This window comes from Stegodyphus dumicola, chromosome 10 (genome assembly GCF_044657685.1).
Source record: "Stegodyphus dumicola isolate Sdum_Otavi_A_Nest chromosome 10, ASM4465768v1".
Classification (NCBI taxonomy): Eukaryota; Metazoa; Arthropoda; class Arachnida; order Araneae; family Eresidae; genus Stegodyphus; species Stegodyphus dumicola.
In genome coordinates this window covers 184,730,056-184,785,414 of record NC_140777.1, presented here as the reverse complement: position 1 = coordinate 184,785,414, position 55,359 = coordinate 184,730,056, and the positions used below count along the sequence as shown (strand labels likewise).

The 55,359-nt window shown below is 33.0% G+C and overlaps 1 protein-coding gene across 2 annotated transcripts; it reads left to right on the top strand.

The window, feature by feature from the left end:
* The first annotated feature begins 15,925 nt into the window (after window positions 1–15,925).
* On the top strand, window positions 15,926–54,317 carry LOC118196776 (ion transport peptide-like). 2 transcript variants are annotated; one of them, XM_085825987.1, is made up of 4 exons: window positions 15,938–16,048; window positions 17,309–17,334; window positions 48,538–48,737; window positions 53,836–54,317. In XM_085825987.1, the coding sequence occupies exons 3-4, from the start codon at window positions 48,538–48,540 to the stop codon at window positions 53,948–53,950; spliced, it is 315 nt and encodes a 104-aa protein (XP_085682113.1). In that variant the 5' UTR covers window positions 15,938–16,048; window positions 17,309–17,334; the 3' UTR covers window positions 53,951–54,317. The 2 variants fall into 2 exon arrangements, with proteins under 2 accessions (XP_035224127.1, XP_085682113.1); XM_035368236.2 differs by lacking the exon at window positions 17,309–17,334 and having other exon boundaries at window positions 15,926–16,048.
* Window positions 54,318–55,359: the final 1,042 nt, after the last annotated feature.

Here is a 55,359-nt window from a genome sequence, read left to right as displayed (position 1 = left end):
TTGGCTAACAAATTAAGTTTAGTTACTATCGCTTTTGATCCTTTAATTCGCAATATCCGCGTGTTATTTAACTCATGCCAAAGATAAATGACAAGTTCTAAATGAAATTTAATACCCTTTGTCTTACCAGTGTTCGTCGTTAAACTAAGCTAATTTATTCTAATTGGATTAAGTCTGCAAGCAATTATCTATTGGATTCCTTATTCAGAGTTAAGGTCTTTCTGGTTGTCTTTGACCAAGTACATTTATTACTCTTTCTGGCTTAGTTGTTTCTGAGTTTTTTGCGAGCATTTTCTGAAAAATTTAGTTGAGAGATTAAATTTAAACTTTGTCAATCTTTTGCGTATTTCTTAACGTTTATCTGAAAATTATAATTAAGAATTAACATATGGGAAATTATTCAGAATAACTAGGACCGCAGCCTATCCGGAAATAAAAAAAATATATATAAATGAATTGTTTTTTTCTTGTGTATCAAATATATATTTACTATAATGTAAGCGAAAGAATTTTACAGTGAATCTTTGATCCGCGAACTTGATTCGTTTCTGAAGATAGTTCATTATTTGAAATATTCTAAAATTGAAACGATTTTCTCAATTAGGAATTAATGTAACATGAAATAATCTGTTCTCGGATACTAAATGATTGATTAGAAAAAGGTACTTTACATGTTATTTGGTAATGAAAAGCCAATGGATTTCTTTAAATCAATCACATACATAATATTAAAGTATACGTAATATTTAAAACAATATTAAACGTATAAAAATACGAAAACTTGAATAAAATTTATCACATTTCTACAAAGAAAAGCTCAAGTGTGTGCAGAAGATTATAGTAGTTTGAAAGGGAAGTTCTATTTCGAAAAAAATGTCAAATAGCTGCTCACTTTCTGGACTTCTTTTTATTAGCCCAAGGGCATTAGCCCATAAGGGCTATTAATTTCATTTCGGCATTTGGCATCGAAAACTTTAAATGTCCGTTTCACTTTTGAAATTGCTGCCACCAAATATTAGAGTCCTGCGTCATACTTAAAGAAATTAAATAATGAAGTATCTGCATAAATGTATGTGTCTCTCATTGTGATAAAACAACGGTACCTAGAGCCATTCAGTTTTGAATTATGTAATTCACCACCAAATATGGACATCCGGAAGCCACAATTTGAAATTTATAATTTGTTTAATACCGATTTCATATTTTGTAATACTTCAACGAATTTTTGATTAAGAAACTCAACGATTTCAAAGCGAGCAATAGCAACAAATGAGCATATCTTTAGAAATTCCGATACACAGTTTCGAATGCTGGAGATAAAAATGTTTATTTTTTTTTCCATACAGTGTTGCCATTGCTCGCTTTGAAATCGTTTAGTTTTTTTAATCAAAAATTCGTTGAAGTATTACAAAATATGAAATCAATAATAAAACAAGTTTGAAATTCAAAGTAGGGCTTCCACATGCCCATACTCTAAGGAAGATTACTATATTCAAATTTGGATGCCTCTAGGTATCGTCGTTTTATCACAATGGAGAAACATACATTCATGCAGATTCTACATTATTTAATTTCTTTAAATATAATACAGGGCATACATAAATATAATACAATAATATTTGTATTTGGTGGCACCAATATGAAAAGTGATTCGCCGTTTGTAGTTTTCAGTGCAAAATGCCAAAACGAAATTAATAGTCCTACAGGGCAAATTGTCCCTTTGGACTAAAAACACGTGCGTAATACTTTAGTCAAAGAAAATGTAAAAATATCGTGATCTGGGAAATTTATATATTTGAAATTGGTAAAAATTTAAATATGCCCTTCATCCTTTCCATTTTCCTAAACAACAACAACAAAAAAAAAAAAAAAAAAAAAAAAAAAAAAAGAAGAAGAAGAAGAAGAAAACCTGAAATTTTCAGATTTTAAAGGGGGTTTCAAAGGGTCGTCTTTTTTAACATTTTGTGCGTTACATTTATTTAATAAATATCACGTTCTTAGCACATAAACCATAAAATTCAGTTCAACAGCAATGTCGCAAAATAGTTTTAAAAGGAGTCAATCTTTAGAATTTCCAATACAGATTCTCGCGCGCTAGAGATGAAAAGGTTTTTTCTGTACAACGTTGCAATTGCTCGCTTTGTTAATCAAAAATTCGTTAAAGTTTTACAAAATATGAAATCGTTTATAAAACAAATTTCAAATTTAGGATTTGGTCTTCCACATGCCCATATTCGCAGTAGGTTTAGGTCATTCAAAATTCGATGGCTCCTAAGTACCGTTGTTTTATTCCAGTGCGAGAAATATACATACATTTATGCATATTTTTCATTATTTAACTTCTTCAAATATAATGCAGGACTCTAACATTTGGTGGCAACAGTTTGAAAAGTGAAACGGACATTTATAGTGAACCAACGCAAAATCGCAAAACGGAAACACTAGTACTTCAGTAACGAAGCTTCTTTGGACTAAAAAAATGAGAGATATCATGAGAAATCAGTTTTTCTTAATACAAAAACAAGAAATTATATCTTCCAAATAACTAATTTAGATAATACATTTTTTCACAATTCTAGATAAATCAAAAAAGATTCACAAATGATATATACCTATACGTATGCACATCATATATACCTTAAGAATATTTCTCCGAAATCTAACATATCTATTGAAAAGTTTCTTTCTGTGGACTTTGACAAGCAAAATATACGAATTGAGAATCGCGCCCGGACGTGCCGCGACATGATTCATGAGTCATATTTCTTCAAACCAAGCCTAAGTATTCTGGGTAGCGGTTCGAAGATCCCCCCCCCCTCATTCTGAGTATCGGGAAGGAGGCGTTCATGACCTGAAGTAGAAATAGGGGGAGGGGAACCCACAAGCACAAGAAAAACTTTTCTGTAGTTAATAATTTAGTATATTGCCTTAACTCATCGAACAAAATTTTCAACCAGAATGTCAATGGGTACGCATATATATTTCGACACTGAATAAATATTCTAAATGTGGAACTACTTTTATCAAGAGAAAGAAGAGTGCACTTAGTTTGAAATGATTTTAATTTAAAGATGAGTTTCTTAAGCCTTTTTTAAGTGAAGATCACTTTAAAAAAAGAATAAGCAGAATATTCTAATTATAAGATTTTATAAAATAGAATATTCTGCTGACCACTTTACCTTGCCCGCTTCGAAAGCAATTCTTTTAGCGAATGTTAATGATTATATTTTAAACATTACATTGAATTCCTTTTGCATTAAAATAATAGAAGAAAATTTCTATTCATTTTTAATAATTCAAGGCTAAGGTGTTTGGATAATCTTTATCTTATTAACTATAAAAATGAAATATGTTGTTTACTCGCATCCATGATATGGATGAGTCTGCCTATTCTTGCACAACATTGTTTGAATGTACGCTGGTATGCTTAAGTCTGAAAGTCGGCTCATTCCATCAAGCCGACTTTAGTACTTTGTTTTTATTACTTCCTTGTACGAAGTTGAAAGGAAGTATTATAATCGCGAAAAATTGCGGGTATCATATTTCAACAAAAGTATCCATTTTGACCGCTATCGAATGCAATTTAACGATTAACTTGACATCTGTATGTAAGGACAAAATAAGAGGACTCTTCTCCCCAAAAAAGTTATAAAACTGATTTAAAATAAATTCTAAAGAGAATTTTTTATGGCGTCTGTGCGTACGTACGTACCTATGTATGTATGTATCTCGCATAACTCAAAAGCAAGTGGCTTCAAAACGTTGAAAACTTGTATGTAGGGACTTCTATAACAGAAACTTCCCCGACACGAATTATACATTATAAAATTTACGAAGGCAAGAGTTTCTAAATGTTTTTTTATATAGTTTCTGTAGGCAAATGTTTCTAAATTACTTTGGTTTTCTAAAAATTCGGTTTTTTAATTTATTAATTTTTTAATTTTAATTCTAGTCTTTTAATTGCTAATTCTTAAAATTCCGCTTGTTTAAATTTCTTTTTCGTAATTCACCACATTTGGTATTACTTTTGGTTTTGACTCTTACCCTCTTACCCTTGAATATAGATATTTAAAGTTTTTATGTACTTTTCCCTTGTCGCTAAGTGAGATCTGAATTAATTGAATGAGAAATATTGAATCGTTTGTGAAAAACTGTTTCTTTTTTATTTGTCTAACTTCTTTTATACATCATTTTAGATTTATTATTGTATTTGAATAAAACATGTAGCAAAGGTTAGATAATTCTTCGGATGATATAATATTTTTGCATTTTGAGTTATAAAATGAATGAGATGTAACGCTGTTGAGTCTGCCTAGTGCCAGAGTATCGCTATGGTAAATACATATAGTGAGTTTTAAGGAGTGCATTTATTCTATTGTGGTTTATGCGTTATCGATGAAGTACACTTAATTCAATCCAAAATGTTTAGATGAAATGCAAGAAAAAAATGGGAATAATTTAATATTCTGTACAAGGAAGTCATGTGGTCTACAGATAAGACTTTTTGAGTTCGTGGTAAAAATATTTCTCACGCAAATATGTAGAAGCAAAGTGAATTATAATTTCCGAAACACCATTCATACAGTTCACTATATTCCGTAGTAGTACTTTGTAGAGACCTTAGGTACTTTTTGGAAGCAGAAGAGATGAAAAATCAGCAACGCCTTCGCCGGGAATCGAACCACGAACCTCTGGAATACTGGCCCAGCGTGCAGAACCACTACACCACGAAGGCACGCTAGGAAGGTGGGAGAAATACCTTATATGCTCCCCCTTTTAAAGGGCGACTGGGGTTTTCAGGGGACCCAATCGCCAAATCCTGGGTGAGGAAAATCCTCATCCACACGCTTTTAGTTCGAGCGCCACTGTAGAGACATTAGGTACTTTTTTGGAAGCAGACAAGATGAAAAATTAGCAACCGACTTCGCCGGGAATCGAACCACGGACCTCTGGAATACCGACCCAGCGTGCAGAACCACTACACCACGAAGGCACGCTAGGGAGGCGGTAGAAATATCTTATAACTTAAAGCTCAATGGCCATCACACACACGAGCTCTGGCATTTGCTGATGAATGCTACGTATATTGTTCACGGGCATAGCAGAGACATTCTCCAGAAAACCTGCAACGAAGTTTTAGCCCTCTTCCATCGTCTCTATTGCCAGAAACGTCTTAAAATCTCGGAAGCGAAATCCAGGTACATTATTTTTCACAAACTTGGTCAAACTATCCAAAGAGACCCATTAATAGAAATGAAAGGTAACCGAGTGAAACGAACCAAGGAACTCAAACTCTTGGGCCTTGTTATAGATGAAAACTTAAGTTGGATACCGCATCTGCGAGAACAGAGGACGAAAGCATTGTGCATACCGAATAACCTTAAAAACATGCAAGATTCTGATTGGGGCTTAAGACCACATAATCTCAAAATAATTTACAATACGGTAGTGGAAAAAATTATTACGTACAGAGCGGCAATCTGGGCCAACCCCATGAATACATGGAAAATCAAGATCTTAAATAGCACACAACGCCCGTTCGCCTTAGCTATTACCAAAGCATATGGCACTACAGCAACTGCAGCTGCCACGGTTCTAATAGGCCTAATACCTCTCCACATTAGGGCAGTCATGGAGTCAGCAGTAACAACCGTCAAAATGCTTAAAAGACAGGTAACTTACAGATATCTTCACCTTAATCCAGCCGATTATGAGCGCAAGAGGTCGTTGCTTAATGTACATCCAGCGCAACAGGGAGCATTCAACCACCCAATGATGCTCAATTGCCAAAATACTTCGGAAAATGCAATTTGCATATATACAAACGGTTCCAAACTCGATGGAGGAGTTAGATGCGTTGCTGTAATAAAATGTAACGATGAAGTTTTACAAACATGAAAAGGGCACTTAGAATCAGGAAATACGGTATTTCAAGCTGAAGTGGCTGCAATTAGGCAGGCCATCGAAGTGACGGAACAATTTGATGGGCACACATTCCGCATCTTCACAGACAGCCATTCTGCTAGTTATGCAATCCGTAATCCCTACTATTCCTCTACTCAGATAGCTGATATCCAGGCTTTGCTTAGAGAGAGCGAGAGTCGAATGACTATTCACATCTCCTGGATAAAGGCACATGCTGAATACCAGGGGAATGAAGAAGCCGATGAACTCGACAAAGAAGCAGAAAGAAACATTATTACTCAGCCTGTGCCCATTCTACTACCTAGATCTCATCTCAAGAGACAGATCTGGGAGAAGGCATTAAAACAATGGCAAGAGGAATGGGATGCAGCCAGCTCCTCAAGGTAGGTAGGTAGGTAGGTTACGGAGGACTAGAACGCCTGGTGTCTAACAGAGGTAAACAGGCATGTGTTCCACGTCCTTCTCTAATTACAGCAAAAGCTTTCTGGGGCCACACGAGGCTGCACCAGGAGATTATTGAGGTTGTCAAAGGGAAGTACATGGCCTTACAAGGGCATTAGTAAAATTGTATTACAGATTGAAGAGGCAAGCTATGGTGTTACAGATGGTAGGTAGTTAAACTAAAAATACAATAAGACGTACTCATAAAAAGACATAAAAGCACATAGGCAAACAATACACAAAACACAATAAACAGAGAGCACATAAAACAGGCACATACACATAGTCACTTAAGGCACAAAAATACAAATGGAGTATATGAAGTCACATGAAAGCTGGAGCACAAGGTTAGTGTTGGGCAGTTCTGTTGTATATAAAGACAGGTACATCTTGAATGATGTATCATGAGTTCGTGAATACTCATGTGTGCAGAAGAGTGCAGTTAGATTTCTAAGGCGTTGATTATTGTAGCGTCGCTAAGAACATAGATATAAAACACTGATTAAAATAGCACGAGGATGTTGTAGCACTAATTATTGGGCAGTGCCCCAGCAATGAGTGCACCGTGAGGCACACAAGCGTTCACTAACACTCCATAAGAAGATGCTTGTTCACATGCTGTCGAAGGGATTACACATATATCATTAAGGAGGCATAACACATCTCACTAAGTATATGTCGTGTACTTGCGAATTGTTAGTATTGCCACTTTGGGATTGGTGGGCATGGGAACTTAAACACACAGTTGTGGTGAAGCCCAGATATTGTAAAATCCATTGGACTAGTCTAAGAGCTTATCGTCAGTACACCAGAGCGTCATTTTAGCACGGTAGGCAAAGGTCTGTGCCCAATGCCGTGATGGTATTCATGATGCTGGAGATTGAATTAACCGCTCCTTTATGCGTTATAAGGAGTTGGTGAGTATTTTATCGTAAAGTTTCCACTGATCGACTTCGCCACTGATCTCGGCACTCTTTGTAACAAGATTTGTGACTGGCCACGGCCGCTTTCCAGTCTTTTGTCTCATCTAACTTCTGTGTGTGCGGTATATACTATTTGTATACGTTCTCGTTGTATACGTATACCCACTCTGTTACCCGGCTCAGTGATCTCAGTTTCTTTACTCATATTATGTTTGTAAATTATGCATTTTGGGCTTTTAAAAGGATTGAATTATGTTGTTCATATCTTCCGGTTAAGATTTTTACGCCTTTAAGAAATCTGCAAGCAATGTTTGTAGAATTACCAACAATTTAAAAGCTGTTTAAGTGCGGTTAAGCCTAATGTTTAAATAACACGGCTGACACGTTAGTTTACATTTGAAACAGCAGAATAGTAGATTTCTTGCCAATCTATAGAGACTAAGCTTCGCAACAACAAAGATAACGCCTTCATTTATTATTGCCAATTAAATCATGCTTAATCCTTTCTGGAATTTTTTCAAGGAAATAAGTATTTAAGATTTACTTCGTAATTTTCAAAATAGATATTTTGAGTTTTTATGTATTTTTGCGTTCTCGCGAAGTGAGAACTGAATTAATTGAATGAGAAATACTGAATCGTCTGTGAAAAACTGTTTCTTTTATGTTTTGTTTGCTTAATTTCTTTTATACATCGTTTTAGATTTATTATAGTATTTGAATAGAGCATGTGGCAACGATTAGATAATTCTTAAGATGATATAAATTTTGTGAATTCTGAGTTATAATATGAACGAAATATAATGCTGTGAACCTAGCACCAGTGTCGCTATGGTAAACAAATGCTATGGTAAACACATTTTCGTTATTATTGCTTATAATAAATATGCCAAATTTACAAACGAGCCAAAATGTAAATTCGCGTATATCTTAGGAAATTTTGAATAGAAATCTCTAAATTTTGCAGATATGCTTACAAATACACCTACTTTAAGATGACAGCAAAAATTTTGTAGGTTATAATACCAAATTTTTTTTCCGAAAAATTTATAAAAATTATTTTAAAATACAAATTTTAAAAATAAATCATAAAAAAATGGGCGAATTCTATTTAGAATGAACCTAAATTTCGAAATGTGAAAGGAAGAATCAAGTAATTTTAATAAAAAAAAAGAGTTAATTATAAATATATATCGAATTTAATTAAAATAGAGGAGCTAAAATTTTGAGAGCTCATTTTTTAAAATGTACTCCGGTGAATTTTACAAAACTTAGCAGTTTGGCATAATTTGAATTGTAGAATCGAAATATGGAAAAAAATGGAATGTCATTTCAGAAAGAGTCCGATTTTGTGTCAAAATACCTATAATAGAACAATGCTGTATATAAATGTAATACATATCCTAAGTTGCGATTTCGAAACACGAAAAATGCAATTTGAATTTCGTCGATCGGTGCAGTAGAACGGGAGATATAGATTTGTCTAATTTTTTTTTTCTCGCAATGTACATTTTTACCTATATGGGTTTGTTTCCAAGAAGCACAGCAACGTCGTAACGACGTTGTAAACTTGTCGCGGATGTAATTGCAAAAACCTTGCAATATGTTGTCTTTAAGACGCCCAGATGTCCGCGAACATCCACTGTTTTGCAACCGTTGCAAAGACGTCTTTATTACATCTTTGCAGTTGAGGTTTTTGTCGCATAGACGTCGTTATTGCGTCTTTCGCAGGTGATATTTTGGTTGTGAGAGCATCGTATCACGACGTCTTAAAGACGCCTAAATGTTCGCCAAATTTCACCTATTTGCAACAGTTGTGAAAATGCCGTTATTATTTCTTTGTGTTACAAATTGATTTATGCAGAAAAATAAGCTTAATAATTAATGTATTTTTCTTCTTTTTTAAAATTTTGTATTCCTTGTGTTTACCTAAAGTTAAAATATATATCATTTCCTGAAAACCAGAAGATAATAAAATTTTTTCTCTTTAGACTAAATATGCATAATTAATAATAGCCTTAATTATTTTCAGTACTTTAAACTATAGTTTTTAAATAACTTAAATTCTAAGTTACGATTATTTAAGATTTCATTATTTTTTTCCTTAAATGAGAGTAATTATGAAAGTGGTTATTATAAATATATAACATATATAGTAGGTTTTAAGTACTGTAAAAACCCTTATTTTCGCGAGGCTTTAATTTTCGCGATTTTCGCGAGCCCGTCGTAATCGCGAAAATTTAGGCCTAGCGAAATACTTTTTTTTCCGCCTCAAATAACTTTACTTAGGTACTTTTGAAATTTTCAACTTTCGGGTCTATTCATATACAATTCGTGAAATTTTCAGCTCGCGAAATCACCGATATACACTGGTGTGCAAAACTTAAGGACGAGACGGTTTTTTCAATATAACTTTGTACAAAAGCTTTCTAAATTAACACATTTAATACCGTAAGATCCCCCGTACGTAAGGACATGAGTAATGTAAGCAACACTCACTAAAAGAGAAACCAGAGGGATGAAAAGAAGCTTTATTGAAAAAGTAACATTGAGCGCAATGCGACTGAAGGCCGAAACATCCCTGTGCTGGGTGTCCAGCAAGAAACATCCGGTCTTTAATAGGGGATATGATCTCCCCTGACTGCTAGGCAGGTTTCACAGCGTCTGCCCATGCTGAGAATGAGGGTGTCAATGAGTTGCTGAGGCATTGCTGCCCATTCGTCTTGCAGCGCCAATCGAAGCTCCGGAATCGTTGCTGGTGATAAGGTACGAGCTGCCAAGCATCTGCCTAGAAAATCCCATACATGCTCGATGGGATTGAGATCCGGAGATCGTGCCGGCCAATCCATAAGTTCAATATTCTCACTCTCTAAGAGCTGTTCGGCAGCTAATGTGCGATGACATGGTCCATTGTCGTCTATGAAAAGGAACTGCGGACACATAGCGCCTCTAAAAAGACGCACATATGGAAGAAGAATCTTGTTACAATAACGGGTCCCGTTTACTGAACCTGCGTCGAAGATGTGAAGGTCTGTATGACTACCAAGCATGATGCCTCCCCAAACGAGAACACCGCCACCTCCATACCTGTCCCTTTCAATGATGTTCGAGGGATGATTGCGGCTTCTCCGCTCTCTCCAGATGAGTATGCGATGAGAATCGCTACTCAGACTGAATCTGCTCTCATCTGTAAAGAGTACTCGTCCCCATTCATTGTCTCTCCAATTCCGGTGTTCCCGGCACCCCAGAGAACGCCTTCTCCGATGGGCAGGCGTTAGAGGTACACACCGTACAGTGCGTCGTACAAATAGACCACCACCTTGCAGTCTTCTGGCCACGGTAAAACGCGATATCGGTTGTCCAGTCGCCTGTGTCGTGTGTCTAGCAATTTCTCCCGCTGTCTGCCGCCTGTTTCTTCTGGCCTGTAAGGCAATATACCGGTCATCTGCGGATGTGGTTCCTCGTGGACGACCACTACTAAACCCTCGGATAGCTGTTCCTGTAGTTTGAAATTGTCTCCAAAGTCGTGAAACGATGCTGTGAGCAATTCCGAACTCTGCAGCCACACTTGTCACACTGAGGCCTTCCTCCAACTTCCCAATGATTCGACCTCGGGTAAAAGCATCCAGATGTCGTATAACAGATTGATTATTCGCCATTTCTCGCTGAAGCAGCAACTCATTGTGATTTTAACTGCTATACGGCGTGCAATCTCTTTGCCAGAAATACTGATGTTACACCGACAACATGCTTTATACTACTCAGACACTTCCCCATTACGTCTACCTGCATATCTGAGCATGTGCTACCGTACATCACCTTACTTAATCTCCTGATTGGTCTTTCTGTCCGCTCTGCCTCTTCGTTCAGCTGATATGCTAATTTTTCGACTTCGTCCTTAATTTTTGCACACCAGTGTATTCATTTTCGAGAAAAATTACGGCCCGTGAAAATAAGAGCCTTTACAGTAAATAAAACTCAACTGGACATAAATAAAAGAAGCGATATAAATTTATAAGGTATTTCTCCCACCTTCTTGGCGTGCCTTCGTGGTGTAGTAGTTCTGCACACTGGGCCGATATTCCAGAGGTTCGTGGTTCGATTCTCAGCGAAGGCGTTCTAATTTTTCATCTCTCTTGCTTCCAAAAAATACCTAATGTCTCTACAGTGGCGCCCGAACTAAAAGGATTATGAATGATGTCTTTCCACAACAAGAATTTGGCGATTGGGTCCCCGTAAAAAAAAAACCCCAGTCGCCCTTTAAAAAGGGGGAGTATATAAGGTATTTCTCCCATCTTCGTGGTGTAGTGGTTCTGCACGCTGGGACTGTATTCCAGAGGTCCGTGGTTCAATTCCCGGTGAAGGCGTTGCTAATTTTTCACCTTGCCTTCTTCCAAAAAAAATACCTAATGTCTCTACATGTTAACACTCATGATTCTCGAATTTGGGCCTCCCTAGAACTTCATGTAGTTCAGGAAATCGCACTACATTCACCAGAAGTCGTTGTTTGGTGTGGCTTCACAGCAGATTTTATCATTGGACCATTCTTTTTGGAGAACATTACTCTAACAGAGATCTGTATCATTACCTTGAAAAGATGTCGTGATATGTTGACTAGATCTGTCGTTCCACATCTTCAATAGAGACGATTTTTCGAAACGTAACTTATGCAGCGACTTAAGCACCACCGCACATTTGTCTAGAGACACAGTCCCCATCACTTTACAGAAGAAAGGATCACAAACAGCTTTTTTTTTTTTTTTTTTTTTCAATTGCAAGGCTCCTCAATCCCCGGATTCGGTTTGGAGCTTTGTTAGCGGGGGGGGGGGAGTGTTTATGGTATGTGGTTCATCTTTTTTTTTTTTTTTTGTTGTTGTTGTTGTTACACGGTTCACAGTTTATTAGTCAGAGAGGACCAAAGATTCTGGTTAGCACGCGTCCGCCTTTTTAAGCTACTCTCTTTCTTAAGCTATTGTTACGCTCGGCCGTACTTTAGGCCCTGGATAGCTTCGCAGTCAATTAGCGTTAAGGGGCCAACTTCGTTAGAATCTTGATAGCTTCCGCTATATCTCTTTAGTTAAGATTAGTTTAGTTTAATTCTTAGTTTTTTAAGTTCAAGCACGAGTGTTGGCTTTATTATACAACTCCAAGACGGAGTTCTGTTGAATCTTATTTGAATAATAAAGGGTCTTTTAACCCTTTCCAAGTTTATTTTTTGTCTCACGAACTCAAGCGATTATTCGCTAAGTAGTTCTTAAGATTCTTCACATACAACTGTAACTTAGAATTACACAGTGAACCCTACACCTTCTTTGTTATTTATTTGTCTAACATTCAATTGTGTAGAGTAGAACAGTGCCATATTTTTCCCCTATCGGCAACTTTCAGAACTATTTGTTCCTGAGGAAGCCTTTTTCTCATGTCGTCATTAGTCCTCCTACTAAATATGGCATTCCAGATGATAGTCTGAGCTATAGATGGCTCTGAGTTGTGTTAGCTTAAAATGAAACACTCTATACGTAAAGGTATTATTTTTCTTTGTTGAATTGGGCGTTAAGAAGGTGTTGGCTGCGCCCACTACTGATGCCCTGTATATGTTGTGATATGCTTGCAGATCGTAAATCAACCACAAATTCCTCAGCTATAAATATTTTCGTTCAAAACAAAATCACAAGATACTTCATGCTTTTTTTAGAGCAAGTTAATCTTTTCTAAAAATTAATTTAAAATAAACAAATAAATAAGCAATAACTTTTTTCTTCATTTGATTAAGCATACGAGAGCTATCTGCCTAAGGGAAGGGATTCCTTCGTGGAGGATTTCCAAAGGTCTAGTTGCGCACGGGTAGAACCACGAAAACACTCATGCAGTCAGCCCGTACGCCTGGGATTGGACCCGCAGTGTTCAGCGACTTGACTACCTGGCCGCTAGTTAACCTAATACTTTTCTGAGAAATGAAGGTCCCAAGATCCCTATCTGATTTAGTCATAATCATATATTACTTTAAAACACTTTGTAGTTATTATTAAAAACTAAATATCTCATTATTTCTTCGCTGATTCCATACACCTTGAAAATTGGAAGTTGCTTCTCAGGTGGTTCTTAACTACAAAACCAAACTGTGCGTCAAAAATAATTTGTGCTTATATCAAAGGATTAGGACAGTTAATATTTTTTTCTGAGAACCTACAGCAATTTTCTCTTGATAATAAAATACTTTACTTGATAATAAAAAGTTTTCCTCTTATTTTGGTGTATTTAAAACGCAAGAGAATTTTATCCTAGTATGCAATTGAAAGCATAGTTCTTGGCACTTTTAAAGAATTCTGTGCACCTTCCTGCTATTATGTTACTGCAAATGTTGTCGATTACATATATCTGCTTGATGTTAAAGAAAATTGGGAAATGTAGCCCCAGTTTATAGGGAAGTATGGCTAAAATTTTATGGGGAGAAATAAAGCATTAAATAGAAATGAAAGAAAATCTGAAAGAGTTCAGGACGTCCTACCAGAAGATTTGCTAAGGTTTTCTTTTGCTCTCGTTGATGAGCTCGTAGTCTACTAGCCTGCTCTTGAACTCACACCAGCTGATGATTTTCCCCCCTATCCAAAGGGACTTCTTCCCTGAGAGACTATTTGTTTTTCCTGACAAAATGCGATTTTGCGTTGGTTCACTATAAATGTCCGTTTCACTTTTCAAACTGTTGCCACCCAATGTTAGAGTCCTGCATTATATTTGAAGAAAATAAATAATGAAAAATCTGCATAAATGTATGTGTATTTCTCGCGTTGGGATAAAACAACGGTACCTAGAGCCATCCAATTTTGAATGACGTAATCAGACTGCAAACAGGGGCATCTGGAAGCCCAAATTTGAAATTTGGAGCAGGTTTTATGATCGATTTCATATTTTGAAAAATTTTAACGAATGTTAACGAACGAACACTCAATGGTTGAAGTAATAAGTAATTACTCGTCACAAAATTCATCTAGATTTTTAGCCTGAAAGAGCTGTTCTTGAAACGCGATTTGTGAGCATGGCGAGAACGTAAATAAATTAAATAAAAGGTATTTTATTTATGATATACCTAATTGAAAACGTATTTTTATAGGATTACATTATATATATTTTGTTATTTTTCAGATACTTTTACTGATTCATGACTTTCCCATGTTAGTCTAAATGTACATTCGTCTAGTATTTTATAAAATACTTCGCTGTTCTTATAAGGTATTTCTCCTGCCTTCTTGGCATGCCTTCGTGGTGTATTCAAGAAATCCGTGGTTCGAGTCCAGGCGAGGGCATTTCTCATTTTTCATGTCTCCTGTTTCGAAATAACCTGATATCTCTAAAGTGGCGCCTGAACTAAAAAAGGTGGTGAATGATGATTCTCCACCGGATTTGGCGAATGGGTCCCTTAATCCACAATTGCGCTTTAAAAGGAGTAGTATATAAGGTATTTCTCCCGCCTTCTTAGCATGCCTTCGTGGTGTTGTGGTCAGCACACTCGGTGCGTATTCGAGAGGTCCACGGTTCGGGTCCCGGCGAGGGCATTGCTCATTTCTCACCTCTTGTGCTTCAAAAAGCCTAATGTTTCTACATTCCCTCTGCGCCATCTATATTGACAATTTATGCCAATGAAACCGTACTGAACTTTAAAAGACCACTATACCGAAAATATAGTGTTCGAAGAAGGCACGGGCGTTTATAAATGTACAGTGTCTGTGCAGCATGGGAACACTCGTAATAAACAGCGAGCTCAAAGTCATACCGAGAGGTTGTTGGTAGGGAAAGACAGCTGTAGTCTTGTACGCCATGATAAAATTCGTGGGCTTGTTCGGAGTAGGTAAAACCAGTGACATTAGTCACAAGAGAAACACAATAATGATGTACCTTATGTTACACAACTTATGTTACATTCTACATTATTTTCTCGATGTTTTACGCTTGGACTGTTATAATTATTCCCCCGCCTACTATTCTATAAAAAATTTTCTAAATTTTAGACACTGGTAAAAAATAACCAAACTTTTCATTTAAAAGATAGGCGACTGCCGATTCATATTTTTCGTACAAAACCATTAGCTCTTGTAGGCATTAATAATTTTAAATAGACATTTTGAAACAGTTGGAAATGAATTTTTAACAAAGGATATTTGAAAAAAATTTATTTAGGTTTCGATTCTATTTTTGCTAAATAATCGTAGCTAATTTACTATTACAAGTAAAACAAAATTTCACTTGTATTGTTAAAATTAGCTACCTAATTAACTATTGTTCCCGTTTAGATATTGTTTGTTTAGAAATTATTTATTAATATCTGTTGAGTATTTAACAAGAAAAAAATGGCAACATTTGACCTATCACTACTTGCGTCCAGAGCATATGACCTAAAAATAACTAAAAAAAAAAAAACACATTCGAGGCATTTCCCTTTAGTCAAGTAAATTGGCTATTCCCAGAATTCATGAGAAAGCCCTCCGAAACTAGAGGGGGAGAAAAAGAAGAAAAAACGAAAACTTAGGAGGGGTACGAGCGATGACGCAACCATCATGGAACACGCGATGCCACGTCACTAGAGGCTCGACTTTCTTTTGACCAATGATCATTCAGCTCTGTACTACGCGCGCGTGCGTTACTCGAAGCTGTTGGTGTATAAAGAGGCATGTATTGTCATTCGCAGACCACAGCACCCCGAAAGCGAGAAGCAAAAATTTCATTTGCCAAATCAAAAGCAGCAGGTCTTCGACTTTGGTGTATTGGTGAGTGTGCTTTACTATTTAATATTACCATCTTAAAAGTTTTCGCAGGGTGCGAACGAAATGAAAGAAAATATTCTTATAGAAATATCTATATCGGTTCGCAGCGTGATTATATGACTCTCGACCATTTTGTTTTCGAGAGTTTCTTTTCATAATTTTCTTCTTCTTCCCTTTTATTTATTGAATTATTTATATTTTTTTATTAAAGTTTAACATTTTACTCATAATGTAATATAATATATTGGTATGCGATTAATGTAAATCGCATTCGTGTAAATCAGGGTAAACTGGAGGTCGCGGGACCTGCAGCAGCAGGAGGGTGGCCAAAAATTTTAGCAGTTTTGATATTTCTTTAACTTATTATAATAATTTTACAATTACCAAATATTTTACACAATGTTTCTGAAAATTGATAAAAAACAGACAATAAATTTTAGCAGTTTTGATATTTCTTTAACTTATTATAATAATTTTACAATTACCAAATATTTTATACAATGTTTCTGAAAATAGATAAAGAACAGACGATAAATTTTAGCAGTTCTGATATTTCTTTAACTTATTATAATAATTTTGCAATTACCAAATATTTTTACACAATGTTTTCTGAAAACAGATAAAGATAAGATAATACAGACAAAGAAAAAAAAAAAGAAAAAAAAAAAAACGAAAACGTTTCGACGCATTCTTTTTATAATATAAACGTTCATTTACCTTGCTTTGCACGTAACGCTCTCATTTCGTCTACTTAAATTTTCACATTGTTCTCTGTCTTAAAATTAGAAATTAAAGTTAATGACCTAAAACTGCAATAGTATATTACAGTACAAGTGAAAAAATTGATAGTTTCACTCACGCGTGTGTCGGATTTGCGCAACACTTATGAGGTCCCACAAAATGTTTGTAAATATTATGGGGTCCTGGGGGTCGCGAAAAAATTTGAGTGATAAAAAGGGGTCGCGACTGAAAAAAGTTTATAAAAAATTGGTGTAAATGAACCAGCAAAACTCTTTGGGATCGTTAATAAGAATTCGAAGCTCTTTCTGTTTGCAATTGCTCAGATGTTAACTGCTAAATTATTAATGTATATAGTATATTATGTTTAAAACATAGTTGTATCTCAGCATGAATATTATTTGACTCGCTTAGAAGCCAATGAGGTCCAATTTTTGATATTTTCTGATTTTTGTAAATTTTGATGAAATAAATAATATTCTTCTTAGTTATTAAAGAATTTACTCGTTGCTTCCTTTTATCTAGGTCGGACATTTTTTTATAGCTTCTGAGTAAGTCCACTTTTTATCAGCAGTTTTTTATATAAACTTTGAAATAAAAATTAAACTATTCTTCTTTTGATATTTGTTGGCAACACTGAAAAACAACAAATCTATAGTAAATGTAACTGTTACTTCTACTACTTAGAATTGTTCGAGTTTTATGTACGTTATCTGATCAAATTAACAAACCAAGAATTTTAAAAATTAATGTATCAAAAAAGATTAATTTTCTCAATTTTTCTTTCCTGGACTTAACCGCATTGGCTTCTGAGCGACTCATTTTACTTGTATATCGTTTTAATTCTAATTTCAGGATTAGTATTATTTATTTACAAAAAATTTGAAAGTTTTATTCTAGCGCCAATATTATTTATTTATAAAAACGTTTTAAAAAATCGACTCAGATGTTAACAACAACAAATACACCGTTCCCCTCCCCAGAAAAAAAAAAAAAAAAAAAAACTCGGCCTATGTTCTTATGAATAAAATCATCCTGTAGAAAAGAAAACTAGAAACGATATATATAGATTTGATTCTGAAAGATTACCCTTGATTTCTTGAAGAGACTTTTTAGTTTTTATTAGTTATTCTGTTTATTGTATATTTGGTAAACTTTGTAGAGACATTTATTAGACCAAAGGGCGTTAGCCCAGAAGGGCTATTAATTTCGTTTTGGGATTTTGCGTCGATTCGCTTTTCAAATTGTTGCCACCATTTATTACAGCCCTGTATTATATTTAAAGAAATTAAATAATGAAGAATTTACATAAGTGTATGTTTTTCGCATTGTGATAAAACAACGGTACCTACAGCCATCCAATTTTGAATAACGTACGCTTCCAGCGAATAAGGGCATCTGGAAGCTCTAATTTGGAATTTGTTTTATTATCTATTTCATATTTTATCCGACATTAAAAAATTTTTGATTAAGAAACTCCACAATTTCAACGCGAAGAATGTCAACACTATACGGAGGAGATCTTCGGCGCGCGAGACTGTGTATCGGAAACTGCGTATTCGGCGCGCGAGAAATGTATCGAAAATCGGACTGTGTATCGGAAAATAAGTTATGATCATTTAAAAATTATTTTGCGGTATTGCTGTTGAAAAGAATTTTATGGTTTAAGTGCGAAGAATGTGATATTTAATAAATAAAGATAACGTACAAAATGTTAGAAAAACGCCTCTTTGTGCGTAATGTAAAATCTGAAAGCTTTCAGATTTTTGTTTTGTTTTAATAATATTTTGTTAGCATTCTTTTAATAGCTTTTGTTTTATATATATACCATTCCATTCAAAATGGTGACTGCTTAGTATCAATATATTACAAGTCAGCCTATTTTACTGCGCATTTTCAAATAAATAGCTGTAAAATAGAGCAAGGAAGGCTTATACAGTTTTTGCTTGAACCAGATATGCTTTCTTTATTATCTAAATTAACGACACAAAATATAATAGGTTGAAAATGTAACATTGTTGCCCAGAAGAATGTTTAAAGTAGCCAATAAAATGTTAGCTATACCTAATGTAAATTGATTGCATTTCTTTAAAGCTAAAGAAAATTTAATAATAAGTAAACACGTTATGAACATTTGGCTTGTTTTTACTATGCTATGCATTTAATTACTTACATAAATATCTAAATAATGTCCTAAAAATACTTTACCATTCTTATGATGAGTACAAACCGAAAAACATGCATATATATCTTTTACTGAGTGTTGTTTAATAATCAGTCTGTCCTCTGGTAATCCGCATTTTGATAAACTCTTTCATAAAATGAAATAATTTGCTTCAGAAATTTTTCATTTATATAAGTTCAAAATATCATTATTTTGAACTTTTTGAACTATTTGAATATAATATTATTTGAACTATTTGAATTATTATTTGAATTATTTTGAACTATTTGAATATAATATTATTTGTTCTAATTGCACATATTAGTTCTTTTAATTTATTTTAAATAGGCCGCATATCTGTAGCACAAAGACGTGGCGTTATGTTCAAACACCTGCTTAAATAAAAAGTTCGTTTTAAAACTTTATGACTTTGTTTACTATCTCAGACTCGTTACATATCTTTTAGTGTTGTAGGACCAAAACATCAGTACTAGACCAAGGTTAACCTAGTAACAGTATTCTTACTTTGGAGCAGTGTAATCTAAAAAAAAATAAATAAAAATAAAGTTACTGTCTACATGACACGACTTGCACGGAATAATAAATTATACTCATTCTTTGCAGCATCTCGTTTAAATTTATTTCCTCGAATTTCATTACAGATATGTTTCTCATTCAACTAATTCAATTCTCACCTTGCGGCAGGGCAAAAATATATAAAAACTCAAAATATTTTCATTAAAGATTCAAAAATATAGAAAAACATAAAACGCAAAAGACAGTTAAGACAATTAAGAAAGCAATTTTTACAATTAAAATCACAGTTTCCACGCAGAAACAAGCATTTCGCCCAGCAGGAAAGAAGGCAGATATATTGGTGCACAAAACTAAAAGTTTCATTTTAGTTCCACTCGGCAAAAAGACACTGAAGCTGCAGAAAGACTTAATTCACTATTATGGTAAGTTTCAAATGTAAACAAATATGGCTGCTATGGTAAAAAGACTTAGCCGCACTTAAACAACTCTTAAGTTGTCGATACGTCTACATCTATTGCATACGGATTAAAAGCATAAAATCCTTATTTTAGCTTTTCATTTTCTATTTTAATTTTATATATCTATATATCTATTAATTTACATACTTTTCGTGGGGTTGATTGCAACCGGAAAGGGAGGTGCACAACTACATGTTATAGCAGTCCTATACACAATATTTCAACATTTTGAGGATACTCGTTTTTGAGTTGTTCGAGATACATATATACGTACATGTCCGTACGTACACACGCCAGGGAAAAAAATCTCTTCTGAATCCATTTTAAATCAGTTTTATAAATTCGTTTGGGGAAAAGAGTGCTTTATTCTGTCCTCACGTACAGTTATCGCGTACATCGTTAAATTGCATTCGATAGCGGTCAAAATGGATATTTTCGATGAAATATGAAACCCGGAATTTTTCATGATTACAATACATCATTTCCTTCAAGAAAGTAAAAAAAATGTTAGCTAATAAATTAAAACTTTTTAAGCCTTAATGAATGTTAATGCAATTGTGTTTAAGTTTATTAAAATTATTTTGAAATAAATTACGTTTTCAAAAAAGTTGAACAGAGATAATTAAGTAAATTTTAGTAATTATTGTTATTTTTATCTGTTTAAATAAATACTGAACTAGCAAAAAACTCTTCCCAGAATTTTCAGAATTAATGTTTTTTACTTCCTTGTACGAAGTAAAAAGGAAGTATTGTAATCTCGAAAAGTTTCAGGCAGCATATTTCAACGAAAATATCCATTTTCACCGCTTTCGAATGCAATTTAACGATGTTTTTGCGTAATATCCGTACGTAAGGACAGAACAAAAGACTTTTCCTCCAAAAAAATTATAAAACTGCTTTAAAATGAATTCTGAAGAGAATTTTTTGTGGCGTCTGTACGAACGTATGTACGTACGTATCTCGCATAACTCAAAAACGAGTAGCATCAGAACGTTGAAATTTTGTATATAGGACTACTATAACATGTAGATGTGCATCTCGTATTTTGGTTGCAAATGGCCTCGCCAAACGTATATAAACATATTTATATATATATATCCCCTCTGTTACCCGGCTCAGTGATCTCAGTTTCTTTACTCTTATATGTTTGTAAATTGTACATTTTTTGCTTTAAAAATGATTGAATTATGTTGTTCTTATCTTCCGGTTATGGTTTTTATGCTTTTAGTAAATCTGTATGCAATATTTTTAGAATTATCAACAATTTTAAAGTTGTTTAAGTGCCGCTCAGCCTAATAATTTTTTCGATGGCGGCCATTTCTTGTTTACATTTGAAACAGCAGAGTAGTGGACTTGTTGCCCATCTAGAGAAACGTAGCTTCGCAACAACAAAGATAACGCATTCATTTTTTATTGCGAATTAAATCATGCTTAATCCTTTCTGGAATTTTTTCGAGGAAATAAGTGTTTAAGATTTACTTCGTAATTTTTATTACAGATATTTTCAGTTTTTATGTATTTTTGCCTTGTCGCGAAGTGAGAACTGAATTAATTGAATGAGAAATACTCAATCGTCTGTGAAAAACTGCTTCTTTTTTGTTTTGCTTGCTTAATTTCTTTTATACATCGTTCTAGATTTATTATAGTATTTGAATAGAACATGTGGCAGCGATCAGATAAGTCTTTAAATGATATAAATTTTGTGCATTTTGAGTTATAATATGAACGAAATATAATACTGTTAAGTGAACCTAGCGCCAGAGTGTCGCTATGGTAAACAAATAAAGTGAATTTTAAAGAATTCATTTATTCTATTGTGGTTTATGCGCTGCCGGCGAAGTAGATTTAATTCAATCCAATAAGTTTAAACGAAATGCAAGAAAAAATGCGTATAATTTAATATTGCGTACAAGGAAGTCATGTGGTGTACACATCAGATTTTTTAAAATAGCCATAGCAGTCGATATTGTTGAATTTGTATTTTCCTGAATATATTATTGGTAATTATTTCACATAAAAAAATCTATCGGTGTCTACAAGTTTTTAATAGTAGCCCTAGATAACCCGGCCAACTTGACTTCGACCGTACCTTATGTTGAGATGTTTAAAACAGAATGTCAGTTAATTGATTCAAAGAACAAATATGGCAATGTTTGCCGAAACAAAATTTTAATTAATCTTTATCGTTTAATTGCAGATTTAGAATTGCAATTAAACTAAAATACTTACGCGTTTTGACTTCCTAACGAGGACTTTGGACAAAAAGCTAATAAGTAATCACCGAGCACTGAAGAAAAATGACACTTTTAGTAAACCTATCTCATTGCTTGCTTATATAACGAAATAATATTATCAAACTACGTGAAATGAAATAATCCACTTTCTTTATAAATGAAACGCACGGAAGTTCTTTATGAAATTACACAACATTTAAACATCTCTACTGTTTTTGTTTAAATTCATTAAATAGAAAATACCAAAAATCAACTATTTGTAAAAGAAATATGAAAAACAGAAATAAATTTAAATTGGCGTAAACTTCTGTAATACACAATAATAAAAAAATAGACACAGAATTTTATATTACGCCCAAAGGTTTTTTTTTTCCCCAAAGTTTTGTATGTTACCTTTATTTACTAAATATCATGTTCTTCGAACTTAAACTATAAAATTCAGTTCAACAACAATATCGAAAAATAGTTTTAAAATGAAAATATGTTTAGATCTCTCTGGAGCTAATTTTTTTTTTCCGTACAGTGTTGCCATGGCTCGCTTTGAAATCGTCGAGTTTCTTATTCAAAAACTCATAAATGCTTTACAAAATCTGAAATAGATAATAAAACAAATTCAAAATTCCAAATTTGGGCTTCCAAATGCGCATATTCGAGTGGAGACATACGTCATTCAAAATTCGATGGGTCTATGTACCGTTGTTTTATCACAATGTGAGAAGCAGACATACATTTATGCAGATTCTTCATTATTTAATTTCTTTAAATATAATATAGGGCTCTAATAATTTGGTGACAACAATATAAAAAAGTGTTTCGCAGTTTGTAGTGAATCAATGCAAAATGCTGAAACGAAATCCATATCCCTTTTTGGGTAACGGCCTTTGGGCTAAAAATTCTATTGATTTCGAGACCGATCTTTTTATATAGGTCCTTTTTGTCCAAGAGTAAAAGTTTTCAAAAATGTTTTCGTATTAAAGGAGAACGTCAGAAATCAATATAGTTTGATTCAAGATCTTCTAATCTGAGGCTGTTTATTTTGCCTAATAGTAAGTAATAACTTTCCAAAATATACGCTTTTAAAGTAATGTAGATTTATACTATTTTATGAGGAAATTTATTACTGGTTTTCTACATAAAACCACCTTCTCGAAATGCAGAAAGAAAAATATTCTAATAACACTTGTAATAAACTAGGATTAATCTTTCCTCTTTAAAAACTTATTTTGCATTTATGTAGAGAAAAACACTCTTGTCGGTTACAAGTCCATTATAAATTCTGAAATAACAATTTTATTTTATCACAAAAAAATGAGTCTGATTCTTCTCTTCCAAATTTATATTCATATTTTTTTTTTTTAATTCTAAGCATTTAAGAGGCCAATTTGAAAAACTTTGTTAGGCTACTTTTACTCAAACATTTTTGTTATCGTTAAGAATTAGACTTCTTTTGAAATAATTAAGATCATTATTGGTTTCAGGATTAATGCATTAACAATAGATTTCCTGTTTTCAATGATTTTTTTATCGAATTGTTACAATTTTATGCTGCTAATTAATACACTAGTTATGCTAATAGATTTCAAAATAAAATATTATATACATTATTTATTATACTTACACATTAACTTATATTACTTTATGACGTATATACCCGCCTTCTTAGTATGCCTTCGTGTTGTAGTGGTCAGCACGCTCGACGCGTATTCGAGAGGTCCGTGGTTCGAGTCGCGGCGAGGACATTGCTCATTTTACATGTTTCCTTCCATGTTTAATATATTCTAAAGCTATAAGACATTTTATTCCTTTCTAAGCCAACTTTTACATTTTAATGTAAAACAGTAGGGAACAACAGTTATGGTAGGGGAGAAAACGAAATTATATCTATCAACATGATACCTAAAACAACCTAAATAGAATATTTATTAAAGCAAATGTTTCCTAAATGTCTGTTAAAAGAAAGGAAACAAAGTAAACATAGAAGCGTCTGGCTAAAAAACCAGAATACTGTTTGCACAACATCTCAAGTTTCTGCGATTTGGACCAATGAATTTCTGGCGTTGAAATGTAATTCTAGACACAGTCTTCAGAATATTTTTTAGGACATATTCATTGTCTGTATAAGACTTTGATCAACTATATACAAAACTGAAACCGTAATAAAACGTCGGCTATCTGTTAGCTGTAGGGGAATTAAAATCGAATTATTTTCTGTATGTAATAAGTGAAGTTAGAAACATCTTTTAATAATTACAATAATACTGCAAACATTAATAGATATTACAAAACGGATGTATTACAAATAGTATTAATTAATTTCAATATTAAAAACTAGAAGTACAATTTAATAAGACTTTTTGTTTTCAAATCATTCAGTTCGTTAAGTAATTACAGTTAAAATTTAAATGATAAGTTAAAGATACTATGTATTCCAGAATGGAGTATTTGCGAAACTGGACATCTAACAAACCGCTGAGGAAATTAATTAAAATCTTTTGTGTGCGATGGCAACACTTTCCAGCTGGCCGAAATGATAAATAATGGTAACGTTGCAAGATTCTCACTAGTGTATTTCTCAGTTATTGTAGAAAGTGATGAATCTTAAGAACTAGTAAGCGAATAATCGCTTAAGTTCGTGTGACAAGAAACAACAAGAAGAAAGGGTAAATAACCCTTTATTGTTCCAATAAGATTTAGCAAAACTCCCTCTTGGAGTGTACAATAAAAGCCGACACTTGGGCTTTAACTCAAGAGACTAAGAAATAAACGAAAACTAAGATTAACTAAAGAAATATAGCCGAAGCTATCAAGCTTCAAATCGAGTTGGCCCCTTAACTCTATTTGACTACGAAAGTATCAAGGGCCTGAGTACGGCCGAGCGTAATAACAGCTTTGAGAGAGAGAGTAGCCAAAAGGCAGACGCGCGCAAATCAGAAACTCTGATTCTCTCTAACTCAGCAAGTAGACTTCGAAAGTAGACTTTAAATACCGCTCCTCCTCATTAAGTATTCAGAGTGATTCCAGATCTACGTTCTGGCCGCAAGTAGTAAGTTGAAGTTAAGAATTTGACAGGAAAGGAACTTAAAATTTAACTGTTAATAAAATTAACATAATCCTTAAAACGTTATAAGGTATTTCCCCAGCCTTCTTAGCATGCCTTCGTAGTTTAGTGGTTAGCACAATGGTAACGCATTCCACAGGTCCGTGGTTCGATTCCCGGCAAGGGTGTTGCTCATTTTTCATTATTCCTGCTTTATAAAAATACTTAATGTCTCTACAGTAACGTCCGAACTAAAAGGATGGTGGATGATGATTCTGCATACCCAGGATTTGGCGACTGGGTCCCCTAATCCCCATTCGAGCTATAAAAGGGAGAGTATAAAAGGTATTTCTCCCGCCTTCTTAGCATGCCTTCGTACTGCAGTGGTCTGCACTCTGGGCGTGTATTCCAGAGGTGCGTGGTTCGATTCCCTGCGAGAGCGTTGCTCATATTTCATCACTCCTGTTTTCGAAATACTTAATGTCTTTAGAGTGGCCCGAACCAAAAAACGTTCAGTGGATAATGATTCTCCTTACCCGGGATTTGGCAACTGGGTGCGCTAAAAACCGCAGTCACCTTTTAAAAGGGTAAGTTTCCGCCTTCGTAGTGCAGTGGTCAGCACGCTGGGAGCATATTCCAGATGTCCGTGGTTCGATTCCTGGCGAAGGCATTGCTCATTTTTCATTTCCCATGCTTTAAAAAATTACCTAATGTCTCTACAACTTAACGTAAAATAAATATCTAAAACATTGGCGAATGGCTAATATCGTTTTCATATTAACTAACCGCTAGCAAAATTTCAGAAAACGCAAATTTCAAAGATTTTTATGGAGATACTATCGTAGAGGATCGAGCCCCGGTGAGGACATAACACATTTTTCACATTTTACATTTCAGAAAAACCTTGTTTCAACATTATTTCTCTATTAAAGCAGGATAAGCACTCGCGTCTACAAACTAGAAGCTAACGAAAAGATCCAGACAACACATTTTTTGCATTTGTTGGCATTAGCAAAATAATTGCCTTTCAGATTGCTTTTCTTTGTCAACAACTTCTTTCAGTTACACAACAAAAACAATTTGGAGTTTTCTTGCTTAGGTAGCATCGTTTAAGAACAACTTGCTGTAGCAAGAATATTTCATAAGCCTTTCCTCAATAACAAAGAAAAATCATTTGAACAATTCAGCTTTTTCAATCCACATAAAATAAATCTATTGGCGGGGGAATCACATTTTTAGCCCAAAGCCCGAAGGGCTACTAATTTCGTTTTGGAATTTTGCTTTGAAAACTTTAAATATCCATTTCACTTTTCAAATTGTTGCTACTAAATATTAGAGCCCCGTGTAATATTTAAAGAAATTAAATAATGAAGAATCTCCATAAATGTATGTGTGTTTCTCGCACTGTGATAAAAACACGGTATCCAGTTTCGAATAACGTAATCTTCCATTGAATATGGGCTCTGGAAACCCATATTCTGTGGTTTAGCAATATATTTGGAATTTAAAATTTGTTTTATTAACCATTTCATATTTTGTAAAATTTTAACGGATTTTTTTTAACAAACTGAACGATTTCAAAGTGACCAGTGGCAAAACTGCACGAAAAGAAAAAACATTTTTATCTCCAGAGCGCGAGACTGTGTATCGGAAATTCTGAAGATAGGCTCATTTTAAAATTATTTTGCCATATTGCTGTTGAATTGAATTTCATGCTTTAAGTGCAAAGAACATGATATTTAATAAATAAAAGTAATACGCAAAACGTTAAGAAAACGCCCCTTTCCCTGTAATGTAAAATCTGAAACCTTTCAATTTTTTTAATTGTTTTTATTTTTATTGTAATCTCCTCCCCCGAACTCTCATTTCTGAAATAAGGAATTCCAGTGAAAAAGATTGCCGACTTCTATCATAGATGTTGCAGTTCTTTTTAGGACCATTTTTACTTCCCTGAATGAAGTAAAGGAAGTGCTGTAATTACGAAAACTTCCGGGTACATATTTCAACAAAAGTATCCATTTTGACCGCTATCGAATGCAATTTAACGATATTTTTGCGTGACATCTGTACGTAAGGATAGACAAAACCAGTCCCCTAACAATTTATAAAACTTCCCCAAACGAATTATAAAACTGATTTAAAATGAATTCAGAAGAGAATTTTTCTTGGCGTCTGTACGTACATCTCACATAACTCAAAAACGAGTATCCTCAGAACGTTGAAATTTTGTATATAGGACTGCAATAACACGTAGTTGTGCACCTCCCTTTTTTGGTTGAAATAGGACGCACCAGAAGTATATATATATACACTCACTATGTTTTGCTCGCCTCCGTGAGTTCATTTTATTCTTATATGCTGGAAAAATGTCCATATTTTGCTTTAAAACTGATTGAATTATGTTATTCTTATCTTCCGGTTAAGGTTTTTATGCCTTTTAGTTAATCTACATGAAATAGTTGTAGAATTTTCAACAATTTAAAATTTGATAAGTGCGATTAAGCCTAATTTTTTTTGTTTACCACAGCAGCCGTATTTGTTTCCATTTGAACCTTAGCAGAATGCTGAATGAAGTCTTTCTTCAACTTCAGTGTCTTTTTGCCAAGTGGGAGCAAAAGCAAACTTTTAATTTTGTGCACCGAAAAATCTGCCTTCTTGCTTGCTGGTCGAGATGCTTGTTCTTGCATAAAAACTCTAATTTTAATTGTAAAAACTGTTTTTTAATTGTTTTAACTGTATTTGGTGTTTCATGTTTTTCTATATCTTCCAATTTTTTATGCAAATGTTTTGAGTTTTTATGCATTTTCACCTTGCCGCGAAGTGAGAATGAATTAATTGAACGAGAAATACAGCTGTAATGAAATTTGAGGAAATAAATTTAAATGAAATGGAAGAAAAAATTGCACCTAATTTAATATTCCATACAAGGAAGTCATGTGATGTGACATCAGATTTTTTCTGAAGTTTATGTTGCGGTGAGATACTTAGAAGACAAAATGATAAGGTCTCCGTAACGGCTGATGTCTGTAGACAATGGCTATGAGATAATATTTGTCCTTCTGATGCCAACAGCGCAATACGGAGTCTTCGACGTATTTATTTAGATTAGGTAATCAAGGCAGACTTCCATAAGAATTGATTACTTTAGCCTCGATATTTTGCTGAAGAAGAATCATTTGTGCTTCATTGGTTGAATGGATATTACTATGCGTTATATGAAGCAGCTAGCTTCCAACTCAGATTGTATTTTTAGTGGAAAATGGCTATAGAATTTCAAGTTCTTTAAACATTGGATCTTCCTGTCTTGGCTTGATCAATGCTTTTTATATATTCTAATTTTATGCTATTTAATGTAGAATTTGTGAAATAATTGAATTAATTACTGGATTTTATTGAATTTAATTGATTATGCTTTACATTCTAAGGTATATTTTAGTTTTATAACAGTTATTTTAATTTAACTGTGTTTTCCTATCTTTCCTCGTTTCAACTTACCACTCTCTACCAGAAGGAGTTTTTGGAATCGCGTTGAATGCAAGTGAGTAAGAAGTGGTATTTAAGGAAGTTTCAACTTTGTCAGAGAGATCTAGGAATCCTGGATAATAGTATTATCGTGAGTGTTAGTCCGACAGTTACGTACCTTTTGATAGTCGCTGGCTAGTTTAAAAACAAGGGTCAAAACAAGGGTCCTTTTGATAGTCATTACTTATTTCTTATTCTTGAGTTTAAGGTCAAGTGGAGGCTTTGTTGCCGACTGTTCACCTTATTTTGTGTGAAATAAAAGGTAGTTAATCCTTCTTGAGTTTACAATTTCTGTTATTTGAACTAAACGATTATTCGCTTAACAGTTCACAAGGTTCTTAAAATTTACTTTAGCAGAATAACAATGAGGGACTCTATAACATGACAAGTTCCTGATCATTCCGGAAACTAATCGTACAAGGGATAATTTGAGGATTATTTATAGCGCCTTACTTCAGTTATGTGCAGAATTGTGGTATTATTAGTTAATCCTGATGATGAACAAAATACTTTATAATACTCAAAAAGAATAATTTCAAACCTGACTCATTCTCACAAGATTTTAACTCTTCTTAAAATGTAAGTGTTCCGGAATATTAATTTGGTCTCTAAAAACTCGGTTTTTCTAATAAAAAAAGGTGAAGTTGTAGTAAAGGAATTTATTGAAAATGTTTCTTTGAAGTAATTAAAGTACTAATCAAATATTCATTCCCATTTTCTTCAAATCAGTTATAAATTTCATACTAAAATCGACTGCCAGTATCTTTATTTAAAATTTAATAAAATTTAAAAGTCTTTTAATTGTTAAGGAAAATATAAGTTTCATCATTGTGTGAAGCAGAACTATTCAAACAATAACTTGCTGGACAAACTTATTCAATAAGTGTGGAATTATGTTCTTTAAAAGTAGTTCGTTTCAAACAAACATTCTGCCTTTGAAATACTGAAACACTTTAGAAAAATTTAATAATAATGAAATAAAAGTCTGAAAACTTTCAGATTTTATATTACGTCCAAGGGGGCGTTTCTTTAACGTTTTGTGTGGTACCTTTATTAATTAAATATCATGTTCTTCGCACTTAAACCATAAAATTCAAATTTAACAGAAATATCACAGAATAATTAAAAGAGCCTAGCTTTAGAATTTCCGATACACAGTCTCGAGCGCTAGAGATAAAAATGTTTTGTTTTCTGTACAGTGTTGCCATGGCTCTCTTTGAAATCGTTGAGTTTCTTAATCAAAAACTCATAAATGTTTTACAGAATATGAAATAGGTAATAAAACTAATTCCAAATTTGGGCTCCCAGTTGTCCATATTGGGGTGGAGACGTACGTTATTCAAAATTTGATGGCTCTATGTACCGTTGTTTTATCACAATGCAAGAAACATACATACATATATGCAGATTCTTCATTATTTAATTTATTTACATATGACGGTAATATTTGGTGGCAACAGTTTGAAAAGTGTATCAACGCAGAAAGTGAAACGACGCAAAGTTTGAAAATAATGGCCATTTTGAAAATAATAGCTCTTTGAGTCTAACGCCATTTTAGGCTAGTAATATTCGCATTGTTTAATCTTACTTCTGAGACAAATTCATTCAAAATTATATTGTTTAACGTAATTGCGACATAAGTAGTGTAGTATTTCCAGAGTGTATTTTCTGAGATAACTGTGCAAGAACGAAAAGTTAGACTTTTGCGTTTTATGAGTGCTTAAATCTTACTAAATGTTCATGAATGGTTTTCGTTTTCTTCCTTAGTTACCAAATTCACTGAGGTGATTTTGAACGATAATAATGTTGCCTGGAGACTAATAATATGCGAAGCAAAGCGCTAAATAAAGATTATTCCCTCAAATAGAACGTTTTGGTAAGACAACTCTGAAATTTATTTGCGGGAAGACTCGGAGAAAAGTGTTTCATTTTTGTTATTTTTAAGAGTTAGGAATAATCTCCTCCGTTCCTAAGTCAGCTTAGAATAATCTGTGAGTGTTACAAGAGCCATTCTGTACAGTAATGTTTGCTGTTGGTCCATGTCAGGGTTTCTTAAACTTTTTTCAGTCACATACATATATGCAGATTTTATCACTGAGATTTATTCACTCAGTCACATACATATATGCAGATTTTATCACTTTTTATCACTGAGATTTATTCGCGACCCCCAGGACTTCATAATATTTACAAACATTTTGTGGGACCCTATACGTATTGCTCAAATCCGATACACGCGTGAGTGAAACCAATTTTTCACTTGTACTGTAATATACGACTGCAGTTTTAGGTCATTGAATTTAATTTCTAATTTTAAGACATAGCACAATGTGAAAATTTTAAATAAGTAACAGGCGAAATGACAGCGTCACGTGCAAAGCAAGGAAAATGAACGTTATCTATTTTCAGATACATCGTGTAAAAATATTCAGTAATTGTAAAATTATTATAATAAGTTAAAGAAATATCAAAACAACTGAAATTTTTAGCAGGGGGTCGCGACCCACAGTTTAAGAAACCCTTGTCTATCTAAATGAAAACAAGCAAATAATCAAAATTTGGTGTCACTGACGTATCCGCTCACTCGAAATGTCTGTTCGAAATGCTCACTCGAAAGTTTTAGAACTGCCATGTTTTCTCTTCTCCCACGATGTTTTGTACGACGACGTTTTTGCCTTGCGTTGTTTTCTCCGCTACGTTTTCGTCTGCGATGTTTTTGGCTGTAACCGTGTTTTCTGTGTTTGTTACTTACCTAACTTGTCTGACAATAACATCAGAACAAGTCCACAAATGTTATCGTGACGAGAAGCACAGGATTGCATTTGTCGTCGACATGAGTTTTAGACACTTTATAAATGAAAATATGACTTTCTCCCGTTCCGTCCCAATTTTGAAACAGGGCACGAGTTCAAGATTCTGCCATCCCTCTTCTTCTACCCTCAAGCCTCGTGAGAAGATTTTCAGCTAGCCATATTTTATTTTCTAGACAGAATTCAACTTTCTAGACTCGAGTTGGGATAGAAATCTTGTCAGTAACCGCAAAAGAGTCTAGCCGGAAGTAAGCAGCTCATAACCTGAATGTGAGAATTTCTTTCGGCTAGAACTAGACAATTCTTTGAAATGATATTTGCTAATGCTAATAACTCTGAATAAAACAACTGCACCATAAGATTTTATAATTTTTTTTATTTGGTATTTTCAAGATACTTAAAAAAACGATAGATTGTTTGAGAGAAAATGATACGTCGTGAAAACGATTTATCAAATACAATGTCGACTGACGTAATTTATATTTGATGAAAATGATGTAGATTTAAAATCTTCAACATGAATTGAGTTCCCGTACATTCAATTGCCGATTTACTAAATCGCGGGATTACAAGCTCTACATTTCATTAGTATTTTCATTTATCCTTTTTTTAGAGATTCTCTATCTCATTGTTTTTCCAAAGGGGCAATTTGACAGAAGATAATTTCGTTTTGGCATTTTGCGTTGTTTCACTGCAAGCGTCGTTTCACATTTCAAATTGTTGCCACTCAATATTATCAGCCTGTAATATATTTCAAGAAATTAAATAATGAAGAATCGGCATAAATGTATGTAGGTTTCTCGTATTGTGATTAAACAACGGTACCTAAAGCCGTACAATTTTGAATAACATAATCCTCCTGCGAATATGGGCATGTGAAAGCGCAAATTTGAAATTTGGAATTTGTTTTAGTATCGATTTCATATTTTGTAAACCTTTAACTAATTTTTGATTAACAAACTCAGGGACTTCAAATCCAGCAATAGCAACATTTTACAGAAAAAAAAATATATTTTTAGCGCGCGAAAATGTGTACCGGAAATTCTAAAGATATGCTCATTGTAAAATTATTTTGCAATATTGCTGTTGAACTGAATTTTATGGTTTAAGGGCGAAGAACATGATATTTAATAATTAAAGGTAACGCACAAAACGTTAAAAAAGGCCCTTTTGGATGTATTTTAAAATCTGAAGTCTTTCAGAATTTTTTAATATTAAAATTACTCTTTATTAAATTTTTATTATTTATATTTTCTATGCTATAATTTTGGAAATTGTTTTACACTGCTTACTTCGGCCTGTAAGGATTGGATTGATAAAAACCTAGATTACTTTGATTTTTCTTTTGAGATTATTTTCAGATTTAAACTTTAGTTCGTGTCTTTATTGCGACAGAAACAGACTTATTTAATTTGTTTCTTTACACCAACCCTCTAACGACGATGCAACAAAAGATGAGGGAAGAATTTTAAACTCATTATTTATTTAAATTTATTCTGCATTATTATCACCACTTGTTTTATTTTGAGATATGTCCAATACCATTTCTTTCTAATCCTGAAAGATTCAGTGACATAAAATGAATATATATGTCTCCAGTTAATTAATAAGGTAGTTCGCAAGGTTAAGATATACGTAATAGATCCATTTGTTGCCAACTGCATCTTCATCATTCCTGATGTATTTGAATTGCCATCTATTATTGCAGAGAAGCTATTCAATGCTTAACAATTGAGGGGATATTGAAAATTCAGTAGTGTCCTATTGCCGAGTATCTATTGTTTCCTTGTGTTGAAAGGTCGATACTGTTAAATGATTTATACCAACTCATTATTTTAATTTCAAAGCAAGATACTATTTCTTAATGATTTATACCAACTCATTATTTTAATTTCAAAGCAAGATACTATTTCTTAATGATTTATACCAACTCATTATTTTAATTTCAAAGCAAGATACTATTTCTTAATGATTTATACCAACTCATTATTTTAATTTCAAAGCAAGATACTATTTCTTAATGATTTATACCAACTCATTATTTTAATTTCAAAGCAAGATACTATTTCTTAATGATTTATACCAACTCATTATTTTAATTTCAAAGCAAGATACTATTTCTTAATGATTTATACCAACTCATTATTTTAATTTCAAAGCAAGATACTATTTCTTAATGATTTATACCAACTCATTATTTTAATTTCAAAGCAAGATACTATTTCTTAATGATTTATACCAACTCATTATTTTAATTTCAAAGCAAGATACTAACTATTTCTTAAGTGATACCTCAGATATCTTGTATTGTGATTCAATCAAACCATACACCGTAGTATTTTAATGATATCAAAGATAATTTCCGTTTTATTCAAATTATACGTCGATTTTATTCAAATATACGCAAATTATACCTCACATGCTGTGTTGCTCTTTGAGTTAATGGTATATACTTAATTAAGCTAATTGTGGTGCTGCATACATTAACTACGATATTCTGTTTGTACTGCAGTGTTTAGAATTAATGTAGCGATTAAATATTTCAAGCAAGGCTATATATGCGGCTACATGGTAATTAGAATAAAAAACATGAAATAATTTTTTAACATTAAATAAAATTAAAGACCCTCTTCATGCATCATAAAATGCTGCATAAAATGCAAATGTGAAATTAAAAAAAAATTAAATTTACTAGAACATTCTTTTGGGGAATAAGGAACATATATGAAGATAATATTTGTGCAAAAGCTCTATTTCATAACTCTTTTTTTAAAAAAGACGATTAATATTTTCAAAACTGTATCTGAAGTTTTCTAATTCCAATTAATATTTTCAAAACTAGTAGCCGAACCATCAGATTACTTTTTAAATACATTTTGAATTACAGAATTTTGATTTACAGAAAAGCGCAAATGGCTTTTGCAGCTGAGGAGGATAGTTCGGTAAAACCATCGGAACTAGTCTGTGAAAATTTGAAAATGTAACGCTGATTTTTGTTGTTTGACTTCTAAACTAATGTTTGTTCGCCGTGTTATTGTATCAAATAATCTATCAAATGTTAAATTTTAGAAAAAAGGAGGCTCAAAATTTAATATTTCATTCAAGAAAATGAGTTTAGGCTGTTCAATTTTCAATTAATCATTTGCTTAATTCTTAGACATCTGACTGCTTTTTCCTGAAAGAAATTCTACAGGTTTTCAAGCTTGCTATCCAAATAAAAAGCAATAGACGTAAATTAATAAAATGGATTATCATAGGTGCTTAAAAATTATCACAGATTTTGAAATATTTCTAAGCCTTGTATATAAATTCTCCCTCCACTAGGATTAAATTCGTAGTATTTTTTTATACAATTCCAAAAGTAATTTCCTATGTTGAGTGCATTTTAAATAATATACATTTATTCGTGGATTTAAACTTCGTAATAGTTTTCCAAAAGGTTTCGTATATTTTTTAATTTAGGATATCTCTTATAAGAATCAAAGAAAAATATTCGTATGTAATATTTTATTATATTTCTTATTAAAAGTACTAAAGAGGGTCATTGTATGACGTAATTACTTCATTTTTAAGGAAAAAATAGGAGATAAATCAATTTTAGATTTAAATTCAATACATTTCTTATTTCTGTTTCAAAATTTCAAACAAAGTAATGCAAAGCCATTTAGTCTCTTTGCCTTTCGTATTACGTAAGCAAAATATCCTCATGGAGAAAAGAAAATCTGTTATTTTAACTCCCAAGTAAAGTAATTTTGCCTGCAAATGAATTCAATTTTCTTTCAAGGAGTGTGCATAAAATGTATTTCAAAAGTAAATAAATTGAATGCAAAGGAATTCAAATCCCTGTCCATTTTTTCCATGTACCTTATTACTGATCTATTACAAATCATTCACCGCATTATTGCTATAAGTAATAAAACATTTAAGTATTATCATGAATATATATACGGCTTAATAAGAAAGATGGCTTGATAAGAAATTCTTATTATACGGCTTAATAAGAAAGATGAGAAAATCTGTAACTTCAAATATTAAGGTCTAAAACACACACAGCATTTGCAAATAGACACCTAAGGGTGCGGTATTTCTAGAACTGCCAACGCATCATTAAATGTAATTAAGACATTAAAAGCAGATTGAAATTTAGGGCGAAGAATACAAAACAGACGCCCAGATTAATTTTTGGATGATGGATCAGTTTTGGCCAAAATATCACCTTTCTTCGTATTCTGTTTAAAACCTAAAGTCCTGCATTTAACGCACGCCCTCCAGCAAAGTCTCTGAGCTCATCAATCTTTTTATGTATTTTAACTCCGTTCCCGATGTCGTACACTTTTAAACTTTGCAAAAACAAAATAAATGAAATCTACCGCAAAAACAGTTTTTAAATTCAGACGCGTTGTTGTTTATTGGTACATTCCAATAGCTTTGTACAGTCTTTTAGAGTTTGTAATGTTCCTCCCTATCATTCTATTAAACTAAGTGTCCATGAATCTAGTGAATACTAAACGAATAATCGGTTAAGTACAAGAACAGAAATGTAAACTCAAGAAGGATTAATTACGCTTAATTGCTCAAAATGAAGATTTACAGATGGCCCCTTTATCAGGGCGTACAAAAAGCCTCTACTTGGGCTTAACTTAAAAAGTAAGAAATAAGAACTAAACTAATGACTAACTAAAGAGATTGAGCCGAAGCTAACACGATTCTGAACTAGTTGCCCCTTAATATTAAATTAGTCAGCAAAGCTACCAAAAGGCATGTAATACGGCCGAGCGTAGTAACAACTCAGAGAGACGTAGCCAAAAGGCAAACGCGAGCTGTATCGAAATCCTAACTCCCTATATCAAAGTCAGTTGAACTTGACTTAAATACCATTCTCCTTCTCATTTGTATTCAAAACTCATTCTGGTAAGGAATTGTAAACTGAAGCTAGAAGAGACAGGAAAGGTGGCTTCACTTTAAATAACTGTTATAAGATTAGGATATACCTTACAAGTTTTTCGAAGTCAGAAACCTGCAGAAATTCGCAATGCCCTAGCCGGGATTTGAATTCCGGTCGTATCGAATATGAGCGGAACGTGCTTCTAGTTACACCATGAAAGAGTACGGAAAAAAAGGGAGGAAATGCTTTAGATCATTTTTACAAATTTTTGTTTGCTTCAAACTATTCGAACTATTCCGATCGCTATTTTAATAAATGGAAAATACACAGACGGTTTTAGGTTTGAATCCCAATTAAGTATGGATCATATTTAAATGTCTTAAGGAATGCAAACTTTGACTATGTTACAGACGCTTGGATTTAATTGTTTGTTATTGATTAGTTTAATCTAGTCACAAGCGGTGGTTTGTCTGTAGCACAAGTCCGGTTTTATGTTCAGTTCAGACTAAATACGAAGGTTATTTTTAAACCCTCTCCAGTACTTTGTGGCTATTTAAAACGTCTAATAGCTACCTTGTCTAATAATGTCTGCAGAACTTAGTTTCAGCTCTCAGTTATCAATAGAATCCCTACATCTTTATTAATAACCCTATTCTTTGGTAAATAAGTCATTTTAATTACATTTTCCTATTTTTATGAATTAATAAATAAAGCCTTTTTTAAATTACATGATTTTTTTACCTTGTCTTCGATAAATAATTAATAAATATACATAATGAAGACATAACAAAAAAGGACAAAGCAAGATTCTTTAACTTTTGCTTAAAATATTTTTTAATAATAGAGCTAAAAAGAAAATCTGAAAAGTTTCAGATTTTAAATTACGCCCAAAGGGGCGTTTTTTTTTTAACATTCTGTGTGTTGCCTTTATTTATTAAATATCATGTTCTTTGCACTTAAACCATAAAATTCAGTTCGAGAGCAATATCGCAAAAGTAATTTTAAATTGAGCCTACCTTTAGAATTTCCGATGCACTGTCTCGTGCGCTGGAGATATTTTTTAACAGTGTTGCCATTCCTCGCTTTGAAATCGTTGAGTTTCTTAATCGAAAATTCTTTAACGTCTGACTAAATATGAAATCGATAATAAAACAAATTGCAAATTTCAAATTTGGCCTTCCAGATGCTCCTATTCGCAGTAGCATTACGTCATTCGAAATTCGATAGCTCTAGGTACCGTTGTTTTATGACAATGGGATAAACATACCTACATTTATGCAGATTCTTCATTATTTAATTTCTTCAAATATAATACAGGGCGATAATATTCAGCGGCAACAGTTTAAAAAGTGAAACGGACGTTCAGTGTGATTTGACGCAAAATCGCAAAACGAAAACAATAGCCCTCAGGGACAAAGCCCTTTGGACTAATTATAAGTTGCACTACTAAAATGTGCAAAAGTAAAACTTTTAGCTCTAATATCTGAAATATAAAAAGTATCTGTTAAGTGCTTACTTAAGTACATAAAAATGATCCTCCTACGTAAAACACAATATTAAATTTCAAATTCCTTATTTTGGAAACCTTCGGTTTAGCATTTTCTACATCTACACTTTGAGGGATAATGCTAACACTATCCAGAGCCTTTAAGATGAATCTCATTATACACTAAAGCAATTCACTTATCCCAGACGTCATTTACATATTCTTCTGAAAGTTCATAGGGTAGTCTCGCCAGTTACAAGCAATATTCTTCTCTCCCTGTGATACGTTAAAAACTCAAACTTTGTCATTTTTAATGACGTATTGATTGCACTAGCTGCTTATCTAATATTTATATTATTCATTAAACAAGCAAATGAAAAATATGATATATTTATACGCATAACCTCTTGGTATATTCTTATCTTATAATGTAAAACGATAACATTTAGGCATCAACTGTAAACAACGTACGCATAAATAAGAAAGAAAAAGACTTACTTTGTACCTGCCTTAGTTTGTGAAATCCTATTACATCAGGTAGCGCAGAAAGTCTTTCCAGTACTTATTTTCTCCTGTGCTTTCGATTAATCGTAGTAAACCTTTCCTGCGAAGTGAAGCGCGTAAAAACCTCTCTTTGGACGACATCTGTTAACGCTAGCAAGGTTCCTTTCATTTACCTTGTTGTAAGATTCTAATAGTCCATTTATTCATGCGTCAACTATTTGTAGTATTATAAAGTTTATCTCTGTGTAACCAGCCGGTGTTTACATGCTCCCACCATCGTAACTCGTGCAAATAGACATCAATTCAAAGAATGAAGTTGCACGATAATTAAAAAATGATTTTTTAGTCCAAAGGGCTTTGTCCCTGAAGGACTATAGTTTTCGTTTTGCGATTTTGCGTTGGTTTACTATAAATGTCCGTTTCACCTTTCAAACTCTTGCCACACAATGTTAGAGTCCTTCATTATATTTGAAGAAATTAAATAATGAAAAATCTGCATAAATGAATGTCTATTTCTCGCATTGTGATAAAACAACGGTACATAGAGCCATCGAATTTTGAATGACGTCATCCTACTGCGAATATGGGCATGTGGAAGCCCAAATTTGGAATTTGGAATTTATTTATTATCGATTTCATATTTTGTAAAACTTTAACGAATTTTTGAGTAACAAACTCCATTATTTAAAAGCGAGCAATGGCAACGTTGTACAGAAAAAACACTTTTATCTTTAGCGCGGGAGACTGTCTATCGGAAATTCTAAAGATAGGGTCAATTTAAAACTATTTTGCGATATTGCTTTTGAACTGAATTTTATAGTTCAAGTGCGAAGAACGTGATATATAATAAATAAAGGTAACAGACAAAATGTTAATAAAACGCCCCTTTGGACGTAATTTAAAATCTGAAACCTTTCAGATTTTTTTTCCCTAATAACTTCTAAAAACCTTCTTTTCATTTTTCGTATGAAACAACTTACTTTAACATTATATTGCGACAGATATTTGGAAAATATGTATATTCAAAGATTTCATGTTACCTGATGTTTGTCTATATCAGAAATACATAAACAATAGTCATTTTATTTCCATTTTCACAACAATTTATAATCTGATTTTATACTAAATTTATAATGAATTGCGGCATTTCTTCGTCCGGGATTCCATAGGGTAATAATTGTATAAATAATACGTCAGTTAGTAACCAGATAACACATGGTTCGAAACTCGCCAAGGACACTTCCAGTTTTTTTTCTTTTTTTCTCCGAAAAACGTAATTATCTTGTAGAACGATTAGGACTTTTTGTTACAGGAAACGGGTAAATGTGAAACGTCCTCCCCGGAATTCGAATTCCGGACCTTCCGACTGCTGGCCGTCCGTCCTTTCCAGTTACACCAGGGACAGGGACCGTCTTCAGAGATACTTGAAGTACCAGAACTTCACAAATATTTAACCATTAATTCTAGACTTTCGTATTGAATATGCGATTACAATAGCTCGGTATGCAATTATTACAATGAACTTAATCTATTAACAGAAGTTAGGTAATAAAAGTTTAATATAACATAATTACTTCAAACATACATTAGTACATCATACAAACATTAGTTTATCTAATTACATAAAATTACATTAAACATTTTTAAGGAACTCATTATTGTAGAATATTATGTGCATCTCCTAGTACATTGTCATATTCCTAAGGCAATTATCTTTTTTATACATTTCGTTCCATTTTTGACATTTTGCAGACAAATGCAACTTTTCTGAAATCTTAAATTGTTTTTGCAAATTAATATTGTAGAGACATTAGGTATTTTGGAAGCAGGAGACTTGAAAAATGAGCAGCGCTCTCGCCGAGAATCGAACCGTGGACCTCTGGATTACGCGCCCAGCGTGCAGACCAATACACCACGAAGGCATGTTATGAAGGCGGGAGAAATACCTTATATACTCCCCATTTTAAAGGGCGGCGGGGGTTTTAGGGAACCCAATCGCGAAATGCTGGGTGGGGAGAATCATCATCCACGCTGGCCATACTATAGGCCAGCGATTCTGAACCGGTGGTAGACAAGAGAAAAATAGGGGGTACGCAAGGAAACAAAGTATTTTTAACTAAATTCAAAAATCTCGTAAAAAAAAAAGAACAATTGGTAGAAATTTCCTGTGATCGAACTCTAACGGAAGATTTAAAAAATAACACACTTGGTAATTTTTGGTTGAAAATAAAGCGATTAAATTTTTATTGCCTTTTTGCAAAACCTATTTGTGTGAACAAGGAATTTCTTTCATGTTATATTTGAAAAATAAATATTGAAAATTAAAAGTGGATCTTAATTTAAGGTTAAAACTAAGTGAAATAAGACCAGACATATAAAAAAACTTGATCTCTGTTAAACAGGCCCAAATACCACATTAAATTTTAGACTAACTTAAATGTTTATTTATTAACTTAAATTTTGATTTTTATAACGTAAATTTTGATAATTAAAATGGTAAACCAATTTTAATCTAATATTTTTTATGTGTGAATATTGAATACAAATAGCCAATAGTTTGTAAAAATGGCAAAATATGTATATTTTTTATTATTTTTATTGAGAAATTGAAAAATAATCTTTGTAAAAAATTTAGTGGTGGTACTAATTTTTTTCAGTTTTTGTTTGGATGGTACGCGTTAGTCGAAACTTTGAGAACCGCTGCTATAGGCTATACAGAGCATATTATTTAGAAGATAAGAAACGTATTTCACGAGTCACACTTAATCTCATAATTTTTTTAATTCAAAATTATTAAAAAGCTAAGTTCGAATTAATTTCAAATCCTGGTTAAATGCGCAGGTAAACTAAATTACTAAAATAAGCTGCAAAGAATTAAGTTGTTTTCTCTGCCTAAGGGTGGCTGTTGCAAAGAAACGCATTTACAGGATGATATTTTAAAATCTCATTATCTCTATTTTTAAAAGTCGAAAATGCTATTATTAAACGGAGTGTGAAATTTCGATTATCAGATTTATAAGCCTTAGAATTTAAAAAGTTTTTTAATACTGCGCAAGTCAATTTGAGACTTCAGTAGTATTTTAAGGCATGAATTATTACTCTAAAAACAGTAAATAATTCCATTAAACTTACAGGTAGAATGTATAGTCAGGTATTTTACTGCCAGTAAAAAGAAGTTTTTGATAAGTGCCCATGAATTTATTACTCTAAATAGACGATCATCAAATTGACATTCGTCATTATTAGCAGGATATTGTTAGTAACTTAAGCATGAATTTCTGCTTCTTTTATCATAAGAGCTACTTCGTCGTTTGGGATTAAGTGTGAGGTAAACCTTTCAGACATTCTGATTGAAAATTAGTGCATTTTTGGTAAGATATAATGATTTATATTATTAAGTACTTCTAATATTATAAATATTTACTTCAAATTTATTATATTACATTTTTATGTAATCCCCAATGCATTTTTATAAATAAGATGGCATATTCTAATTCTTGAATTTTATGAATTTGGAAGAAACTTTCGGATTCAAAAACATGTATTTACCATTTGGATCTTGCAGTCGTAACCTAAAAACCGTTCAACGTTTTAAATCAAAATTTTAGGAAGTTTAGCTCTTTTTACTGTTCAGTAGAAACGCTCGTTAGAAAAGGAAATGCAGTTATTAAAATTTCAATGGACCTGAACAAGCATGTATGCTTCGGTGACAACTCGTAAATTTTCACACAAAGTGCATGTAGTATTTACCTGCTTCAATTCTCGACACATTTGTCCTTTCTATACTTTCTTTGATTTAAATGGATTATGGAGGAAAAGTGAAAGAATTACAAATATAACTCAAGTACTTTTTTGTCAAATTGTATTGAAAATATGAATTACAAGATTCGAATAAGTATTTTATTTACTAAATTTCGTTAGCATCTTCTTATGCATTTAAAACCCTGATCTCTAATTCGTTTTTCATTTACAAATTTTATTCTAGTTTAAAAAAAATTAATAGTTTATAAACATTTTTTGCACTTCCTTTTTTTTTAATTATTTTTATATGAAAGGTTTGAGAATTTCAAGCTTGCATTTTCAAGGACCTTCTCGAATTCGTATTCTAAAAGCATGCATCTTTAATTAGCCAGCAGGAAGAAAATAATGTTCCGTGTAAAAGTTCGTAATTACTGCTTTTGTTTCCTCAACTGTAAGAGTTTCTTTGAAACCTGTTTTATCTTATATACCATCTATAGATATCAACGCATGAAGTACCGGACTTACTTTAATATTTAATACGAAATTTTTATATAAAGCTTTCTAAAGGTTTTCAATCAACATGTTTACGTGACTGAAACTTCTGTGAATTCAGTACTAAAGAAAGCTGTTTGGATAGTAGGTTTCAGTTCATTTTCCTTTGTTTGATTTTGTTTTGTTAAGATAACAATCATTTTTAAGTCGCCTTCAAAATTTAATTACATGAGGAATTAAGTTGTTGTTTTAAGTACTTTGAAATTAAAAGATAAGTCTAATGTGTTTCAGTTCATTTATGAAGAATGCTGCGTTAAATTTAATTAAATTTTGCCAATTTTATCCCACGCAAATTACAGGACGTATATTATCGTAAAAATATTCGGCATCGAATCTTTGGCTCAATTTCATGTGCCATGTTAAATATGTTAAATATATATTTTAAAGCAAATTAATTCATCTTGTTGAATTAATAACGGGGAAAGTGCAGAATCGTCCACTGCTGGACGCGTTTTTAAGAATTGCAAATACTCGGTATCCATGTACACATCAACTATTTTCACTTAGAAAACATCCCAGAATTGCATGAAAATGGCATTGCGCACTCCCTTTACTTAATCCATGTACACGTCGACATATTTTCACTTAAAAAGTCAAAGAAAATTGACAAAAATCCAATTCTTCTTATTTTTGAAAAAAAGTCCCAAACAAACGCCAAGCAAATAAGTGAGCGATTCTGCACTTTAGCCTTAATAACAACAGCCAACAAAAGCTTGCATCTTAAAATAATGTTAAACATTTATGAATGATTGATTTTTATAAAATTTATCGATTTATTTTAGGTTTAAAGATTTATGAAATGTTTTATTTTCCTAAATTCTCACTGCAGTTTATAGCGCATATTACGTAGAGCAAATTTTACCTTAAAGTAACACGAGAATTAATATACCTCTATTTTATAGTAAGCTTCGAAATCTAAACTGTTTATTGCGTACTAGCAGTTAAGCTGCCAGCCTTGTTCTGGCTTTTAAATGTACCGGAAAAATGCCTGAAGGAAACACCAAACGTTAAACTTAAAAACTGCGCAGAATTTTACTCTGCAGAACAACTTCATAAAAAAAATAAAAAAAAAAAAAAATAAATAAAAATAAAAAAAAACCCACAAATTTTTTTAAATGTATTAAAGATAAAAAAATTACAATGAAAGAAGCAATATCCCTTAATATAAGTATTAATTACCCTACTAAATAAATTAACCACCTTCCCGTTGACTTCTCTCGACAAACGTGCAGTATCCAAGAGAAACATTCAATTTAAAAACTGCACAGAATGATCGCCCTCATTCTCTGAATGGCAACAGGGCCGATTTTCAACAGTCGGCAGTGCAGTATACAATTGAATGAAAAACTGTTGCCAAAACCACATTTCTAAAAGAGTGAAACTATTCAAAATGATGCGATAAAATCGAAAAGAAAAAAATTTAAAAAAAAAAATTCCATTCGAATTTTAAAACATTCGCTTCGAGATGCACTGGCTCTTGTCTAGATACACCTATTTACCAAATTTCGTAGCCCTGGGTCTATTAGCTTACGCGCAGCACGAACGAAAAACACAGGGACTCTTTCTTTTATTATATGGAGAGATAACGTTTTTGCTGTAAATATGAAATTTCGGGCGGCCATTGAGACATCTGTTTAAACATTTTCCAAGGCTGGGAGGAGATAAGACAATTAGATGTGGATTCACTGAGGCTTTTATTCTTATTGAAAAATATATTGCCAATTTTCAGGCAATTTTTAAATTCGGAAGTTGCAAAACTCGATTGCAAAAACTACGGATTATATTGAAGTGGGCTTGATTGATTAGCTTAATAGTGTGATTATCAATGCCATCTGTGTCTGGTTCTTTTTAAAGCTAGGCTTTTAAATATTAGCTTGATTTCTTGTTTTGAGAAGGAGAAAACAATAAATACTGTGATCTTCCTGGTAAATAATTATTCTACAAAATATATGTAATATATAGTATTATCTTTTACCATTCATATCGTTTATTTATTGTCTTTTACCATTTATATATTAATTTTGAAAATGTTTCAAGAATTCACAATTATCTTGATATAATTCAGAAACGTGAAAATTCTTCCGCTACTCCTTAAAAAAGAATGAGGAATTTTCAGTAATTATATATTTTATATCAATTTATTATGCTTTATTGAAGTTTTTTCAGTTTTGAATGGGTTTTGTTTAAATTTTGATGTGAGCGTTTCCTGTTGGAAAGTTGCCCCTTTTCACGATTTCATTTTGATTAAATTTTTATCTCTCGATTATTCAGCGCGACCTAAATAATATATTTCATCTAAATTTGAAAATTTTCAACTTTTGTTTATACTAAATTCAAAATAATTGTCAAACTTTTACAGCAACGTTTGCAACAAATTCGAGATATGTGGTCAAATTAAAGCAAATAATTAATCTATATTACGTTTCTTAATTTATACAATTCATAGTTTCATTTATTTCACAACTAGCGCTACGTGGCCAGCCTTCGTCTGGCTTTTAAATGTATCGGGAAAATGCCTAAAGGGCACGCCGAATATTAAATTTGAAACTGCACATTTTTACTCTGCAGAACAACTTTATCAAAAACAAAACACAAATTTCAATAAAAATGTGTTATATATATAAAAACATTACAATGAAATAAGCAATATCTCTTAATACAAGTATTAATTATCCTAATAAATTAATTAATCGACTTCCCGTTGCAAAATCTTAAGAATTCAAATAGTATAAAGGAAGTTAAGAAATTTGTTTCCTAAAAGAAGGCATGCAAAACTTTTCAATGTCTTACAAACAGTGAAATAAGCAATAATTAACATGGAAAAAAATCTTCAAATGAAAGTATAATTAATAATATTTTATCTCTTATTTTCAACAGTCAGCAGTCCAGTATACAAAGCATTGAAAACTACGAGTATGTGATCGAAGTGATGCGATTTCATCCAAAAAGATAAAATATAAAAAATATGATTCGACTTTTGAAAGAATACCTTCGAGTTGCACTGGCTCTTTTCTAGATGCACCTATGTTCCAAATTTCGTAGCCCTGGGTCTATTAGCTTACGCACAACACGAACGAAAGACACACGCACACACAGACAGACTCTTTCTTTTATTATATGTAGAGATTTTTCAAGCCCATACTAAGTGAAATTATTTTCCTAATTTTCTAATAACAAGTATGCGAATTTGATTCGTTTCGATAATTCCTTACAGATGTAATAATGTTGTTGTGTAGGTTTTAATCGCATCAAATAAATGAATCACCCATGGTGCAGGCTTTAAGAAATGCATTTCAGTTATATAAACTGTGCTCAAAATTTTCTCTTTATTGCTTCGTTGGAAATTAAGTGCCATAGCTTCGTGCTTTTTTTGCTCATGGAAATTTATAATGAAATAAAAAATGCTTGTTAGAGGTATGAAAACAGGCATGGTGACAAAAATGTTCTTTAACCCTCCAGAAAAGAGGAAGACAGAAAATAATAATGTTTTACTGTTTTCTTTTTTTCCTTTTTTTCTTTGATAAATTACTTCGCAACAAACTCCTCAAAATAAACTGTTTATTGTGAAATGTTAATGGAGTCTGAATGACTCCGAGCGGAATAACCCAGACTTTATGAAACATTCTGTTGCTACACCCAGTTCTCAAGGGAAATTTAATGAGCGTCTCTTAACCAAATACTTGAACTATTAAAATACCGCGAGAAAACCTACATTTCGATTTTAATAAAAACTTACACTTTTCTTACATATATTATTATGTAGTTTACAAAAATTTTATTTCTTTTTTTTTTAAAACTTCATTCAGCTTTAGATATTCAACTAGATACTACTGTTGTAATATAGGATATGTCAGTTAATGTTGAATCTTTAGCTTTAAAATGAGTCGAAAAAGAAAGGAAAGAGTACTAAGTAGAATCGAGTGAAAGAAAAACAACTTGTGTAGAGGCATTTGGTATTTTTGATGCTGGGAGACGTAAAAATGAGCAATGCCCTTGCCGGAATTAGAACCATGAATCTCTCGAATACGCGCCGAGCGTGCTGAGCACTACACCACGAAGGCATGCTAAGAAGGCGGGAGAAATACCTTATAGCTTATTAGAAATCATGTGCAAAATACCTTTACCTGGCTTTTAGTTTAGCAACCTTTGATCGTAACATATACTTTCAGTTACAAAAACTATTTCGAACCATGCAAATATTAATGTTTTGTCATTTTTTTAATTTAACAAACTAATTTATGAAAACAAACCTTTTATACTTTCTGCCTGCCCAATTTAGTAAAATTTTATATCCATGATGTAAAAGGATTTTCACAACACTTCATTTCCGTACAACAAAGATTCGCCAAGATATTTCGCTTTAAATTTGAATATCGTGTTCAGGATCTCTAGACAAACTTATGAGCAAAATTATTCCATTTGTATGCAATTAAAAACAAAACAAAACAAAAAATCTGAAAGGTTTCCGATTTTAAATTACGTCCAAAGGGAGCGCTTTTCTTCACATTTTGTGTGCTACCTTTATTTATTAAATATCGTGTTCTGTGCACTTAAACCATAAAATTCAGTTCAAAAGCAATATCGCAAAAAAAATTTTAAATTGAGCCTATCCTTAGAATTTCTGATACACGGTCTCGCGCGTTGGAGATAATTTTTTTCCCGTATAGTGTTGCCAATTTTTTTCCCGTATAGTGTTGCCATTGCTCGCTTTGAAATCGTTTAGTTTGTTAATCTAAAATTCGCTAAGTGTTACAAAATATGAAGTCGATAATAAAACAAATTTTCAAGTTCAAATTAAGTGAACGGGCCTATATTCTATGGAAGATTACGTTATTCAAATTTTCATGGTTCTAGGTAGTTCGTTGTTTTATCACAATGCGAGAAACACATATATTTATACAGATTCTTCATTGTTTAATTTCTTGAAATATAATACAGGGTGATAGTATTTGGTGGCAACAATTTGAAAAGTGGAACAACGCTTATCGTGAATCGACGCAAAATGGAAAAACGAAGTCAATAGTCCTTCTGGGCAAATTGCCCCTTTGGACTAAGAATCAGTTTAGAAAAAGATTTCATTGTTAGTAGGTTAAGTGACGAGCTTCTGTAATGTCATAAATCATGAAATGTTCATGAAAAATATTGATCAACATAAATTCTTTCAAATCTTAAAGAATTCGTGTTCTAGAAAACGCTAAAATCATCAGTATTGACACATACACAATTCGTAATATTATTTACACGCATGATTTGCAAAAATAATTCTAGTTAAATAAAATTTCTATACTATAAAAGGATAAGAATTCTAAAATATTAAAACTTCATCGCAGTACCAATAACAGTATGTGCTTGAAAATTTAAAAATTTCTTCTGTGAAAGTTCTTATGACTCACCAACTGTAATAAAATTATAAATTAGAGAATATTACATACTAGTTACTTAAGAAAAAATATCACTGAATGGCATTTGAGGGAAAATATATCAACCTCGAATTTATTTATTAATCTACCCCTCAACGCTATTTGAAAATGGGCGTCAAATTTCTCAAATTTTGAAATTTCGTTTAGTTTTGCTTGACAGAAGTGAAACATTTTGTGTGCTATTTTTCATAATGAGTAAAAGTTTTTTCCAAGAAACCGAAAACGTTATAAAAAGTTAAAGTTCGTACTTTTAAAAAAAACTGTTTTTTTTTAAGTGACAAAACATGGTTATTGCGTGATTTATGCAATGATGAAAACGATGAAAGATTCGCTTAGAATGAAAAAGAATTCATGAATTGCTTTGTTATTGTAATTTTGCTTCAGATTCTGCTTTTTCTCGACAGATGGCGTTACTTCGAATGTTACTGTGTCTGTTAGCTGTTGCCGTATCCGTAAATGAATCGGCCCACGTTCTCCAGAAAAGAAGTTTCGTCCAGCTTGGCTGCATGGGGATGTTCGACAGATCAAAATTTGCACGTCTGGACGCAGTTTGTGAAGAATGTTACGAACTTTATAGAGAACCTGATCTTCACTCTCTATGCAGGTAAATGAATTTTAGATAAAATACGTTTGGAACGCAGGATTTTATGTTCCCTAAGTTAAAAGCCGATTTTTTTCATTGCCTCTATTTTTTTTTTTTTTTTGGGGGGGGGCATTTGTCTTGTATGTCTTTGGTACTTGCCTTGGCGAGAGAAAACGGCGAAGGAGTATTTCGGGACTAAGAAAGTTCGATTTGTTGCCAAATATTATAAAAATGCACGAAAATAAAATTGACTATGGTAAAAGATAATTCATTCAATTAAGTTATACATACACGTTTAAGTCACAATATAAGTTATTTAATATACACATATAGGAGATATTTAATGTAAATTCTTTTATTTTAGTATTTTATGCAGTTTTCTGAAAACGTTATTTATAATAACAACATAATTCAACAGAACTTCATTAACATATAAATGAATTGTAGAGTTTGATGAAATAACATGAGCAATTTATTTAAAATAGCAACGTATCATTATTATGTCATTATAAGGGCACATCCTCGATCCTCCTAGCCAGCAAAAGCGGGCCGTATGATCAAAAAATGGGATTGGACAGAAAAAAAAAACAGATATAAGAAAGAAACATATAAAGTCCAAAACCTGAGTTTCCAATTCTATATTTGTTCGTATTTATAATCTTCATTATTGTCTCTGCAAAATTTTTCAGATTTGAATAGTTTCTTTTAAAATCTTCCTTAAAGTTCTTTTTATATCTCCCTCTTGCTCTCCGGGTAAGCTTACATTCATCGACGAAGTGCGTGGCGTCGCCAAACTTATCACAAATTAAGCATTTATCGTTATTCTATTCTGTAGATGGAATCGATTAAAGAAAGCCGGGAAACGCCCATGATTAGTCAGAATCTGATTTATATCAACATTATTTATAATATACATCTTCTGGTTTAACTTTATTTTTCATTAACTTTTTTTTTTCTTATTACACGACTCCTAGCAAAAATTCCATTCTGTATAAATCCAGTTTTCCATTTCAGCAGTGGTCTTTTTCTTGAATCTTGGATATCAGAATTATCGGTCCCATCCCCAATTGCCGCCATTTTAAGGGTGTCCGTCTATAAGATATTTCTACCACTTTCCTAGCGTGCCTTCGTGGTGTAGGTGTTCTGCACGCTGGACCGGTATTTCAGAGGTCCGTGGTTCGATTCCCGGCGAAGGCATTTGTTATTTTTCATCTTTTCTGTCTCTAAAAATATACCTAAAGTATCTACACGTCTTTCGTTTCTAACAATTCCACTGTGTGTTTTCACTCAGGGTTAATTTAACAATATGTTTTCTTTCATCCTTTTTAAACAGATAGCAACATATGTAAATATGTCGAAAATAATATTTATTCTTGTATTTAATACAATTTTAATAGCAGTTTATTAAAAAAGTAACATATATTATCATACCGGAAAAATTAATTTTTTGCAGAATCTTTCTGATGGCTACTACTTATGAGTTGTTGCCAATAATGACTCAAACGTCAACAGTAGCCTCATTTTCCTTGATAGGAGATTGAAAATAGTAAGTATAATGAGTATTTTACAATGAAAAACAGTTATATTGACACAAATTTCAAAAAACAAGTTAGATCGTTAATCGCTTAATTCTCGCACATGCAGAGGTAGCTAACTGTTTGTTTCTTGCACATGCGCAGATCAGCAATTTTTTTGTTTCTCTCTGACGCAGAAATGCGCTAGTAGCGCTTTTTTTTATCAATCTCCAATTATCCAAATCTCCAATTAACTATAATTATCAGAACTCCGACTTTCCGAAACGCTTTCAGAATTTAAGAAAAAAATTAAGAGGGAAACTTAGTTTTGGACAATCAACGATTTTAGGCATTAAAAGGAGCAAACCTACATTTTTAAACTTCGTGCCACTGCTTGAAAACAAAGATGGCAGTTCTTCAAGAAAATCAATGAAGGCAACAGCAAACAAAAATTTAGAAGATGTCGTTTTCAATTGGTTTTTGCAGCAATGTTCTATGGAAAACCCAGTCTTGGGTCCTATTCTTTGTGAGAAAGCTAAGATCTTAGCTCAGAAGCTTCGTTGTTCAAGCTTTTAAAGCAAGTAACGGCTGGATAAGAAATGTTAAGTGCGGGCACGATGTCCGTCAGACAGCGTACTCTGACCGAGATGTTCAGCATGACTTTCAGCACTTATAAGTACTGTACAGTACGCCATATAACATGTACGTAAAGTGTTGCCTTTTCATTTTAATTGATGAAAGCCTCTTTTTCTTTAAAATAGTTTTTTTTCTCCCATTTTCAACATACAATACGTACAGCAATTAATTAAAATGTGCGTATATGCTTTCTTCGAAAAAACTCCAATTACCCAAATGGGGTCCGGTCCCAATTGATTCGGATAATTGGATTTTTACTGTTATATGTTTTAATATTCTACCAAGTAATTACAATGAAAATTAGAATATTGTATTTAAAATTTTAATCAGAAACGACAAATCAAAATTGCGTTCCACAAAATATATCAAAAAATGCATATCACAAAATGCTAACCTTACAAGGCATCCTATTAAGTGTGCAAAAACTCACATTTATCAACCCATTTTACTGTTTCTTCATTTTTTGTCGATTCCCATCTGGAAACATGTTAGTTAACGTATATAAGAACAGAGTTCTTGAAATTAATCGAAAGCATTTCGTAGCGACCGCTCATTATACACGTTAATTAATCTCTCAAGTGTTAAATCCCAAAAGAATCGGTAAATAATGTTACAGTACATATGTAAAGATATTAGGTTAACACGAAGCAGAAGATTTTGAAAAATGAGCAATACCATAGCCGGGGCTCAAACCACGGACATTTCGAATACGCGCCGCATGTGCTGACCACTACACCCCGAAGGCATGCTAAGAAGGTGGGAGAAATACCTTATATACTCCCCCTTTTAAAGGGCGACTGGGGATTAGGGAACCCAATCGCCAAATCCTGGTGGTGGAGAATCATCATCCGCTATACTTTTAGTTCGGACGCTACTGTAGAGACATTAGGTTAACTTTAAGCAAGAGAGATGAAAAATGAGCAATACCTTCGCCGGGACTCGAACCACGGATCTCTAGAATACGCGTCGAGTGTGCTGACCACTAACCCGCGAAGGCATGCTAAGAAGGCGAGAGAAATACCTTCTACACGAACTGCGTAGTTTGTTAGGTTTGAGGTTTTTCTTTAAACCTTCTTAGATAATAGCCCTTTCTTTGGAACACTAAGATGGAGCTACTAAGTCGTTTGAATATCTAATCTACACGGGTAAAACGTCAGCTTGAAATACGCAAAGTAATATTAAAAATTGATATTCAAATAATATATAAGATGACCAATTTTTAAACCTACGGAGGACTACTTAAACACACGTGTCAGATTATGTACACAGTATATTAAGTTTATATAGGACTACGATCTCATATAGTAAACAGGAGTTTTTTCAAAACAGGATATTATTAGTTTCAGATTCCTTTTGCAGCCTTTTATAGAGAAAAAATACGGAGAGTGAATGTAAAACTGCATACCTAAACAGCTCAAAATGTGATTTAAGTTATTGAGAATGCCATAGAAATTTGTGGAAAGTAACAAATTCACTAACACAATTTTAATGATGATGTTGATCATTTTAATAAGTTCTGAATGTGATCCAAACTAACTGTGAGTCATTCGGAGTCATAAATTAGTATAGTCGTTCAGGGACATTTCGACACTTGGGAGATCTTGGCACTTTTAAGGAGTCCTTAGTAGAGTGGTCTGCACCTGGTGTCGCGTATGGAAACCACTGTATTGGAATAACCCAAGAGTGTAGTGCGTCATTGTGAATCGAAAGTGTTGTAAAGTCAGAGATTGATCAAGAAAATAAATATTAATAATCTGTCATCTAAATTCTTCATAGTTTGCAATGCATAAAGTAAAAGATTGGCTTTGATAACGATGATAAATGTGGACGATGGCTTAGATTTTTGGCGGTTTCCAAATGACTGGCTGGTGAGATCAGGCATTCAGGAACATGGATGTCTACGCAAAAAGTTTTCATAGCCAGTCAGAGGCGGGTGCTGCCATCTTTCATAGAAATGTGTAACTCGTCGAGATTTCGACAGTAAGTTACGGAGAGATCTCGACAGTCGAGTCAGGCAATTTTGCCAATGGCTTCCGAAAATGTGGAATATACCCATACAATCCCGATATTTTGGAAGACAATGTGTTTGAATATGAACTCATGTCTACTACAAATGGCACCATTCCAGTTATGGTAGAGGAAGACGATAACCTCCAGAGGTCATCACCACCATCTACTGCATTAGCTTCTACATCATTTTCGGAATTATCCCCTGTACCAGAAGTATAGAACCACTCTGTATGGAAAAGGAGAAAGAAACAAGAATCAGCCATTATAACATCCGCAGAATACAGGAGTCAACTACGCAGTAAAACACCAACACAGGGACCTAGACGTCAGGGAGGAATTTAACCCAGTACCTCGAGGGATCTCGAAGACAGTGAAAATTACCGTGGCGAGTGCGATGGATACTATTTTGATCATACTGCAGGACAGAAGTGGGTGAAATGTGTTGGAGAGTGTAGTACGTGGTTCCATGAGGCGTGTGCACAAAATGGGAATCAACCCCAGTTTACATGTAACAAATGTACATAGTTAAAAGGAAGGATATATATTGTTGCATTGTTAATATGTGTTTAGTCCTTCAATCTTTCTTTTCCATAGTGCGTTGTCCTTATTTCTTAAAAAAAAGCCATTGTTCTGAATTGTACCTGCCGCCCCGTAGATACCTGTCGAGATCTCCCGCAGTTAAGGGAGAAGTAGACATTTGGCTTTTATGTTTTTCATTGCATTTATATGACCCTTGATGTTTTTCAATTATTTTATGGATATTATTTCACAGATGTCATATATCTAATACATTCTATTCAAAAGCAGCCTAATTTGAATTAAGCTTTGAGAATTCTCTTTTAATCTTGTACGTTTAATTCTGACATTCTATTGTTACATTATATTATTCATTTAACCATTAATGATTCTATTGTTGCATTAATAGTCAATTAAATACTTACTAATATCCACTTTTTCAGATCAAACTGCTTCAAGAATAGCTACTTTTCCAAGTGTGTCGACGCATTGCTTCTCACGGGTGAACAAGAGGAATTAGACAATACAGTTCGACAGTTATACGGCAAGAGGAAGTGAGGCTACTACAAAGAACAGACACAAAAACACATGATATGTGTACCAGAGGAGAGCTTAAACTCGCTTTAAATTATTGCACTGTTTATTTCTTTCGTTTTTTTATTTCCTTTTTGTTGATAGTTATTTATTTCATGCAAAGACTGGTGACAGAAAGACCTGCGCTACCAGATCAGCAAAGAGAATGAAGAACTGAAAGTTATTATTTTCCCAGTGTGATCATTTCTGACAGAAGCGTTTTATCTGTGTTATTTATTGAGTCTCAGACTTATGTTTAACTATATATTGAAGATGTACAATTTACAAACCTATTTTCTTTACATTTGTGATTTTAGTATGATAAAATAAATTTATAATGGCAACACTGTTATTTCGTTGGAATTCCTTTTATCACGCTACTAGCGGAAGTACCCAATGCCAGTTAAGTTAGATTGAGAGTAATGCATCTAACAACCGACAGAACGATAATGCTGTAATCCTTCTCTAGTAACGAGGCAAAAAATACGATTCATAGTCATACATTTTTCACTCTGATTCTCATTATATCGGCAACAATGGCGCGCAGTTTTGAATAATTTTCGTCTTTCTAATCAAATGGTCATAAAAGCTCAAGTTCCATCCAATATTTCACCTGTATTCACTTTCAGTCGATTAAATGGTGCAAAAAAGGGATCATACTTGATCAGAAATCAATGACGCTAACAAACAAAGAAACACACAAGCAGACATTCTTCTTTACATATATAAATTTTGCAGTACTTAAACATTTTGCGTTAACAAACTCTATGATTTGAAAACGAGCAGTAGCTACACTTTTCGAAATAAAGCATTTTCATCTCCAACGCGCGAGACTGTTGCCATGAAATGAGCGCTTTCAGAATATTTTTAATTGATATTTTGGCTGATTAAAGTCGTATGAAGATGGGAATCGCCGAAATGACTTCCCACGAATTTTTGGAATCGGGAATAATATATTTAATGTTTGGAAATGCTATTTTTATTTCATCGTAAAATCGCCCATATTCGGTGGAAGATTGCGTCATTCAAAATTTGATGGTTCTCGGTAACGTTGTTTTATCACAGTGCAAGAAACATTCAGGCAGATCCTTCATTTTTATTTTCTTTAAATATAATACATGGCGATAATATTTGGTGGCAACGGTGTGAAAAGTGAATCAACGCAAAATGCTAAACAAAATTAATAGCTCCTCTGGGCTAACGCTATTTGGGCTAAATATATTTAAAGCCTCACTAAAGGATGAGAAAGCTATATAAGATTGGGGTCCCTGAAACGTATAAATTAATACTCTCAGAATTCAACTTCAAATACGTGCTCGCTTACGCCAGTTTTTAACAAGAGCTTTTGCTCGATGCTTATGCTTTTACAGATGCTTTTACTGATTTTAAACATT

What these genes read in the sequence shown, in the direction of transcription:
- LOC118196776 (XM_035368236.2), top strand. Translation starts at nt 48,538, where the DNA reads ATGGCGTTACTTCGAATGTTACTGTGTCTGTTAGCTGTTGCCGTATCC. An exon ending in GATCTTCACTCTCTATGCAG is followed by an intron (nt 48,738 to 53,835) that starts GTAAATGAATTT and finishes CCACTTTTTCAG; the next exon opens with ATCAAACTGCTTCAAGAATA.